The sequence below is a fragment of the Arachis hypogaea genome, chromosome 3 (genome assembly GCF_003086295.3).
Source record: "Arachis hypogaea cultivar Tifrunner chromosome 3, arahy.Tifrunner.gnm2.J5K5, whole genome shotgun sequence".
In the NCBI taxonomy this organism is placed as follows: domain Eukaryota; kingdom Viridiplantae; phylum Streptophyta; class Magnoliopsida; order Fabales; family Fabaceae; genus Arachis; species Arachis hypogaea.
The window spans coordinates 127,427,519-127,491,029 of NC_092038.1; the positions used below are offsets into that span (position 1 = coordinate 127,427,519).

Sequence of the window (63,511 nt, forward strand, 5' to 3'; positions counted from 1 at the left end):
TCGATAGGGTCCTTTCCAGTTCGCTGCCAGCTTCCCTTCTCCGGGTCGAGTTGTTCCAATGTCATTTCGGATTAGGATGAGATCATTCTCTGCGAAACTTCTCGGCACTACCTTTTGATTATATCTGGAAGTCATTCGTCGCTTTAGAGCTTCTTCCCTGATTCGAGTTCTTTCTTGGATTTCGGGTAACAAGTCGAGCTCTTCTCTCTGAAGTTGGGAGTTTGCTTGTTCATTGTAGTGGATTACTCGGGGAGATCCTTCTTCGATTTCTATTGGAATCATTGCCTCCACTCCGTATGCTAGTCGGAATGGTGATTCGTTTGTAGTAGAATGGGGGGTTGTTCGATATGCCCATAGGACTTGTGGAAGTTCCTCGGCCCAGGCTCCCTTTGCTTCTTGTAGCCTCCGCTTTAGTCCGGCCAATATGACTTTGTTGGCTGCTTCGGCTTGTTCATTAGCTTGGGGATGTTCGACGGAGGTGAACTGGTGTTTTATGTTCAGGTCGACCACCAGTTTTCTGAAGCCTGCATCTGTAAATTGGGTACCATTGTCCGTGGTGATGGAGTATGGTATTCCGAACCTCGTAATAATGTTCCTATATAGGAATTTTCGACTTCTTTGAGCGGTAGCGTTGGCTAGGGGTTCTGCCTCGATCCATTTTGTGAAATAGTCTACTCCTACTATGAGGAATTTTACTTGTCCCGATCCTTGTGGGAAGGGTCCGAGAAGGTCGAGTCCCCATTTCGCAAATGGCCAGGGTGAGGTCACGCTGATGAGCTTTTCTGGTGGGGAAATGTGAAAGTTGGCATGCTTCTGGCATGGTGGGCATGTCCTCACAAATTTTGTAGCCTCCTTTTGTAGAGTTGGCCAATAGAATCCCGCCCGGAGTATCTTTTTGGTGAGAGCTTGCGCTCCGAGATGATTACCACAAATGCCGCTATGTACTTCCTCCAAGACTTCCTTTGTGTTAGAAGTCGGTACGCATTTTAGTAAAGGTGTTGATATCTCTCTTTTGTATAGTGTGTTGTTTATGATAGTGTAGTACTGTGCTTCCCTTTTCAGCCTCTTTGCCTCCTTTTCATCTGTAGGGAGTGCTTCTGTTTTGAGGTAATTTATTATGGGGGTCATCCATCCTTGATCCCGACCTATTATGGCTAGGACTTTTTCTTCTTCCGCTATTGACGAGTTCTGTAGTATCTCCTGGATGAGGCTTCTGTTGTTGTCCCCTGGTTTGGTGCTGGCTAATTTTGAAAGGGCGTCAGCTCGGGCATTTTGCTCACGAGGTATGTGGTAAATTCTATATTCCCCGAGTTGTCCGAGCTGTTCTTTGGTTTTATCCAAATATTTTTTCATGGTCAGATCTTTGGCTTGGTAGCTTCCTATTATTTGTGAGGTTATGACTTGTGAGTCACTGTAGATGTTGAGTTTTCAAGCTCTAACCTCCCTAGCCAGCTTCAAACCAGCTAATAGTGCTTCGTATTCTTCCTGGTTGTTTGAGGCTGGGAATCCGAATTTAAGGGAGAGCTCAAGTTGAGTTCCTTGGTTGCTTTCGATTATCACACCCGCGCCGCTTCCTGTTTTATTCGAGGATCCGTCTACGTATATGTTCCACTCTATGGGGATTTCCGAGGTGTCTGTGAATTCTGCGATGAAGTCGGCCAGGTGTTGTGATTTGATGGCTGTCCGTGCCTCGTATTGGAGGTCGAACTCAGACAACTCGATTGCCCATTGTAGGATTCTTCCTGCTAGATCTGTTTTCTGCAATATCCCTTTTATTGGTTGGTCCGAACTTTAATGGTATACGCTTGGAAATATGGGCGAAGCCGCCGTGATGTGAGGATCAGAGCGTAGGCAAACTTTTCTATTTTCTGGTAGTTCAGCTCAGATCCCTGTAGCGCTTTGCTAATGAAGTAGACGGGTTTTTGCCCATGTTCGTCTTCTCTGACTAGTGCTGAGGCTATTGCCCGGCTCTCTACTGCGAGATATAATATGAGCGGTTCTCCTTCTCGTGGCCGAGATAGGATAGGTGGCCGTCCTAAGAACTCTTTGAAGTCTCGGAAGGCTTGCTCACATTCCGTCATCCATTTGAATTGTTTTCCCTTTCTTAAAGTAGCATAGAAGGGAAGAGATCTTATCGCGGCTCCAACTAAGAATTGGGATAGAGCGGCCAACCTTCCGTTGAGTTGTTGTACTTCTTTGACACAAGTTGGGCTCTTCATGTTGAGTATGGCACACTTGTCTGGATTTACTTAAATCCCCCTTTGTGTGAGCATGAAGCCCAAGAATTTGCCTGCTTCTACTGCGAAGGTGCATTTTGCGAGATTGAGCCGCATGTCGTGTTTCCTGATAGTGTAAAACACTTGAGCCAGGTCGGATAATAATGTATCTTCGCTTTATGTCTTTATCAACATGTTGTCTACATAAACTTCCCTGGTTTTCCCGATGTGATCTGAGAAAACTTTATTCATTAGCCTTTGATAAGTAGCTCCTGTATTCTTGAGACCGAAAGGCATCACGATGTAACAGTAGTTTGCTTTTGGCGTTAGGAACGAGGTCTTTTCTTGATCTGGCGGATACATGGGGATTTGGTTGTACCCTGAATACGCATCCATGAACGAGAGATATTTATATCCTGATGAAGCATCTACTAGAGCGTCGATGCTTGGGAGTGGGTAAGGGTCTTTTGGGCAGGCTTTGTTGAGGTCGGTGTAGTCGGTGCACATTCGCCATTTCCCATTTGACTTTTTCACCAAGACGACGTTTGCTAGCCATAGTGGGTATTTGACTTCCCTTATGAACCCGGCCTCTAGTAGCGCCTGTACTTGTTCTTCCACAGCTTGAGCTCATTCGGGTCCGAGTTTTCTTCGTCTTTGTTGTACCGGCCGGGATCCCGGGTAGACTGCCAATTTGTGGCTCATTAGTTCGGGATCAATGCCTGGCATGTCGGCAGCTTTCCATGCAAAGAGATCAACATTATCTCATAGGAACCTTATTAGTGATTCCTTTGTGTCTCCTTTCAGGATCGTGCCAATATTAGTTGTTTTATCCGAAGTGTCTCCAATCTGGACTCTTTCTACTTCTCCTTCGGGTCGTGGTCGGAATTCTTCTCGCCTCTGAATTCCACCGAGCTCGATTGTGTGGAACTCTCCTCCTTCACTTCGGAGGTTTAGGCTTTCGTTATAACAGCGACGTGCCATCTTTTGATCTGCCTTTATTGTAGCTATCCCTTCTACAGTTGGGAATTTCATACATAGATGTGGAGTTGAAACTATTGCGCTGAGTTGATTTAACGTTGTCCGCCCTATTAAGGCATTGTAGGCTGAGCTTACGTCGACCACGATGTAGTCTATCTTGAGTGTTCTGGATTGGTTCCCTTTTTCGAAGGTTGTATGCAGCGATACGTATCCCAGCGGTTGAACTGAGGCATCTCCTAGTCCGAACAGACTGTTCGGGTATGCTCTTAGCTCTTTTTCTTCTAGACCGAGTTTGTCGAAGGCAGTTTTGAATAAGATATCGGCAGAGCTTCCCTGGTCAATTAGTGTACGATGAAGGTTGGCGTTTGCCAATATGATCGTAATGACCATGGGGTCGTCATGTCCTGAGATGATTCCGGATGCATCTTCCTTGGTAAACGTGATTGCTGGGATGTCTGGGGCTTCCTTTTTTCCTTCGACGTGGTACACCTCTTTTAGGTGTCGCTTGCGAGATGATTTGGAGATTCCTCCTCCAGCAAATCCGCCGTGTATTACGTGAACGTGTCTTTCCGGTGTGCGGGGTGATCGTTCAGATCGTCCAACGTCCTCATCCCTTCTTCTTTTTCTTGGTTCGTCATCCTAGTTAGCCAAAAACCGATCTAGTTTTCCTTCTCTTACTAGTTTTTCTATGACGTTTTTCAAGTCGAAGCATTCATTGGTGGAATGCCCTCGAAGCCGGTGATATTCACAGTATTCATTCCGATTTCCTCCTCCTTTTTTGCCTTTAAGTGGCCGAGCTGGAGGGATTTTCTCTGTATGGCAGACTTCTTTGTAAACATCTACCAAGGATACCCTAAGAGGAGTATAGTTATGATATTTTTTTATTTTCTCTCCGGGGCGATCCTCCTTTTTCTTGGATTCTTTATCTCGGTAGGCAGAACCAAACCTTGAGGCTTCGCTAAGTCGAGAATTTTCCTCCATGTTGATGTATTTTTGTGTCCGTTCTTGTACTTCGTCTAAGGATGTCGGGTATCTCTTTGATATAGATTGGCTAAATGGTCCTTCTCGTAGGCCATTTATGAGGCCCATAATGGCAGCTTCTGTTGGAAGACTTTGTATGTCCATGCATGTTTGGTTGAATCTTTCCATGTAGTTGCGAAGGCTCTCCCGATCTCCTTGCTTGATCCCTAGTAGGCTAGGTGCATGTTTGGCTTTGTCCTTTTGTATGGAGAATCGGGCCAGGAACTTCTTGGCCAGGTCGTCGAAACTCGAGATGGATTTTGGAGGTAGGTTGTCGAACCATTTAATGGCTGTCTTGGTGAGAGTTGTTGGAAAGGCTTTGCAGCGAACTGCATCTGAGGCATCAGTGAGGTACATTCTACTTCTGAAGTTACTGAGATGATAGTTGGGGTCCGATGTGCCGTCATATAGAGTCATATCTGGAAGCTTGAAATCTTTTGGAATTTTGGTCTTCATGATTTCTCTGGTGAATGGATCTTGATCTTTCTGGGAGCTATCCTCTGTGGATGGTCGAGTAGCTTTAGTTTTAAGATCAGCTTCGAGTTTTGTAAGCTTATCTTCTAATTCTCGGTGCCGCCTTATCTCCCGGCGTAGAACTTCTTCTTTTTCACGTCGATGTTGGGCTTCTTTCTCAAGCTGCTCCAATCGATTTTGAAGTGCTTCCATTGCTCCTGGATTTGATGAATTTTTGTCTCCGTTGGTTTCTGGAGTTTCTTTGAGTATTGTGTCCGCGTTTTTATGCGGCGTTCTGTCTTCCAAACCTGAATCGTGGTCGTTGTCATGATCATCCGCCATGTTAATGGGGTGACTTCCAGGTTCCCCGGCAACGGCACCAATGTTCCGAGGGTTACCTGAAACTGTAGGTCGATCTCGGACGAGATCTTCTGTGTTGGTCGAAGCCGACGTGTCCGGCAGGTGTATAGCGGCCGAAGTTGGTGTGTCCGACTTGTTGGACTTGGTGGTGGTGCTGATCTTTCATCCCCGGAGGGTGGGGGGTACCTGCAAGGGACTCCGATGCTTAAGTTAGCAAGGGTATTAAGCAGGTATTGAGTAGAATCAGAGTATGAGTTATACCTGGGTGCTCCAATGTATTTATAATAGCGAGAAGTGACCTTTCTAGATAAGATACGTTAGTTATCTTATCTTATCTTATCTTTGGGTGAGGTCAGCTTATCTTCAAATGGAACCGCCTTTATCTCTGTAGGCTGGGATTGCCTCTGGATTTGGGTCGTGTCCCTCTACTTGGGCCCTTTATTGGGCTTTCCTGTTGACTTGGCCGAGCTCTTTGAGAAGAGGTCGGGTTGTCCTGATCTGAAGAGGTCGGTTGCTTTGTTTTGTAGAACATCCCGGGTCGGACAGCTCGACCTAGGGTATGAACAAGAGTCAATAATAATTTTAACTAAAGATATTTGTTATTAGGGGTATTTTATTAAATTTTAAAAAATTAAAATCAATAATAATTTTAACTAAACATATTTATTATTAGGGGTATTTTAGTAAATTTTAAAAAAATTTAGAATCAATCATAATTTTAACTAAAGATATTTGTTATTAGGGGTATTTTAGTAAATTTAAAAAATTTAAGAATCAATAATAATTTTAACTAAATATATTTGTTATTAGGAGTATTTTAGTAAATTTAAAAAAATTTAAAATCAATAATAATTTAACTAAAAATATTTATTATTAGAGGTATTTTAGTAAATTTAAAAAATATTTAACTTTTAGTCATTAATATTTTAATTTGAATGATTAATGGTAATTTTGATATATTACATAATATGACCAAGATATTTAAACTCAACCAAACAAAAATTTAGTCATTTCTAGGATTATTACATAATATTCCAATGTATTAAATTTTACAACCAAATATGGGAATCATATATTCCAAGTAATCTCATTCCTAGGAATATAATGCCTAGGAATGAGATTACTTGGTAATAAAATTTAATCTTTGAACCACATGTGTGTGGTTGGAGGAATTATAAATAATTCCTAGAAATTTTAAAATGGGAATATCATATTTTCATGTTTGGTTCAAAGTTTGAAAGTTATTCCTAAGCAAGGTTGATTCTAGGGAATAAGAATACCATTATTTCAATTCCCACCTTCCCCTTTAGGTATCTTTGATTTCTATGGGAATGAAATCTTTGTAACAAAGTAATACTTGAACCATACACACCCTAAAAGAATAATTTGAGATGAAAGATCTTAGAAAGACTAAATTTTGTCTCGACTTGCAGATCGAGTATACAAAAAATGGAATCTTTATTCATCAAACAACATACACAGAGAAGATCTTGAAAAGATTTTTTATGGATAAGTCACATCCACTAAGTACCCTAATGATCGTAAGATCTTTGGATGTGGAAAAAGATCAATTTCGTCCTAAAGAAGAAAGTGAAGATATCCTTGGTCCTAAAGTACCATATCTTAGTGCCATTGGAGCGCTAATGTATCTTGCTAATAATACATGACCTGATATATCATTTGCTGTAAATTTACTAGCAAAGTATAGTTCCTCTCCCACCAGAAGACATTGGAGTGGAATCAAGTAAATCTTTCAATATTTTCAAGGAACGGTTGATATGAGATTGTTTTATCCCTATGGATCCAAGTCACAATTAGTTGGCTTTTCAAATGTTGGATACTTGTCTGATCCACACAAAGGAAGATCTCAAACAGGATACCTGTTCACGTATGGTAGTACAGCTATATCATGAAGGTCCATGAAATAGACGATAGCAGCAACTTCCTCTAATCATGCTGAAATACCAGCGATACATGAAGCAAGTCGCGAGTGTTTTTGGCTCAAGAGTTTGATCCAATATATTCTGTCATCATGTGGACTGATTGATCATAAGATAGCTCCAACTGTCCTGTTTGAAGATAATACAACATGCATTGCTCACAGTGACGGATCCAGAAAATTTTGTGAGTGGAGGCAAAATATACATAATATGATAATAATTTTTATAATTATACTTTGTTATTATAAAATATAATTAGTCTTTAAATTATCGAACTAACAAATTAAAATACTAAAATAATAATTTAAATAATAATATATAAATTGAAATTTCATTTTTTAGGTTTTATGTTTTAAAAAGATTAAATACAATCAAATCTAAAATTTCATTGTCAATACAATCAAATATCTCTCTTTTTATGTATGTCGTTAATAATCATTTAAAAATTCATCTCTCATGCGATTATGAAATCGATTTTTTATAATATTCATATTTAAAAAAAAATTTCAATTGATGTCTCAAAAAAAACTTAAGTTAACCTTAAAAAAAACACCAATGAATAAACAGTATTATTTTGATTTTGTTATTTTATTATCATTATTATTTATTCAACCATTTTTTATTTAATAATCAATAATATAATATTAATATTTTTATTAGTTATTTTTAATTTAATAAGATAATCGGTCTCATTTGAAATTAATTTAATAGAATAATTTTATATATTTATAATCAAATCTAATAAAATATTGAGCTGATGAATTTTATTGATTATCAAATATTTTTATTATTTTAAAATTAAGATGATAACGTAGCGATAATTTATAAAAGAGAGAATAATGTTTTGAAACATATTATTTTAAACGAGTAAACAATCAAAATAGTATCAAAAAGTTTACATCGCTAATAAAAAATAACTCTAAAAGGTATTAACAGCAAATAAGTCCCGAAGAACTAGATATACATTAAATATATATTCTAAAAAAAGACTTTAGATGTCATATTTTAATATAATTTTTTATAAGTAATATTAAAAAATAAGATCTTTTCATTCTCAAAAATTTATAATTTTATGTCAATTGAATTATTTTAAAAAATAAAAAAATCTAGAGATCAAATTTTACTCTAAATATTTTTATGCATCTTCTAAATATTTATTCAAACGTTGACAAAACAAATTAAATTAAATGGATATTTCATTTATTAAATACGAAAGTTTTTTTTGTCACTTTTAATAAATATAATATTTATTAATTATTTTTATCACAATTTTCAAATCATTCAAAGATTATTTTGTTTGAATCTATTGGATATCAAATTGGTAGTTACCTCTATTTTGAACAAATAATCAAATATATATAATATATATACACGGAACAATAGTAATATTCACTAAGAACAGCTTTTTTCAAATTTTAAGTTTATTTATTAGTTGCAATTATAAAATAACAAATTTATAATTACTTCACTCCTTCTTTTTAAAGATTATTGTAATAAATTCATTTGAATTTTGGATTATATTACCATTTATTTTTATATAATTAAAGTTGATGAGTGAAGTTCAATTATAGTGGGGTCAAATTGAATTATACAGCGGGGACAAATACATTTTGTTACTATATTAATTAAAAAAAATTTAAATTTCACTGGGGGCACGTGCCTCCACTTCCTTGAACATACATTCATCCCCACTTGCCTCCACTTCCTTGAACATACATTCATCCCCTGATTGCTCAACTTAAAGGTGGATACATCAAAAGTGATAGAACAAAACATATTTTTCCCAAATTCTTCTTCACTCATGATCTTCAAAATCAAGGGACAATTGATGTCCAACATATCCGCTCAAGTGACAATCTGACAGATTTATTTACAAAGTCACTCCCAAAATCCCTCTTTGAAAGATTGGTACATGAGATTAGGATGCGCCGATTTCGAGACATCAACTGATGTCGACAAGAGGGGAAGACTGTACTCTTTTCTCCTTGGCCAGGTTTTTTTCCCATTGAATTTTTTTTGACAATGTTTTTAATGAGGCAGTCCCTATCAGAAAGGATGTTGTACTCTCTTTTCTTCACTAAAGTGAATGACATTAAAAAAGTATTAAAAATGCAAATGTGCTACCTCTATAAATAGTAAAATGTAGTTTCACTTTCATACACACAGCAATATCAAATATTCTTACCTCTCTTTTCTTTCATACACTATAATAAATTCTATTTTCTTTTCTCTTTCTATGGTGCTAATATATAAATATTAATATATATAATTAATACATTTTTATTAGTGTGAGATATTGATGTAGTGAAAATTATTATTAAAATTATTTATTTACACATCTTTATTTTATATTTAGTACATCTTCCTTATTTATTTTAGGACAATTACATCTTATATATCATGTGTTCAAAGAATTAACTTTAATATCTCAAAAACTATAGTGACGTGCATTTTCGAATTCGAGCCATCGCTTATTTTGCGGGGAACAAAGTTTTACAAAATTGGGTGTATTCTGTATAGATATTGGTTAAAGTTCAAACTTCCAACTTCCTTGCCAACCAGCCATAGCTCAAATTGCATATATCCCCCCTTCCTGTTTAGAGATTTTAGATTTGAGTCTCACCTGATATGACATAGCGTTAAAAAAAAAAAAAAAAAAAAAAAAAAACTTGGAACTTCCTCGGCAAAATTCTTAGCCATCGTCATTCTTCGAAGAAGAAAATTTTGCTCACTTGAGGATGATAAAATGGTGTATAGATTTTCATCACCACTTGTTTTTTACTTCCTTTCTCTTGCATTAATTCTCTAAGCTTCTGACTCTTAAGCCTTTGACTCTTAAACCTTTTATTTGAATGTTTTGATGTTCTACCGGTAAATGATCTTTGAAATATGTCGCTGATGCAGCTTGTTTTAGCGCTGGGATTCTGGAGCATCGGCAGGTGCTGAATCAACGACTATTACAGGAATACCTAAGCTTTTCTTTACGCTGGGAGCTCTAATAACTGTAAAGTTCCAAGAGAGAACAAAGGGATTAGAAAATAACAAATAACAAAATAAATGAATAATAAGACCATATACTAGAAGTTTGAAAATCGAAATCAAAATCCTTATGTAGTAGTAGCAATCAGCCCCAGTAAAACTTTGGGGCATATAAGACTAAGTTCGTCTTGGAGGGTTTTAGATAACCAATTAAACCAACATTACAAGAATACTAAAGATGCTGATGAAATCAGTTTCACTTGTCGATACACCAGTATATTCTACAGTGTCTAAATGCAATATGAATCACACAGTGGAATCAATACCCTAAGCAATATGTATTTCATGAAAGAAAATCCAACTTCTGTCAATGAAGTGGTGAATAATGGAAAAGAGAGAAGTAATATTATTATGAATGAAAATTTTGAAATGACTTACCAAGTCCATAAATAATTGAAAACAAATTTGATGTAAGCCAGAAACAAAATATAGCCTGCACAAGTACAAACACAATCAGATATTACAGAAAAACTACAAACAAATTATAAATAGAATTCGTAAGCAAAATGATAATCTATTATCTATTATCTATTCATGTCTATATTATATATAAACATGCATGGCATAAGCTGTTGCTAAACATTTTTATTCAACGGAAGATACCCTAAAACATTCTCTTAAAAAAAAGGCCCTTAAACTCAACAATAATTACATTATTTCTGTTCATAATTATGAAAAATCTCTTCTTGGTATAGAAAATAGAATAACAGTTTTTTTCTCCTTTTAAAGTTTTCTAATGACTAGAATACAATCTTACTTTGCTTTGTTTTCACTTTTGAGTCAAGAGAACATTCTTCATGTTTCCTAGCAAGTTTCAAACATTCAATAATTATATTAATTTTCAAATTATTAGGTCATTTTAAATAAAAAGGTACTCATTAAGAAGTATAAAGGATGAGGCACTAAAAAGATTATTTATAATTCTATGAAAGCAAGTGTGTAGTGCCATTTGAAAAAAATAGTCTGATTAATAATAATAATAATAATAATAATAATAAAAAGACCACTAGTACCATTTGCCAAAAAAATTTTCAATTGATCTTCTGTCACAAAAACAAAGTTGATAGTCAATTCCCTAGCACATTTCACAAGGAAAGTTCGTCAACCAGGAAATCTCCTGTTTCTTTCCAAGTTAATATAATAAATTATCTCAAGCACAGAGATGTGTGGTGGCGTAGGGAAGTAATTCCTTCAGAAAAGAGCCAAGCCAAAAAAGTTTACCTTTGGAAGTTCCATGGCGAAAGGGACTACAAGAACAGAAGCAGCCCTAGAGAGATTTCTCATGGTAGTACTGCTCTCCACAAGTGTACCATCAGAACCTTCTTGAATATTATGCTGAGGAACAGGATACAAGTATAAAACCAATACAATATGAACCGGAATAAAACAAATAACAACACTCTTGGTAACTCCAAAACTACGTTTCTCATGACTTATGAAGTGACTGGTCTTAAAGTGGATTGATGGCATAGAACTTAAAACAGAATCTAAAGAAAATATTAAAAAGAATTCAAGAAGCAACAAAGAAAGACAACAGAAATGAAAGTTGAAAGAGAAGCTCTGGAAACAGGATGCTGACCTCTACTATTACCAAGAATGACAATGCAGTCAAAACAGGAAAAATGTATAAGGAATCTGGAGTTGTGAGATCAGTAAACCAGTAGGCTCCACCATGCTTGAGTGATGGCATTTTTTCTGCCATGTTTAATATCTGTCATTACACAAGATAATGTGAATCAATAGAAAAATATTAAGGATCCTGAGGCTCTTATAATTAGAGAGAATATCAAATTTAAATTCAGCTTACTGCAATGAAGAAACTGATCAAGATAGGAGCTTGAATAAAGACCCCCTGCAATGATGGAAATGGACTCACACCATATCTGCATTATTAGAATCAGAGAAAAAAGGATATAAAGTGAAACAGAAGATCTAAGAAGTTTAATTTACTAGATGGGTTCTTGATATATACCGCAGTCCAGCAGTTGTGCTTGCTAATTTATATGTTCAAAGAAGTTCTTAAATATTAATAATAACTAGTCCAACTTACATTCTGGAGAGAGGAATGGGGAAAAAAAAAAAGTTTTAAAACATATATTATCGCAAGCAAGCCAATGATACACTTACTCCTTAAATAGCTTCTCAATTTGTTTCTGACCTTCGGCAACAGCTGCAGGATCCGATGCCTGAAATCATTATTGCAATCACTCTTTTTATCAAAAAGAGAAATGTTATGGCAATCACAACCAAAATTGTTTCTATTGTCCAATTCCATTTCCAAGGCTGAGTGATGGTCGGATTCCAATCCAAAAGAACGACCATATTGCTCATTTCCATCCTTTGCTCCCATTCTTTCTACACTATTTTAGTCCTTTATGACCTCTTATACAAAACACTTCAAAAGAGAAAAAGAGACTAGTTATGCAGAGTTGTTTGTTTTGATTGCCAAAGTAGCTCTCCAAAAAAAAACAAAAAAAAAAAAAACCGACAGAACCCCAGGACAGATACTTAATGATTGAACTAAATTAATCTTCAGAAAGTCTATTGATTCAAATAAAAATTTGAAGATACAAAGCAATGCAACTGTGAGGTTTCATTAACTTTAGCACACTTGCATATCACACAAAAACCACCATTACCTTGTCTTCCATCTGTGCCTTTATTTCATCTACTTTAAGCCTCAATACCTGCATCAGAAATGAAAATGGTAAGCCTAGCAACACAGTTGATCAGAGCATGGAAAAAGCTAATTTTGATATAACAAATTAACAACTACAATAGCGGCAGGGATTATTATGAATGGACTTAAAAAGAAACTGTGGGAAGCAAGGGAATTAACCCTCAAATCCATGGTAGGGGGGATCTTAAGAGGAGTAAAGAGAAGAAAAGGGAAGCTGGAAACCTCCTTCCCTCCAAATTTTTACCAAGAAATAAAGATGAATGAAAGAAGCTATGAGCTGCACAACGTACAGTGAATCTGGAATTAGCCTTAAGTTGATTTACTAAGAATGGAATTGTTGCGATTCGAACCAAGAGGGTTGTCATAACTATGGCCGCCCACCTGAAAGGAAGAAAGAGGAAAAAAGAACCTATTCGAGAACTGAATTCCATAACATCTATCTTGTAACAATGTAATAATAAAAGAACAATCTTGTTAAGACAATCTCAAGAGCCCTAAATTACAAATAAACCTTTAATTGTCGCAAAAGCTAAAAAAATTCCGCATAATGGCAACTTCAAATACACAATTAACCAATTCTTAACGGTGAAAAACTACAAAATTTTCACAGAACTCAGCTATAATGTTTTACACTCACCAGTTCATGCCAGTGAAGGAATGCACATAGTCGATGGCATACTGCACCATCTTCGCCGGTAAAAGAGAATCAGCGGCAGCAATCGCAACTTCGTCGACGACGGAACCAGCAGCCTGAGAAGCTACGGTATCAATGGTCGTTTCGGCGAGCACATCCACCACGTCGACCCCGAAATTGATCTTATCGGAATCATCATTCAACATAGACATGTATCTGCACAAACTATATCCAGAAAACGTGTTATTGAAAATCGTTCTGCGTTTAGAAGAAGCACCGAACCCCGTTGATCCATTGAGGAAGCTCCCGAAGGACCGCGCTTGGATCAAACTAGTTATTGCCGCTGGAACCGGTTTTTCTTGTTGCCGTTGGTTGGGTTCGTCGATGGTGTGGTGGAGAACGTAGCTGAAAGAAGGATGGAAGTTGCAGTTTGAGAGGTTGGTTCTTCGCAGGAGGTAGCGTCGATAAGCCATTGGTGAGAACTGAAAGGAGGTGAGAATTAGGTTAAAGCATGAAAATGCGTAGAACGAAATTGAGCAATTCAGAACGCAGGAATGTTGATATGTTTGGCATGAAACGTGAATGGTGGAAGGTGGCGTTACGGCGTTACCTTGAATTTGAGTACGGTGGATCAGTGCAGCTGCGGGGTGGAAGAGCCTAATGCTGCTGGACTGCTGTTTACTGGTAGTGGTAGCTCAGCGTTTGTTTCTCCAGATCCAAAACGCTGTCGTTTCATATTTTGGAGTTTTTTTTTTTATTTTTTACTTAAAAAAACATTTTTATATTATAAATGAAAAATATTTTATATTAACGTAAAAAGCTTACACAGACAAATTTTTAATTTAAAACTAATACACCAATAAATTATTAGATTTAGTTGAAAAGGGTTTCGTTGTTGTAAAATAAATAAATAAAGAAAAAAATATAAAATAAAAAATATAAATAGAAGATTTTAGTATTAATATTTATTATTATTATTTTAATATAATAGAAATAATTTATATATATTGCAACGTGTATAAAGAAGAATTAATACTCAAAATAGCTTCTGAAATTTTGAGACCGACTCAATTTGACACCCAAAATTTCAATTGACTCAAAACAGGGAAACTCTTCTTCTTCTCTCTTCAAACGAGAGCATGGAGAAGAAGAAGACGAGTTTCCTGTTTTGAGTGGTTTGATCATTAGTGTTGTTGAATTTTAACCTCAGAATGAAAAATGTTGTTGTTTGAAGAGAGATTACACGCCAAGGAGAAAACGACGTCGTTTAATAAGGCCACCCGTCAAGCCCACGTGTCACTTAACGTTACAGGTAAGCGTGCCGTTAATGGAGATTAACAGAAGGGCTAACGTGAGTTACTTATTCAAATTGGAGGTTCAAATTAAGTCAATTAAAATTTTGGGGGTCAAATTGAATTTGTCTCCAAATTTCAGAGGCCATTTTGAGATTAACTCACATAAAGAGACAAAGAAAGAGGGATATTTTATATTTGTAGTATGTGTAGTCTCATATTTTTGCTTTCTCTATTTCTATTTATACACGCAAAAAGTTATCTCTTTCAACCATCATTAAATCTATTCTTTGTCTCCAACATTGGAAAATATGAATGACCCATATTAAATGGACATCCATATCGTAACACTTTCTTTTTGCTATTCATATTAGATTATGCTTCGTTAAAATCTTACTAAAGAAAAATCTAATGAAAAAAAATTAATGAAGAAAAAATAGTACAATGTCCTTCGTGATGGAGACTATCTCATTAAAAACCTTATAAAAAAATCAACAAAAAAAACTTGACCAAAGAAAAAAAAAAGTAACATTATTTTATATCTCTAAATCTGATGTATCAATCTTTCAAAGGAGGATTTTGGAAGTGACTTTGTAAATAAATCTGTCAAATTATCGCTTAAGCGGATCTGTTGAATATCAATTGTTCCTTGATTTTGAAGATCATGAGTGAAGAAGAATTTGGGAGAAATATACTTTGTTCTATCACCTTTGATGAATACACATAAAGTTGAGTAATGCATGTTGTATTATCTTCAAACAGAACGGTTGGAGCCATTTTTCTATCAGTTAGTCCATATGATGATAAAATATATTGGATTAAACTCTTGAGCCAAAAACACTCGCGATTAACTTCATGTATCGCTAGTATTTCAGCATGATTAGAAGATGTTGCTGCAATCGCCTATTTCGTGGACCTCCATGATGTAGCTGTACCACCATATGTAAATATGTATCCTGTTTGAGATCTTCCTTTGTGTGAATCAAACAAGTATATTGTATCTGTATAGCCAACTAGTTGTGATTTAGATTCATATAGATAAAACAATACCATATCAACCATTCCATGAATATATCAAAAGATTTGTTTGATTTCATTCCAATGTCTTCTGGTTGGAGAAAAGTTATACTTTGCTAGTAAATTCACAGCAAATGATATATCAGGTCGTATATTATTAGCAAAATACATTAGTACCCCAATGACACTGAAATATGTTACTTCAGGATCAAGAATATTTTCACTTTCTTCTTTAGGACGGTATTGATCATTTTCTACATCCAAAGACCTTATGATCATTATGGTACTTAATAGATGTGACTTATCCATATAAAATCTCTTGAAGATCTTTTTTGTGTATGTTGTTTGATGAATAAAGATCTCATTTTTGTATGCTCGATTTGCAGGTCAAGACAAAATTTAGTCTTTCCAAGATCTTTCATCTCAAACTCTTCTTTTAGAGCTTTTATAATTGTTAGAATCTTTTCAGGGGTTCCAACGATATTTAGATTATCAACGTACACAACAATTATAATGAATCCAAATGCAGATTTTTTTATGAAAACACATGGGTAGATATCATCATTTTTAAATTCATTTTTTGCCAGATACCCAGTAAGACGATTATACTACATTCGTCCAGATTGTTTTATACCATATAAAGATATTTGCAATTTTATTGAGTATAACCCTTGCGAATATTCATTAGATGGTTTAGATATCTTTAATTCTTCAAGGACTTTCATATAAACATCACGACCTAATGATTCGTATAAATAGGTTGTTACCATATCCATTAGATGCATATGCAATTTATGGTATGCGGATAAACTGACCAAATAACCCAATATTATTGCATCTACACAGGAGAATATATTTCTTCATAATCTATATAGGATCTTTGTGAAAAATCTTGTGCCACAAGTCGAGTTTTATAGCGTACAACATCATTTTTCTTATTTCGTTTTCTCACAAATATCCATCTGTATCCAACAGGTTTTATATATTCTGGTGTATGGACTACAGGTACAAAAACTTCACGTTTCGCAAGTGAGTCTAACTCAACCTTCATAACTTCTTTTCATTTTAGCCAATCATTCCTTTGTTGACATTCTTTGGCTGTTTTTAGCTCAAGATTCTTACTTTCATGCATGATGTGTAATGTCGCATTATATGCAAATATTTCATCGATAATTGTTTTATTTTGATTCTATTTTCTCCTGTAAAGGTATAATTTGTAGAGATCTTATCAATTTCACATTTTTTAGTATTTTTCAGGTACCTGAACATCTTCTGCCGTCAAAACTATATCAGAATTTTGGATAACTGCAAGTGTTTTTACTATGTCTTTATCTTTTTCAACAGGAATAGTATTTACCTCTTTTCTTTTTTGAGGATTTGTCTTTGGAATCGATAGGCCTACTACGCTTATGATGCGAATTTGTTTCGGTTGTCATTCGTCTGACTCGGACATCAATTCAGATTGGATCATTTTCAGCTGGTATATAGAATTTAGTAATCCTTTTCGTATTAGAAAATACATTAGGCAACTCATTTGCTATTTTTTTCAAATGTATAATCTTTTGAACTTCTAGTTCACATTACCTTGATCGACGATCTAAATGATGCATTCCAATTAAATTCCTTTTCAAGAGACTTATTCTCTCTCCCTAATGTTGGAAATTTTGATTCATTAAAATGACAATCTACAAATCGAGTTTTAAATACATCTCCTAATTGTATCTCAAGATACATTCTTATAGAGGGAGAATCATATCCCACATAAATTTTTTATTTTCTTTGGGGTCCCATTTTAGTGCGAGAAAGTTGAGCAATTGGAACATATATCGCACACCCAAATATCCTCAAATGAGAAACATTTGACTGCTAAATAAAAGCTAATTGAAGAGGAGAGAATTGATGGTAACTTATTGGGCTCAATCGAATAAGTGCTCCAGCATGTAAAATTGCATGTCCTAAAATGAGGTTGAAAGATTTGTTCTCATAAGTAAGGGTCTAGCAATCAATTGAAGACGTTTAATAAGTGATTCTGCTAACCCATTTTGCGTGTGGACATGTAGATGTTCAACGCTTATTCCATTAGCCATATAATAAACATCAAAGGCTTGGGAAGTGAATTCACTAGCATTATCAAGACAAATTGTTTTGATTGGATTTTTTGAAAGCTGTACTTTTAATCGAATAATTTGAGAAAGTAATCTCGCAAACGCCAGGTTGCGAAAAGACAATAAATACACATGTGACCATCTCGAATATGCGTCTATTAAAACCATAAAATATATAAAAGATCCACATGGTAGATGAATAGGTCTACATATATCGTGTTGAATCTTTTCAAGAAATTTAGGAGACTCAAATCCAATCTTTACTAGTGATGGCCTTAAAATTAGTTTTTCCTAAAAACATGCAGCACAGCAAAATTCACTAGATTTAAAAATTTTCTGATTATTTAGTGAATGTCCATAAAAATTTTCAATAATTCTCTGCATCATTGTTGTTCCAGGATGTCCCAATCAATTATACCAAATTATGAATTTATTTTGGCTGGTAAACTTCTGGTTTACAATGGCATGAGATTCAATTGTACTAATTTTAGTATAATATAATCCAGATAAAAATGAGGGTAACTTTTATAATATAATATTTTTATTTGAATCAGAGTTGTGATACATAAGTATTCATGATTTTCATCATTCATTGTTTCAATATGATATTCATTTCGACGAATATCTTTAAAACTTAATAAGTTCCTTAGAGACTTAGTAGATAATAGTGTATTATTTATTATGAATTTTGTTCCTCTGAAAAGAAAAATTATAGCTCTTTCAGAGCCTTCTATCATATTGTTTGAGCCAATAATGATATTAACACATTCTTCTTTTAGTACAAGATGAGTAAAATATATATTACTTTTGAGAATGGTATGCAAACTTGCACTATTCGAAAGACAAACATCTTCATTATATATCCTTATCATTTTCTTCAAAGCATAGTTGTCAGAACTAAACCGGTAATCGAATCAGTCAGGTTACTGGGTTACTGGATTACTAGTTTAATCGGTGAGTTACTGGTTGAGTCGGTTGACTCGGTTCTATGTAAATAAAAAATAAAAAATAATAAAAAATTAAAATTAAAATTTTAAAATTTAATATACATATTTTCACTAACATTTTAAGAATATCTACGTATTCTAAAATAATATGGAACATGAACAATAAGTATTTTGTTAATTTTACTCTATCATAAATATTTTTATTTTATTTTATATTAAAATAACTATTATTTTTAAATTTTAATAATTTATTAATTATTTTATATCTATTATATTATTATATACTACAAGTATATATTAAAAAATATTATTAATAGATATTATATAATTATAAAAAGAAAAAATAAGTGAGTTTATAATTATTGTTAAATAAAAATATAATTAATTTAAGAATGAATGAGTTTATAATTAAAACTAAAACCTATTAAATAGAAGTAAACTATTTGATGAAAGATATCTATATGTATTATAGTTTGCATATATATTAACAAAAAGCATGACGATTTGGTGGCTGTGAAGGATATTTCTCTTATTGAGGACAGAGGTGAAGGCAAGAAATTAGTTCAAAATATTTTTTAAGTTCTTTTTCTTGATACTACTATCGCAGGAGCACGCTCGAGACATAGAAGTATCACTATCTTTTAATGATTATATCATTCTTCAAATTTCTTCCACAGATATGTAGGATCTTTTAGTATGAGATATTTATTTTTCAATCCTTTGTTAAGACGACAACGAAGGAAGGTCATAACTTTGGCTTTATGCTTTTGGGATGCATTATTTTCAACCTTAATGATATTTTCAAGATCCATTGAATCAAAATAAATTCCGGCATCTAATATCCATGATAAGTAGTTGTTTCCAGATATATCAAAAATATTAAATTTAAAATGAGAGAGTTTTGACACAATAAAAATTTATTACCTGAATCTTCCTGAAATTTGATCAAAATCTCTACTGATAAAGTGTTGTAAAATAAATAAATAAATAAAATAAAATAAAATAAAAAAATATAGATAAAAGATTCTAGTATTAATATTTATCAATATTATTATCTCGATATAATAAAAATGACTCATATATATCTATATATTACAGCGTGCATAGAGGGACAAAGAAAGAGCAGTATTTTATATTGTTAGTGTGTGTAGTTTTAGACTTCTGTTTTATCTATTTATACACACAAAAAATAGTTAAATCTCATAGTGGTCCCTGAACTTGTACTCAAACCTTAAAGTCGTCCCTAAACTTGCATTGACCCCAATATTGTCCCCGAATTTAACAACGGTGACTCACGGTCGTCCTTGAAGCATTTTCTGGGAAATATTCCCAAACTGCGTGATGACATGTATGGAGAGGTACCACGTTGGATATCTGACGTGGCTGTTATTATTTTTTAACTCAATTTAGTCCCTGAATCATTTTATAACCCTAATCCCTAATTTATTATCAGAAACCACTCTATTTCTTCTTCTCTGTTCTTCTTAGTCTTCTCTGCCATTGTTGAGCTGCCATTGTTGAGCGTGATTTGAGTGCGTCATGATGGATGGAGGCAGCAAATTGAGGTTATGATGAAGGCGCGAATGTTGGAGGTTATGATGCTCATGATAAATATCATGATGAGTCAGATGGGGCAGATTCTTGGCATTATGAAGAAATGAAGATACCCCCTACCTTAGAGGATGACGATGCATTTCCTATTTTCAGAGAAGAAACAAGGTTCGGGGAACTCCGATTAGAGGTAGGGATGAAATTCAAAACGAATATGGATTTTAAGGAGGCTGTGAGGGAATATTGCATCCAGGAAGGTAGAAGAGTTAGATTCAAGAAAAATGATAATGTACAATGCAGGACTTTATGTAAGGGTGAGAAATGTCCATGGGTTATCTATGTCTCTAAGGATAGTGAGGGTGTTTTCTGGCAAGTTAAAACCTTCAATGATGATCATACCTGCCCAAGAGAGACAAAAAATAAATTAGCTAACAGAGGGTAGTTAGCAAGCAAGTTGGTGAAGAAGCTTAGGAAATTTCCAAATCTGAAGCATTCTGAAACTTTAACATGCTTCAAAAGCAAATGTGACTTGGACTTGAACAAGTCTTCCCTAACAAGAGCACTTGGAGATGCAAGGCACATTGTGTATGGTGATGCTGTTGCACAATATGGAATGGTGAGAGACTATGGTGAGACTCTCCTGAAGTGCAACCCTGGTACTACTATGCGCATGACAACAATTCTTCATCCCAACCCCACAGAAGAGCCCACTTTTGACAAGATGTATATTTGTTTGGATGGGTGCAAGAATGGGTTTAGGGCGGGATGCAGATCTCTAATAGGGCTTGATGGAGCATTCCTAAAAATCAGATTTGGTGGACAAATCTTGGCAGCAATTTACGCCATTGCAAATGCCATTGTACTAGTGGAGAATACGGATAATTGGAGGTGGTTCCTTGAGCTGCTGCATGAGGATCTAGGGAGCTACACTCAAAATGGGTGGTGTTTTATTTTGGACATGCAAAAGGTAACGATGTCTTTGCTATTTACTGGTTATTGTATTTTAGTAAAGGTTGAACTCCTTAGGTTGATGTATTTTTTGTAGCCATGTTTTGCTTTCATGATTTTGTTTCTATATCTACTGGTTTATTTCACACATTGTTATTGCCTGTATTGGTAGAATGGAATAGGAATATAACTTAATAAATCGTGGGGATGAATTTGCTGTCACTTATACATGTGTAGGGACTAATTTGATGTCACTTATGTATGTGTAGGGACTATTTTGATGTCACTTATGTAAGGTGAGGGACCATTTTGAGTCCCGATATTGTAAGTTATTGATTTCATTGGTTTCATGTAAGGGCTAATCACAGCTGTGCAGGAGGTCTTTCCTGATGGCTGATGCCACCACAGATTTTGTGTATGCCACTTACGGAGAAACTTTAATAAGCAGTGGAAAGACAATGAACTTAGAGGATTACTGTGGGAGTGTGCAAGATCTACTACTCAAGAGGATTCGTTGAGGGGATGATAAAAATTCAGAGAGCTAAGAAGGAAACATAGGAGTACCTTTCCAAACGACAAAGAGATGCATGAAGTCGGGCCTTCTTCCCCAACCAACCAAAATGTGACAATATATGTAACAATGCTTGCGAAGTATTCAATGCCAGACTCAAGGAAGTAAGGGCCAAACCAATTATCACACCACCAGGTACTTCAACTATTACTCCACCCATCATCACCCCATCATCACCCACTCAAATCACGCTCAACAATGGCAGCTCAACAATGGCAGAGAAGACAAAGGAGAGCAGAAAAGAAGAAACAGAGTGGTTTCTGATAATAAATTGGGGATTAGGGGGGTTATTGATCTTGCCTGTGAAATAGGTCAGCTTCAACTATCTGGTGACGGCCGATCTATATCCTCGAAGGCTGAACGTCGTACACCTGAGTCCGAGCTTTTCCTTTTCATCGTAGCATGAGAGCACGAGTGATGAAGGGGGGGAGGAGTGTACCTGCAACGACACTCCAAAGCTTAAGTCAGTATATTGTCTTATTCGAACTTAGTGAAGAAAAACACTTTACCTTGCTTTATATGATGAATTCTTCGTCCGTTACATTCTCAGTATTAATCGTCGGTTTCTGAAATGATTGATATTGTAACCGACCTAATTATGCCGCTTGAATGTCGGTTATGATAGGAGTATTAATCTGACCGAGTTATGGCTCATGATAGGTCGAGCTTATAACGGGCGACAGTTATAGTTCTCAGCGATAACGGCTATAATACCGAGTTATAGCTCGTATTAAAGGCGGCCATATCATAGCCCCAAGCTTGAGCTGAGAAAAGTTTTTTAATGAAGCAGGTTGAGCTTTTTGATGAGTTATAACTCGGTCAGATAGGTTATTAAGTGAGCCCCCAGTTCAACGTACTTCATTAAAAAATGGAATTGATTACTTAGAAAGACTTTATTGATGAGAGAGAGGTAGTGCTTGGGGTATTAAAAGCTTCTCATGTTTCCAAAGCAACTGCACCATTTGATGTGATTGAGGTAGCAGTTACTTTGTGATGTGCTTAAGTTCAAGGGTTTGGCTTACTAACGTTTGTTTCTCTGACCCTTGGTTTTTGCTGCGTTGAAAACATAATGAGTAAAAGAGATATGCATCACATTTCTTTCATTTCTATTTTATCGTCTGTTTCTTCTTCCATTTTGCTTTTCTTTTCTGGTTCTGTCAAAAGGAGAAGAAAGGGGAGATTGATTGGTCTTATGACTGGGTAAGTGATGATGTGAAGTCGCGAGTTTCATTGTTCCGTGATGAAGCTGCTGTGAAGGAGGTGGATGTAACCAAGGTTGTGAGGGCTGGGTCTGGAGTTCAAGTTGAGTTGTTGCCATGTAGCATCGATGATAGGGTGTATCATCGTGGGCAGGGGTTCGAATTTTTCTACATGTATAGTTGTGTGTTAGAAGAGTTGAGAGTGAGGTTGCCATTTACAAATTTTGAATGTCAGGTTTTAAAACAGCTAAATTGTGCTGCATCGCAGCTTCATCCGAACGGGTGGGCGTTCCTCCGTTGTTTTGAGATTCTGATGGAATTTCTTGAAGAAATGCCATCAGTGGATCTGTTCTTTTCTTTTCTTTTTATTTTTGGGCATGTAATCCTTCAGGCTTTCATTTTGTCCTTACTTGATTGTATTCAGATAATCCGAGTAATGCAAATAAATTGCAGATCCAGCGAAGTGTTCTTCAAATTGCTTGGTCAGTTGTTGAAATCGTGAAATGGAACCTGCAGGCAAAGCACACAACCAATCAAGTGCAGGACCGTCTAAATAATTCGAAAAACAACGGCATAAAATAGTATCTGATGCACCGTTAACAATCATTATTGATCGAAATTTTTTGAGAAATTTCTTGGGGTCTCCGAGCCCATCATAAGGTGTGAGGGTCAGCGGGAGGGTAAATCTTTTCGGTAGCTGGAAGTTCATCACTTCTGGCGTGAAAGGTCCTACGAGTTCGTCAGACTCTTCGTTTCCATCCTCAGGCTGGGCTTCCTCAGCTCGGAAGGTTTCCGAGACGTGTGAGGGTTCGAAATGATGCTCATTATCTTTTAGGTGTTGGTGATTATTGTTGTTATTTTCTATCCGAGCATGGTTCAGTTCAGCGTTTGAGCAGCTATTATTTGATTCTCGTTGGCCATCCGTTGATTGGCTTGCTGTAGCTCGGTTACCATCCGCATAAGTTCGGACATGGAAGGGGGTGGTACGTCAGCCATGGGTATAAGCGAAGGTAATGGGACCAAAAGAAAGAATTGGTTTCCTCGGCCCCACGGTGGGCGCCAATTGATCTTGCCTGTGGAATAGGTCGGCTTCAACTATCTGGTGACGGCCGATCTATATCCTCGGAGGCTGAACGTCGTACACCTGAGTCCGAGCTTTTCCTTTTCGTCGTAGCGTGAGAGCATGAGTGATGAAGGGGGGAGGAGTGTACCTGCAAAGTCACTCCAAAGCTTAAGTCAGTATATTATCTTATTCGAACTTAGTGAAGAAAAACACTTTACCTTGCTTTATATGATGAATTCTTCGTCCGTTACATTCTCGGTATTAATCGTCGGTTTCTGAAATGATTGATATTGTAACCGACCTGATTATGCCACTTGAATGTCGGTTATGATAGGAGTATTAATCTGACCGAGTTATGGCTCATGATAGGCCAAGCTTATAACGGGCGACAGTTATAGTTCTCAGCGATAACGGCTATAATACTGAGTTATAGCTCGTATTAAAGGTGGCCATATCAGTTATAAAATAATTCAGGGACTAAATTGAGTTAAAAAATGATAACAGCCACGTCAGATATCCAACGTGACGCCTCTCCATACATGTCATCACGTCGTTTGAGAATATTCCCTAAAAAATGCTTTAGGGACAACCGTGAGTCACCGTTATTAAATTCGGGGACAATATTTTGACCAATGCAAATTTAAGGACGACTTTGAGGCTCGAGTGCAAATTCAGAGACCACTCTAAAATTTAACTTCACAAAAAATTATCTCTTTTAACCATCATTAATTCCATTCTTTTTTTATAACTTGAACCTCCAGCATTTGCACGAATTAAAAAAGAAAGAACGATATTATAAATACAAGAGAGACAATATTCATTTTCAAATTTTTATTATATTTATATTAAATATTTGATTATTATAAATAAATTCTAGGCGTATTCGAAATCTACATTTTTATTTAGGTGAATTCTCTGGTGTAGATGCTCCTTTTGCTTCTACACATGTAGTATTGTAGTGGCAACGTAATTGAGTGACAAGTATCTATTTTTAAAAGACAAAAACTACTGTGTGACAGGGTGGGCGCAGACTGCAAAGGCTACAGTGATGTCTGCACTGTTCACGCACATGATAGTTAATATTGTTGATTAACAAAAATTATGAATCCTCTAATTATGCTTAATAATGGGCCTGTATGTGTTGGAAGTTTTTGTCTGTAGTTCCTTTAGCTAAAAAATCCAAAAATGTTTGGGCTGTTTTTTTATGGTTCTTTAGATAAGTTAATTCATCTTATATGTGATCCAACCTCAGCCTTATGTACTACAAGTACAAGCACCCAATGGCTTCGGCTTGTCTGGTAATAAGCATTTTGTCACATTTTATCCGTATAAAAATATTTAAAATGTATACCATTATATAAATTTATATAAATATTGTCACATACATATCCAATTATATTAAAGAGAAAATAAATTATGTAACATAATTATTACAGAATAATTCTTATATAAATTTTGTAATATAATTTGTTATGATGTTTTAAAAAAAAGTTTCAATGTACTTAAACAAATTATCTTGTACTTTTTCAACCTTTTGTTCTAATATTTATTTAAATAAAGCTCTTTACATAATTAAAGCAACGATGGTTAACTACATTTAAAAAATTTAGAAAATTATATTTAAGTATATAAATACATGACAATATTCTACCAACATAGATATACTTTTAATAGAATAGTAAATTATAATTTTTTTTCTCTATTAAAAAATAAACCCTATTCTTAGACTAAATTTTGGTGTGAAGTATGTAACATCCGTTAATAATCGTATTTTAACTTTTGATATTTAAATTTAAATGTTTGATGAAAAATTGAAAATAATTTTAAAAGTGGGTGAAATAATATTTTGTTGATTTTAGGGTGTTTGGACTTTTGATGTAATCTATGAGATGAAAAATGTAATGGTGTTAATATAGTTGACTTAGGATGGTTTAGGGATTAAGATTATAATTTAGTCTAGGAATAGGGTTTGATTTTTTAATAAAGAAAGAAATTGCAATTTACTATTTTATTAAATGTATATCTATGTTAGTAGAATATTGTCACATATTTATATACTTAAGTATAATTTTTTAAATTCTTCAAATGTAGTTAACCAGTTTTTTTTTTTAATTATAGTTGTAAAAACCAAATTGAATTAGCTGGTTCAACTGAACAATTGGTAAACTAGACCATTAATTAGTCCAATTTAAGAACTGTTTTAGGTTAAGAATCAGTTAAGTCGGTCCAATCAAATTGCTCAAGAAAATTTTTTTAAAATTAATAAAAATATGATTTAAATTTGAGTCCTCCTTGTATTGCATGCTTCTCTAATCATTAAATTATGCTATTTTTTTATTTTATATGCTAATTATTAATTATATAATAAAATTACACAATAATTTTTTTAATATTATTTTAATTTTATATTCACTTATATTTAAATTAATTATATTTTTTATTATTTATAATTATTAATGTAAATATGATTAAACATGTATAAATAAAAATATTAAATATTTTTATTAATTATAATATAATTATTTTTATGATTATATGATATTTATTAATATTATTTTTTAATATATACATATAGTATATAACAAATATAATAAATATAAAAATACTTTAATACAAAAATAAAATTAAAAATTATTTATTATGAAAAAATACTAAAATTTTATATACTTATTTAATAATAATTAAATTATAACTTATTGATTATAATTTGTTGAAATTTGATTATTTTTAAAATATTAGTAAAAATATGTATTTTAAATTTTAATTTTAAATTTTTAACTATTTTATATTTTTTATTTATATAAGACCAGTTCTACTATAACTCATCGGTTGAACTAATAAATCAATAAACTAGTAGTCTCATCAGTTTGATTCTTATAACTATATCTTTAATTATGTGAAGAACTTTATTTAACTACATATTAAAATATTAGAATAAAATTTTGAAAAAGTACAGGACAATTTATTTAAGTACATTGAAAGGTGTTTTTAATACGTCATGACAATTATATTACAGAATTTATATAAATGTTACAGAATTTATGTTTTTTTAAATGATTGGATTTGTATAGGATAATATTTATATAAATTTATATAATTGTGTGCATTTTAAATATTTCTATACGGACCAGATGTGACAAAATGCTTACTCGTAGACAAGCTGAAGTCATTGGGTGTTTGTAGTATATAAGGTTGAGGTTGGATCACTAACTAATTTATCTAAAGAACCATCTAAAAACATCCCAAATATTTTTGGATTTTTTAGCTAAAGGAACTACAGACAAAAAATCTCAACTCATACAAGCCCATTATTAGACATGATTAGGGGATCTATAATTTTTGTTAATCAACAACATTAATTATCCTACATTCAAATATCACGTGCGTAAACAGTGTAGACATCACTGTGGTCTCTGTACTCACCCTGTCACACAGCAGTTCTTGTCTTTTAAAAATGGATACTTGTAAATCAATCACGTTGCCACCACAATACTACATGTGTAGAAGCAAAAGGAGCTTCTGCACCAGAAAATTCGCCTTTTATTAATAATAATAAGAGTGATAAGTAATGATATAACCTAATTTGTAAACTAGAAAAGTATTTAAATACATTTAATATCTTTAAAAAAGTTTACAAATTTTGTTCACATTTAATTAAGAAGATTACGAAAAAAATGTTAAGAGAATATGTTATTGATTCAATAAATAAACTTTGATCTTAAATCTAAAAGTGGTAACTCATTCTAATTCGATATTTTTACTCTTTTACTACCTTTTACTCTAAACAAAAAGAGTTGTCAGCTTGTCATAGTTGAACATGTTCTTTATCATATACACACAAGAATGGTTATAAAAGTGGGAGAAATCAAAATTTAATAATTTATAATTAAAAAAAAAACTGAACTTAAAAATGTTATAAAACACTAATTTTCAATATTCTGACGTCGAAAATTTAGCCATAACATACACAAATAGATGATGTTGCATCTTATATATCGTGTTCAAATAATTAATTTAAATATCTCAAAAACTATAGTAACGCGCATTTGCATTGGAGCCATCGCTTATTTTACGGGCATTCGGGCAACATCAAAGTTTTACAAAAGAGAACTTAGATTACCCATAAATAGTGTGTATTCTGTACAGATATTCATTAAGCAAACTTCCAACTTCCCTGCCAATTAGAAATTTTGGATTAATCTCACCTAATATAACTTCGCCTAAAAAAAACTTCATTCTTCGAAGAAGAAATTTTTGCTCACTTGATGATAAAATGGTGCATAGATTTTCATCAACTCTTGTTTTTACTTTCTTCCTTTCTCTTGCATTAATTCTCTAAGCTTCTGACTCTTAAGCCTTTGACTGATGGATACAGAAGAAAAATCTCTTTTATTTGAATGTTTTGATGTTCTACCGGTAAATGATCTTTCAAATATCTCGCTGATGCAGCTTGTTTTAGCGCTGGGATTTCGGAGCATCGGCAGGTGCTGAATCCATGACAATTACAGGAATACCTAAACTTTTCTTTACGCTGGGAACGCTAATAACTGTAAAGTTTCAAAAGAGAACAAAAGGATTAGAAAATAACAAATAATAAAATAAATGAATAATAAGACCATATACTAGAAGTTCGTCTTGGAGGGTTTTAGACTATCATGGGAAGATAACCAATTAACCACCATACCAAGATGCTGATGAAATCGGTTCACTTCTTGATACACCAGTATCATTCTACAGTGTCTAAATGCAATATGAATCACACAGTGGAATCAATACCCTAAGCAATATGTATTTCATGAGGAAAATCCAACTTCTGCCAATGAGGTGGTGAATAAAGGAAAGGAGAGAATTAATATTATAAAGGAAATTTTGAAATGACTTACCAAGTCCATAAATAATTAAAAACAAATTTGATGTAAGCCAGAAACATAATATAGCCTGCACAAGTAGAAACACGATCTGATATTAAAGAAAAACTACAAACAAATCATACATAGAATTCATAAGTAAAATGATAATCAATAATCTATTACCTATCCATGTCTATATTATATATAAACATGCATGGCATAAGCTGTTGCTAAACTTTTTGCTTCACTGAAGATACCCTAAAACATTCTCTTAAAAAAAGGCCCTTAAACTCAACAGTAATTACAATATTTCTGTTCATAATTATGAAAAATCTCTTGTTGGTATAGAAAATAGAATAGTAGCTTTTTTCCCCTTTTAAAGTATTTTAATAACTAGAATACAATCTTACTTTGCTTTGTTTTGACTTTTGAGTCGAGAGAACATTTTTTCATGTTTCCTAGTAAGTTTAAAACATTCAATAATTATATTAATTTTCAAATTATTAGGACATTTTCAATAAAAAGGTACTCATTAAGAAGTACAAAGGATGAGACGCTAAAAAGATTATTTATAATTCTATCAAAGTAAGTGTGAAGTGCCATTTGAAAAAGGGTCTGATAATAACAATAACAATAACAATAATAATAATAAAAATAGAGACCACTAGTACCATTTGCCAAAAAAAACTTTCGATTGATCTTCTGTCACACTAACAAAGTTGATAGTCTCTAGGGCTCTTTCCAAGTTCATATAATAAATTATCTCAAACACACAGATGTGTGGCGGCATAGGGACATAATTCCTTCAAAAAAGAGCCAAGCCAGAAAGTTTACCTTTGGAAGTTCCATGGCACAAGGGACTACAAGAACAGAAACAGCCCTAGAGAGATTTTTCATGGTAGTACTGCTCTCCACAACCGTACCATAAGAGGCTTCTTGAACATTATGCTGAGGAACAGGATAAAAGTATAAAAGCATACAATATGAACCGGAATCAAACAAATAACAACACTCTTGGTAACTCCAAAACTACGTTTCTCATGACTTATTAAGTAACTGGTCTTAAAGTGAATTGATGGCATAGAACTTAAAACAGAAATCTAAAACAAATATTGACAAGAATTCAAGAAGCAACAAAGAAAGACAACAGAAATGAAAGTTGAAAGAGAAGCTCTGAAAACAGGATGCTGACCTCTACTATTACCAAGAATGACAATGCAGTCAAAACAGGAAAAATGTATAAGGAATCTGGAGTTGTGAGATCAGTAAACCAGTAGGCTCCACCATGCTTGAATGATGGCATTTTTTCTGCCATGTTTGATATCTGTAATTAAACAAGATAATGTGAATCAATAGAAAAATATTAAGGATTCTGAATCCTCAGACTCTTATAATTAGGGAGAATATCAAATTTAAATTCAACTTACTGCACAGAAGAAGCTGATCAAGATAGAAGCTTGAATAAAGAGCCCCTGCAATGATGGAAATCGACTCGCACCAAATCTGCATTATTAGAATCAAAGAAAAAAGGATATAAAGGGAAACAGAAGATCTAAGAAGTTTAATTTACTAGTTGGGCTCTTGATATATACTGCAGTCCAGCAGTTGTGCTTGCTAGTTTATATGTTCAAAGAAGTTCTTAAATATTAATAATAACTAGTCCAACTTACATTCTGGAGAGAGGGATGGAAAAAATAGAAAACAAAGAAAGTTTTAAAACATATACTTATCTGCAAGCAAACCAATGATACACTTACTCTTTAAATAGCTTCGCAATTTGTTTCTGACCTTCCGCAACAGCTGCAGGATCCGATTCCTGAAATCATTATTGCAATCACTCTTTTTATCAAAAAGAGAAATGTTATGGCAATCACAACCAAAATTGTTTCTATGGTCCAATTCCATTTCAAAGGCTGAATGATGGTCGGATTCCAATCCAAAAGAACGACCTTATTGCTCATTTCCATCCTTTGTTCCCATTCTTTCTACACTATTTTAGTCCTTTATGACCTCTTATACAAAACACTTCAAATAGTGGTAGATGGAGAAAAAGAGTCTTATGCAGAGTTGTTTGTTTTGATTGCCAAAGTAGCGCTCAAAAAAAAAAAAAATGACAGAACCCCAGGACAGATACTTAATAATTGAACTAAATCAGTCTTCAGAAGTCTATTGATTCAAACAAATATTTGGAGATAAAAAGCAATGGAACTGTGAGGTTTCATTAACTTTAACACACTTGCATATCTCAAAAAATCGACCATTACCTTGTCTTCCATCTGTGCCTTTATTTCATCTACTTTAAGCTTCAATACCTGCATCAGAAATGAAATTGGTAAGCCTAGCAACGCAGTTGATCAGAGCAAGGAGAAAGCTAATTTTGATATAACAAATTAACAACTACAATAGCTGCAGGGATTATTCTGAATGCACCCAAAAACAAACTGTGTGAAGCAAGGGAATTAATTAATCCTCAAACCCATGTGAGGAAGGATCTTATGAGGAGTAAAGAGAAGAAAAGGGAAGCTGAAGCCTCCTTCCCTCCAACTGTTTAAATGAAATTTATTCCAAAGAGGACATAGATGGCCATTATTTTAACCAAGAAATAAAGATGAATGAAAGAAGCTATGAGCAGCACAACGTACACGGAATCTGGAATTAGCCTTAAGTTGATTTACTAAGGATGGAATTGTTGCGATTCGAACCAAGAAGGTTGTCATAACTATGGCTGCCCACCTGAAAGGAAGAAAGAGGAAAAGAGAACCCATTGGAGAACTGAATTCCGTAACATCTATCTAGTAACAATGAAGTGATAAAAGAACAATCTTGCTAAGAAAATCTCAAGAACCCTAAATTACAAATAAACCTTTAATTCTGGCAAAAGCTAAAAAAATTCCACATAATGGCAACTTCAAATACACAATTAACCAATTCTTAACGATGAAAAACTACAAATTTTCTCAGAACTCAGCAATAATGTTTTACACTCACCAGTTCATGCCAGTGAAGGAATGCACATAGTCGATGGCATACTGCACCATCTTCACCGGTAAAAGAGAATCAGCGGCGGCAGTCGCAACTTCGTCGACGACGGAACCAGCCTGAGAAGCTACGGTATCAATGGTCGTTTCGGCGAGCACATCTGCCATGTCGATCCCGAAATTGATCTTATCGGAATCATCATTCAACGTAGACATGTATCGGCACAAACTATATCCAGAAAACGTGTTATTGAAAATCGTTCTTCGTTTAGAAGAAGCACCGAACCCCGTTGTTCCATTGAGGAAGCTCCCGAAGGACCGCGCTTGGATCAAACTAGTTATTGCCGCTGGAACCGGTTTTTCGTGTTGCCGTTGGTTGGGTTCGTCGATGGTGTGGTGGAGAACGTAGCTGAAAGAAGGGTGGAAGTTGCAGTTTGAGAGGTTGGTTCTTCGCAGGAGGTAGCGTCGATAAGCCATTGGTGAGAACTGAAAGGAGGTGAGAATTAGGTTAAAGCATGAAAATGCGTAGAACGAAATTGAGCAATTCAGAACGCAGGAATTTTGATATGTTTGGCATGAAACGTGATCGGTGGATGGTGGCGTTACGGCGTTGCCTTGAATTTGAGTACGGTGGATCAGTGCAGCTGCGGGGTGGAAGAGCCTGCTGCTGGACTGCTGTTTACTGGTAGTGGTAGCTCAGCGTTTGTTTCTCCAGCTCAAAAACGCTGTCGTTTCATATTTTGGAGGGTTTTCTTTTTACTTTTACTTAAAAAAATGTTATGCATATAATAAAGGAATTTTAAGCCATTTTAAGGTCCAATTTGGATAAATAATTTAAATAAGTTCTTTTATAAAAGAGCTTAAAGCATAAGGAATTTTATTAAAAGCAGCTTATAATAAGTTATTTTGTATTTGGTTTTTTAGTTATAAAAATACTTATTTTAAAGTTGTAACGTTTGAAAAAATAATGTAAAAGATAAATTTTTTTTATAAAAGAGAATGAATATTAAAATAACCATGATAACAAATATTTTCCAATATTGAAAGTTGATTTTACATAACCTAATCACTAATATTGTGTATGATATGGTAGGTGAAAATAAAAAATAAATATAAAATGTGTGTCAATGTATATTTTATTGCTTTTTTTATTTTTTATTTTTACTCCTGTTAGAACTCTCCTCTCCTTTATTGAGGTCAAGAACTTATTATAATTAACTATGAAAATAATAATAAGTTATAAAATTACATATGAAAAAAATAAAATTAAAACTGAAATTTCATACCACACTTGAATACAAATTTAATAATAAAAAATAGTGATAAAATGATAAAAAAATACTTAGAAAGAATATATGCAGTAAGTTGTTCAGATGTGATATTGTCTGAAAATATGGTAGAGGATCAATACTTCCATCAGATGTTTCATTACGTAAAAATGGTGAGACTTGGAATATTGTGTGAGAATGATGGTGGAAGGCCAGTGCTTCTAGCAGACCTTGTGTGAAAATGGTGATGAAAGGTCAGTATTTTTCATAGAGTCAAAAAGAAAAGTAAATTTTTTTGTTTTAAAATTAATTTTTTTTAAGTAAGTAGTAGAATGACTTCTTGAGAAGCAAGAAGTCATATATTTCTACTTCTTCAAAAAGCTGCAAATTAATTTTTCGGAAGTTAAAAGCTTTTTTTTTTAAATAGTGTCAAACACATAGATTGTGACTTTTTATAATCCAAAAGTTAAAAAGTAGCTCCTGCTACTTCCCAAACGGGCTCTAAACCCATTTAAGCATTTTCTGTGCAAAACAATTTTAAGAAAATGGTTTAAAAAATGTTATGAGTACTGTAAAAGTTTGTAATATTTTAATAATTTAGGTAAATATATAATAATATATATTTTTTTAATTTTTAAATTATTATTAACTATGTAGAGTATTTCTTTAATATTCTAAGTCTTTAAAACATTACAAATTTTTATAATACTCCTAACATCTTTTAAGTCATTTTTTAATTATTTCGTATAGAATAAAATAATTTTTTGTCATATAATTTAAATAAATTTATTAAAAATATTCATAAGTTATTAAAAATGGACAAAAGAGTATTGTATGATATTCGAATTGATAACTTATTAATATTTTAAAGAAGTCTCGTAATTAAATATTTTGTTAATTTTTTTAATGCATGAAATAAAATATATATTTTTTAATTTTAAATTATTAAATTTTTAATAAATTATTAATTTTTAATAAAAGAATGAGCAGAATTAACTCATGAGTAATTCGAATCGACAAATTCGAATTACATTGTATACGTGTGTGTAATTTGAATCACCCAGGTTGATTCGAATTAGTGGGTGTGTGTGTTTGTAGTTCGAATTAAGTAATTCGAATTAGATGAAGATGAAGTTCGAATTGACCTAATTTAAATTATATAGATATGTATTTCTGGTTGATTCATTAACCATTTTTATATTTAATTGATTTGTGTAATTTTGAGCTTTCATTAACTTATTCATGTGATTTATCCTAAAAAAATACTTTTATATTAACGTAAAAGCTTGCAAAGCTAGTCTATTAGCTACTACTCTAGATGACTGTGAGCTCTTTGATCTTAAAGTGACTGGTAGGAGATATACTTGGTATAGAGCAATTCAGGCTAGCAGGGACTTGGCTAAAAGGTTGGATAGAGCTCTAGTTAATGAGGCGTGGATGTCAATGTTTCCTGAGGGTTATTCTGAAATTCTTAGCAGGCTTCATTCTGATCATTATCCTATTTTAGTTCATTGTCATGGTAGCCCCAGAGTGAAAGGTTCTCGTCCTTTTAGGTTCCAAGCTGCGTGGGCAACACATCCTTCTTATAAACATGTTATTAGTAAGGCTTGGAATCAAGAGTTTGGAGGCGTTACTGAAAGGCTTAAGATGGTTCAACAGGCTTCTTTGGACTTCAACTCAAAGATTTTTGGAAATATTTTTGTGCGAAAAAATAAGCTAGAATATCAGATTGATCAGATTCAACGGCGTTTGGAGGTTACCGATGTGTTATCTATGAGAATTAAAGAAGCTGAACTGAGGGAAGATTATAATAGGCTTTTATTGCAAGAGGAACTTTTTTGGGTACCAAAAATCTAGAGAGCAGTGGGTCAAGTATGGGGATAGAAACACTAAATTCTTTCATCTTCAGACTTTGGTGCGTAGAAACCATAATAGAGTACATGGATTATATGTTAGAGATGGGTCTTGGTCTACTGATCCAGATATTCTCCAGGAAGAAGCCCTCTCTTTTTACAAGAATCTCTTTGGTACAATGGAAGAGGTTGAGGTTGATTGTTTAGGGGATGTTCTGATGCCCACTCTAAGCACTGAGGCTTGTGCTAGGTTAATTGACCCTGTCTCTTTTGTGGAAGTCAAGTCAGCAGTATTCAGTATGAGCCCTTTTAAGGCTCCTGGTCCAGATGGCTTTCAAGCTTATTTTTTTAAAGAATATTGGGAGATAGTAGGCACTGAGATTTGGAATATTGTCCGGAGCGCTTTTTTGGGAGAGTTCTTAAATCCTAGCATCATGGAAACTCTGATTGTGCTTATTCCTAAAATTGATAATCCTACCTTTATGAAGGATTTCAGGCCTATTAGCTTGTGTAATGTTGTTTATAAAATTATCACCAAAGTATTGACTAACCGACTTCGGCCTTTTCTTCTAGATATTGTTAGTCCTTTACAAGGAGGTTTTATTCCGGATCGTGGTGCTCCTGATAATATTATTGTGGCCCAAGAAATTTTGAATTTCATGAAGCACACAAAATCCAAGAAAGGTACTCTTGCTTTTAAAATTGATCTTGAAAAAGCTTATGATAGGGTGGATTGGAGGTTTTTGGAGAGTACTCTCATTGCTTTTGGTTTTTCTATCATTACTGTTAATTTGATTATGACTTGTGTCCGTGCATCCTCTCTTTCTATTATGTGGAATGGGAATAGATTGGATAGTTTTGCTCCTAGAAGGGGGCTTAGACAGGGCGATCCAATGCCTCCTTACTTATTTGTGCTTTGTATGGAAAGACTTGCCTGCTATATATCTCATAAGGTGGTCGAGGGTGTGTGGAAACCAGTTTCTGTCACTAGGGGTGGCCCAAAATTTTCTCATTTGATGTTTGCAGATGATCTCTTACTCTTCTGCCAGGCTACAAAAAGTCAGGTCCAAATGGTCATGCATTCTCTTAACATTTTTTGCAAGGCATCTGGCATGAAAGTGACTCTTGAAAAGTCTAAAGCTTTTTGTTCTAAAAATGTGACTGCTCGTAGAAGAGATATTTTTACTAGTGTTTCTTCAATACGTTTTGCTTTAGACTTAGGAAGATATCTTGGAGTTAACCTTAATCATTCCCGTACCAGTAGGGCTTCTTTTCATTCGGTGATTGAAAATGTGAGGGGAAGATTAGCTAATTGGAAAGGAAGGCTTCTAAATAAAGCAGGGAGACTTTGCCTGATCAATTCTGTTGCAGCATCCATTCTTGTCTATCATATGCAGGTATCCTTTTTTCCAAATTGGGTTTGCGATAAATTATCTTCTATGATGAGACAGTTCCTTTGGAAGGGTCAAGTTGATGGTAGAGGTCTTTCTCTTGTTAATTGGAGGACCGTGATCACTCCAAAAAAATTTGGTGGCCTGGGTGTTAGAGACCCTGCGTGTGTTAATATATCTTTACTTGGTAAATTGGTATGGCAACTTTTTCATTGTTAGGACAAGCCTTGGGTTACTCTATTGAGGGCGAAGTATCTGAGGAATGAGGGAGTTTTAGATGGCCCTGTCCCTTGCAATGCTTCTCATGTTTGGAAGAGTATCTCAAAGGCTTTTGGTGCTCTTAAGGATGCCTTCTCTTGGTGCGTTGGGTCACTTGATCAATCTTTTTGGTTTGACAATTGGAGTATTGAGGGCCCAATTGCTCAAGATGTCCCTTTTGTACATATATCTGACTCTGATTTAACTATTAGAGACGTTTGGAAAGATGGTCAATGGAATCTCCATGATATTTTCTCTATTATTCCAGAAGATGTCAAACATCATTTGAATGCTTATAATCCGGATTTGAATGCTGGAGAGAGTTCGGGTTGGTCGTGGGGTGTGGCATCTTCTAGACTCTACTCAGCTAGGAGTGGGTACAGTTGGCTAGCCAAAAGAAAGTTTGACTGGAATGAGCATGATAATTGGTTGTGGGTATGGCGTCTGCATATTCCTGAGAAGTATAAGTTCTTGATTTGGCTCAGTCTCCATAATGCTATTCCTACAGCAGAGTTTCGTTCGGGTCATGGTTTAGCTTTATCTAGCACCTGTCATCGGTGTCAGAATGGTTCTGAATCCATTCTTCATTGTCTTCGGGAGTGCCCTAGTGCCAAGGAGGTCTGGACCCTTTTAGGCCTGTATTCAGATAACTCGAATTTACATGATTGGCTCTACAGAGGTGCAAGGAGTGGAGATGCTTTTCTTTTCTTTTCGACTATCTGGTGGATTTGGAGAAGCAGGAATCATGACTTATTTAATATAGATGATTCATGGAGTGCTAGTAAAGTGGTGAGTTTGATTTGTAGTTCAGTAAGGGAGTTTCACACTATTTTTGCTATGCATCAATCTCTGTCTCCTCCTTCACTTTGTTTGCATTGGGTTCCACCTCCAGTTCATTCTGTTAAATTGAATTGTGATGCTAGTTGGTTTGCTCCTTCTGGCTATGCTGGTTTTGGTTGTATTATTCGCAATCCTGATGGATGTTGGTTGAAAGGTTGCACTGGAAAAGTCGAAGTGTGCAGTGTTCTTTTTGCTGAATTGTATGCAATTTGGAGAGGTTTACTTCTTGCTTGGGAGAGTGGATTTCGTGAGGTTATTTGTGAAACAGACTGTTTAGAAGCTCTTTTCTTGGTAAACCAAAGAATGCTTAGTAAGGATATTCCGGAATGGGATTTGGCAAAGCATATTCAGGAGGTTATGAATTGGAATTGGAGAGTCTCTATTCTTTTAATTAAGAGGACTGCAAATAGTGTTGCAGATTGTATGGCTAAAGCAGCTGCTTCTGTCGCGGACATTCACTCGAATTGGAGCCAACCATGGAGTGAGCTTTAACATTTAATAGATTTAGATATGACCCTAGCCAATTAATTTAGTTTTGTCTCTTTTTTCTTTCTTTTCTATTTAGTCACCAAAAAAAAAAGCTTGCAGAGACAAATTTTTAATTTACAACTAATGCACCAATAAATTATTACATTTAGTTAAAAAGGGGTTTTATAAGTATTTGTCTCACAACTAGTAAGATTTTTTTTATATACTCAATGTATTAAAAATTTTTCTCTTAAGACATTCTTTTATTTTTTTTATTGTTATTAACTAGTATCTTTTGTTTTAATTTTTAAACAAGTATATTTTGTCAAAATAAATTGATGACCAATACTTTTTTTTTATCTATTTTGCATTTAAATTAATGCTAACCAAATACCTATTTTTATATTTAGAATGTTAGCTCTAGCATTTCTTAAAAAAAATGAAAATAAACAAGCATATTAATATTTTACTTATTTTGATATTTGTCTTACCATTAAAGATACTATTTATATTTAAATCAACAAATAATTTATTAACAAATTCTTATTATGGATAATTGATTAAAGAAAAAAATAAATATTTTATATAAAAATAATTTAAAATTAATATTACCCAATATGAAGTGACTTTGCGACGGTACAGTATACTGGATGTGTTGACTGTTGAGCTACATACTATGTGAATCAAATTGACTTTTTACATTGTATATGTTACCTAGTCTTTTAAGGCATTTGGATTTTGGAGTAGATTTATTCAAATTTTTAGTTTATTTTATAAACTATAAAATTTAAGTGAGGCTAAGAAAAAATATAGAAATAAATATATTTTATGATACAAAATTGCATCTAACAAAGTTAACTAAAAAATAAAATTTGAAATAATCCATTTCCCTTGTTTAATAATTAAAAAAATACGTGCAAGTTAATTGATAGAAAAAAATTAAAAAATTAACTACATGTGCAGTCAATTTGAATAATTTTTTAAAAAATTAATTTTAAAAAAAATATCAATAAAAAAAAGAAAAAAAACACTCGAAGAATTGTCATTGATTTAAGCCTAATGCATAGCGTCTTCCATATAGTTGCGTGGTGCGTTCTCAAATGTCAAGCTCTCTTTCGTCGCGGCGTTATTTTTGCCAGGGGTGTGTATGGGTCGGATAAAATCGAATTTAATGTGATGATTTGGTTTAAAATATATACCGGACTTATTTATTAAATCTGAATCTAACTTTAAATTCGACGAAATTTATACACTTTTGGACTACAATGATACCAAATAAAAATCGAGTGAAAAGCTAGCATATAAAAATATCTAAATTTTCTAGACTCCAACCATTATTTGACATGGTAAAATTCACTTAGAAAAATATAACAAGAACCAACTCTTTTCTAAAATTAAAGCATAATCATAATCAATACTAATATTGTCTAATAACACCAAATATTTAAATTAATACAAATAACACAATATTATGTATTAATTAGTTTAAAATCTTATGCATTTTAAACATAAAACATTAACTTATAGTCTTATAATAACTAATAACACAAAATATTAAAGTTTACAATACTTAAATTCCACATAAGAATAGCCATCATCTATCACTAATATACAAAATATTAATTGTGTATGATAACCGAGCTATCGGGTCGATTTCGAGTGATCTGAATCATGGTCCGGATCCGACCCGAAATAATGACCGGGTCTATTTTTGAGACCCTTACCCAACTCTAAACTCAATAAAATCACACCAAATTAATTCTTAAAATGTTCGGAGTCGAATCAAATCTCAGAACCAAACCAAACCATGCACACCACTAATTTCTGCAAGCTCTAGCAATTGTCGCTCGCCTAATGCATAGCACGTTTAAAATTTACTATGAGTAATAGTGAAAAGTGAAAATATGGTTAGATATAAATAATGTTATATGTGTTGTGATAAGGATTGTTGTGATAAGGATGAATGATGTGGATGACCATTTTTCATGAGACTTAGTTTATCAAGGGTGATTGTATTTAATATAGTTTGAAAAAGTAAAGCCTTGCACATGTATAAATAGGGGCATAGGCTGAAGCTTTTACACGCAATCAATAAACTATTCTCTCTCTCCCTTACGTTGCAATACTTCTCTCTCTTTACATTTCTTTATTTTATATTTGTTACCTCTTTCTTATTTATTTATTTAGTTATTTTATAATACGTTAACAGCACGAAGCTCTAACAAAATTATTAGAAAGATTTCAGGTAACAAATTTTTATTATGTCGAATATCTTTCATCTTGAATATAATGCTTTTGATGTATTTAGAAATAATTATTTACCATGGATATTAGATGTTAAACTCTATCTTGATTCAATGGATCTTGAAGATACCATTGAGACTGAAAATAATATATCCCAGAAGGATAAAGATAAAGCCATATTTTTCCTTCGTCGTCATCTTGAAGTATGATTGAAAAATGAATATCCCACACATTAAAAGATCCTGCAGATCTATGGAAAGACCTTGAAAAAGGTATAATCATGAAAAAACGGTGATACCTCCTTAAACCCGATATGTTAGAGAAAACTTTCTCGACCTTCCACGCATCGAATGTGCTCCTGCAGTAGCAATCAAGAAAAAAGGATTTAATTTTTTTGAGCTAATTTCTTACTTTCTTGTTGCTGAACGCAACAATGAGTTGCTTTTAAGAAATCATGAAGTGCGCCCAGCTGGCGCTGCCCCATTTCCTGAAGCAAATGCGGCAAATTATAACCCCAGAAGAGATAAATGACAAGATTTTGATAACAAAAAAAAATTATGGAAGGAAAAGAAATTATGTTCACAAGAAAAGATCTCACCAAAAGTGAGATAAAGAAAGAAACAATGGGCAAAGTATATCAATTGAGGATAAATGCTTTCATTGTGGTGGAAAGGGCCATTAGTCACGTACTTGTCGTACCCCAAGGCACCTAGTTGATCTTTATCAAGCATCATTGAAAAGGGATGACAAAGAAAAGGAAACAAATTTTGTTTCAAATGATGAAAATTCTACCACTCATTATGATGTATCTATTTTCTTTAAGGATTCTGAAGGAAATATTGGCTATTTGATCAATGATGGAATATTTTAATATGTGTTTGCTAAGTATTCATATGAATAATTTTACTGTGCATGTACTTCTACTCATTTTATTATTATTATCATTTATTTTTTTGAAGAAAAATGGCAAAGACATATTCTGAAGATATTTGCCTTGCAAATAGTGCAAGTTCGCACACTATTCTTAAAAGTGATATATATTTTACCCATCCTGTACCAAAAGAAGAGTATGTTAATACTATTATTGGCTCGGGCAATGTGATAGAAGGCTCCGGAAGAGCTATAATTTTGTTTCTTGGAGGAATAAAATTTGTAATAAATAATGCACTATTATCTACCAAGTCTTTGAGGAACTTGTTGAGTTTCAAAATATTCGCCGAAATGGATATCATATTGAAACAATGAAGGAGGGAAATCATGAGTATTTATGTATCACAACTCATGATTTAAATAAAAAGGTTATATTAGAAAAGTTGCCCTCACTTTCATCTGGGTTATATTATACAAAAATTAGTGCAATTGAATCACATGCCATTGTAAACCAGAAGTTTACTAGTCCAAATGAATTCATAACTTGGCACAACCGATTGGGTCATTCGGGAACAACTATGATGAGGAGAATTATTGAAAACTCTCATGGACATTCACTAAAGAACCAGAAGATTCTTAAAACTAGTGAATTTTGTTGTGCTGCATGTTCTCAGGGAAAGTTAATTTTAAGGCCATCACCAGTAAAGATTGGATTTGAGTCCCTTGAATTCCTAGAAAGGATTCAAGGTGATATATATGGACTTATTCATCCACCATGTGAATCTTTTAGATATTTTATGGTCCTAATAGACGCATCTTCGAGATGGTCACATGTGTGCTTATTGTCTTCTCGCAACCTGGCATTTGCGAGATTACTGGCTCAAATTATTCGATTAAAAGCACAATTTCCAAAAAATCCAATCAAAGCAATTCGCATTGATAATGCTGGTGAATTTACTTCCCAAGCTTTTGATGCTTATTGTATGGCTAATGGAATAAGTGTTGAACATCCAGTAGCTTATGTTTACACACAAAATAGGTTAGCAGAATCACTTATTAAACGCCTCCAATTGATTGCTAGACCCTTGCTTATGAGAACAAATCTCCCAACCTCGGTTTGGGGGCATACTATTTTACATGCTGTAGCACTTATTCGTTTGAGGCCAACGAGTTACCATCAGTTCTCTCCTATGCAATTAGCTTTTGGCCAGCAGCCAAATGTCTCCCATTTAAGAATATTTGGGTGTGCGATATATGTTCCCATTGCACCACCTAATCGCACCAAAATGGGACCCCAAAGAAAATTGGGGATATATGTTGGATATGATTCTCCCTCTATAGTGAGGTATCTTGAGATACAAACGGGAGATGTATTTAAAGCCCATTTTGCGGATTGTCATTTTGATGAATCAAAATTTCCAATATTAGGGGGAGAGAATAAGCTTCCTGAAAAGGAACTTAATTGGAATACATCATCGTTGATGCATTTAGATCCTCGATCAGGGCAATGTGAACTAGAAGTTCAAAAGATTATACATTTGCAAAGAATAGCAAATGAATTACCTGATGCATTTTCCGATACAAAGAGGATAACGAAATCTTATATACCAGCGGAAAATGCCCCAATTCGAATTGATGTCCCAGTAGGACAAGTAGCCATTGAAGCAACTTCACGCCAGAAGCGTGGCAGGGCAGAAAATGTCCCAATTCGAATTGATGTCCCAGTAGGACAAATAGCCACTGAAGCAAATACACGCCAGAAGCGTGGCAGGCCTGTCGGTTCCAAAGATAAAAATCCTCGAAAGAGAAAAGAGGTAAATACTATTCCTGTTGAAAAAGACATAGTAGAGACACCTGCAGTTGTCCAAAATTCTGATATAAGGTTAACGCCAGAAGACGTTCAGGTACTTGAAAATTATGAAAATGATGAGATCTCGATAAATTATGTCTTTACAGGAGAGAAATGTGACCGAAATAAGACAATTGTCAATGAAATATTTGCATATAATGTGGCATTGAATATCATGCACGAAAGTAATGATCTTGAGCCAAGATCAGTCGAAGAATGTCGACAAAGGAATGATTGGCCAAAATGGAAAGAAGCCATGAAGGCTGAATTAGACTCACTTGCAAAACGTGAAGTCTTTGGACCTGTAGTCCGTACACCTGAAGATGTAAAACCTGTTGGATACCGATGGGTATTTGTGAGAAAACGAAATGAGAAAAATCAAGTCGTGCGCTATAAAGCCCGACTTGTGGCACAAGGTTTTTCACAAAGGCCCGGTATAGATTATGAAGAAACGTATTCCCCTGTAGTGGATGCGATAACATTGCGTTATTTGGTCAATTTATCTGCATATCATAAACTGCATATGCATTTAATGGATGTGATAACAGCCTATTTGTACGGCTCATTAGATCGGGATATCTATATGAAAGTCCCTGAAAGATTAAAGATATCTAAACCATCCAATGAATATTCGCAAGGGTTATACTCAGTCAAATTGCAAAGATCTTTATATGGTCTAAAGCAATCTGGACGAATGTGGTATAATCGTCTTACTGAGTATCTGGCCAAAAACAGATTTAAGAATGATGATATCTGTCCATGCGTTTTCATAAAGAAATCTGCATTTGTGTTCATTATAATTGCTGTGTACGTTGATGATTTAAATATCATTGGAACTCCTGAAGAGATTCCAACAATTATAAAAACTCTAAAAGAAGAGTTTGAGATGAAAGATCTTGGAATGACTAAATTTTGTCTCGGCCTGCAGATCGAGCATACAAAAAATGGGATCTTTATTCATCAAACAACATACATAGATAAGATCCTGAAAAGATTTTATATGGATAAGTCACATCCATTAAGTACCCCAATGATCGTAAGATCTTTGGATGTGGAGAAGGATCAATTTCGTCCTAAAGAAGAGAATGAAGATATCCTTGGTCCTGAAGTACCATATCTTAGTGCTGTTGGCGCACTAATGTATCTTGTTAATAACACACGACCTGATATATCATTTGCTGTGAATTTACTAGCAAGATATAGTTCCTCTCCAACCAGAAGACATTGGAGTGGAATCAAACAGATCATTCGATATCTTCATGGAACTGTTGATATGGGATTGTTTTATCCCTATGGATCCAAGTCACAATTAGTTGGCTATGCAGATGCTGGATATTTGTCTGATCCACATAAAGGGAGATCTCAAACAGGATACCTATTCACATATGGTGGTACAGCTATATCATGGAGGTCCACGAAACAGACGATTGCAGCAACATCCTCTAATCATGCTGAAATACTAGCGATACATGAAGCTAGTCGCGAGTGTTTTTGGCTGAGGAGTGTGATCCAATATATTCTGTCATCATGTGGACTGATTGATCAGAAGATAACTCCAACTGTCCTGTTTGAAGATAATACAGCATGTATTGCTCAACTTAAAGGCGGATATATCAAAGGTGATAGAACAAAGCATATTTCTCCCAAATTCTTCTTCACTCATGATCTTCAAAACCAAGGGACAATTGATGTCCAACAGATCCGCTCAAGTGACAATCTGGCAGATTTGTTCACAAAGTCACTCCCAAAATCCTCCTTTGAAAGATTGATACATGAGATTGGGATGCGCCGATTTCATGACATTAAATGATGTCGGCAAGAGGGGGAGACTGTACTCTTTTTTCCTTAGTCATGTTTTTTTCCACTGGGTTTTTTTTGACAAGGTTTTTAATGAGGCAGTCTCCATCACAAAGGATATTGTACTCTTTTTCCTTCACTAAAGTTTTTTTCCCATTGAGTTTTCTTTAGTAAGGTTTTAACGAGGCAATAATCCTAAATGGTCATCCAAGGGGGAGTGTTGTGATAAGGATGAATGATGTGGATGACCATTTTTCATGAGACTTAGTTTACCAAGGGTGATTGTATTTAATATAGTTTGAAAAAGTAAAATCTTGCACATGTATAAATAGAGGCATAGGTTGAAGCTTTTACATACAATCAATAAACTATTCTCTCTCCCTTAAACTATTCTCTCTCTCCCTTATGTTGCAATACTTCTCTCTTTACATTTCTTTATTTTATATTTGTTACCTCTTCCTTATTTATTTATTTAGTTATTTTATAATAATATGATTGTTTTTTGTGTTATTGAATTTTGTGTTGTGGCTCATTTTATAATTAGCTAGAGTTGGCTAATACCTTAATTAATTACTTAGCAAAGTTGTATTTGATATCGTTTCAATTGGTCATTTGGCCCATTTAAAGTTGGTTTGAACTTACACATTTTTTATTTTAATATTAGATTAATAATGATATTTTTTTAAATTGTGATATATTAAGGCATTTTTTTAAAATATGAAATGATTTAATGTAAGGAGTATAAATTAGATCGTTCGATTTTTAAGAGGTACAGAAATCGGACCGTCCGATTTATGTTAAAAAAAATTAAAAAAATTTAGAATACATAATCGTACGCCAAACTTTTAAAATTTTATAAATACAAAATTTTAAAAAATACCAAAAATTATCACACTCGTTCTATTTCTATATCCAAATTTTTTAGCCTTAAACTTGAAGTTGACTTTTCCTAGTGCCATATAATGCACAGATTCCCCGAGCTTTGACCTGTCACTGTTAGCAAGGTTATCCTGTGTCTGGTGTCCTCTACTATCCTTCTCCTTCACAGACAGGTTTTCCAAACCATGAGAAGCAAATGATTACAACCACGAAGATAAGCATTTACTTCTGATCATGCACCACAGTGCTCTTTCAAGTTACAACGTGTCAATCAATAGCTACTGAAAAAAATGATCGACTTATGTTTAATTAAGCCTTTGTATATTAGTTAGGGCATAGATTATTAGGTGACTAAAAAAATGTATATTAGTACCCGCAACGCAAAATTAGAGTTAATTACAATATAGACAGCGTAAAGTTGCGGCAGCTTCAAAGTGCACTATAGAAAGAGAGCTGAGTGTGTGCCATGTGGTAATCATTTTTTTAATGCATTCCCTTCTCGTACAAGGAATATCTCCCTCATCCAAACCAAGAGCCCTACGGCTTTTCTGCTGTTGACCCTTCGTTCTTCGTGTTTCTTCCAATCTCTGGGCTTATTTATTTATTTATTTATTAGTTTCTGTGGGTAAATATTTATACGGAGAGTAAGGAAGGTGGTGTTGTGGGGGGTTTTACTTTTGAGCCGCTATGGCTTCGTCTCTGTTGCTCGCTGTCGTCTTTGTCTTTGATCTCATTGCTTTTGCTCTTGCTGTTGCTGCAGAACAGAGGAGGAACACTGTAAGACACACACACACTCTCTCTCTCTCTCTCTCTCCTCGTTACTTTAGGGCTTATGACATAATTGAAAAATCTTGGGTTGGAAAGGTCATAAAAATTATGACTATTCTGTTGATTATTTATTTATTTATTGGCAAAATATGATTTTATTATATTCCCTGTTTGCTTAATTTTCTTTGACTTCTCGTTGAAATTTAACTGACCAAATCCTAATCCTGCAAAGTAGAAGTCTCTAGGTCTTTATGTTTTGGGGAAGGGGGAATAAGATTTAGCTTTTATGTGGTTATATTAGCTTCTAGGAATCACTGTATATACTTGTGTGTAGTAAGATTCCCAAATCACTGTTAGAGTTCATGTATACAAACTTTCATAGAATCCTCATGTGCTCGTTGTAAAGATTTATCCATTATGTTGAAACATCTAAGACCTAGAGATTCTCATAAAAGACTTAATATGAAGAGATTCATAGGGAGATGCTGGGATATAAGTGTTTCAGCAAGGCAAGAAGGAACCTATAGGGTTAAAAAAATACCAACTTTTATTTTATTTTTAACTTTTTAGGAACAAGCTTTTCAATACTTCATGATTCATCACATTGGAAACCATAAAAATTTAGAATACTTATTGATAAAACCCATTAAACTTCTATACTGTTATACAGAACTCAATAATTATTGTCATACATTACCATTTGATGGGGGAAAACATGTACATCGCATTTAAGAAGTGAATTTCAAGGAAACAAAGATACCATGGTATAGAATTATAACAGCTTACCCACAACTAGTTAGTTGTACACACATCATGATGCCGTTGAAGCCTCAGAAGCAAAACATGAAACAAATGTTTTGCATTGTTGTAATGGATTCCTTTAATGTATGTATATGTTGGTAATACAGGCCAAGCTAGTTGTTGATGCTAATGGTAGAAAGTACTGCCAATATGATTCTGACATTGCAACTGGCCTTGGCGTGGGTTCGTTCTTCATCCTAGTCGCGAGTCAAGTGATCATAATGATTGTAACTAGATGCCTCTGCTGCGGAAAAGCTATGAGACCAAGTGGTTCCAGATCTTGGGCAATTTGCTTATTCATAACTAGCTGGTACACTTGCTTCCAATTGTTTTCCTTTTCTTTTCTTATTGATTTCACATATAAAGTTCCAAGACCAACTTTTTAACCAGGACAATGATAATTGAACAGCACAGATCGAACATGATTATGCACAATAATTTCTCTTGGACTTATACTATTATTCGTCAAGTTTAACTTGGTGCATTTAAGACTTGAACTGACATGGCTATGTTGTTGATTCAGGGTAATGTTTATTATTGCTGCGGCATGCCTGCTGGCCGGTTCTGTGAGGAATGCTTACCACACCAAGTACAGAGATCTCTTGAAACAGAGTGCACCATCGTGCGAGACAATGAGGAAGGGTGTCTTTGGAGCCGGAGCTGCATTCATCGTTCTCACAGGCATAGCCTCTGAGATTTATTATGTTAGTTTTTCCAAAGCTAACAATGGTCCTCCCCCCTATGCCAGGGACACTGGTGTGAGGATGGGAAACTTATAGAGCTTTTTCTTACTTAGTTAGTAGTTGGGAACATGTTTGTGTGGAAAACTGGCTAATATCATTCATGTGAAAATAGCTATTTGTAAATTATGAAGACGGTTGTGATTCTGATGTTTAAACTATACCACATGTCTATTGATTCTGCTGATATGCTGATCTAGGAATGAAAATGTTATGCTCTGTATGATTAAACAGTTAATTTTAAGTTAATAGCCATATTGATATTTAATTATTTATACATGAAGGAGCTTTCTACCTTTACCAGGGATCCACATCCACTTGCGTAATTACATTTGTTGTTGTTGGTAAAAGCGTAGAATTTGAAACACATTTAGTTTTAGAATAAAATCCTATTATAATTAGATTAGTCCTATCAATCCATGTCGTATTGTTGTTTCATTTTCTACCTGTGGAACTATGATTCCTATCACAAATAGTGATGTGCTTTTCCTTGAGATTGATGGAGAGAACATTCAAGTTAATAAAGTGATATGGAATCAGCCTAGTTGCTTCCAGATATCTCCTATTCATAGCTGGTGACTTCAATATATATGCAGTGTTGCAATCTGTTATTTATTTTATGCTTCAATTAATTGTATATGTTACATTACTGTACTCGAGTTTGTGTGGTTGGAGTGGTTATTGTAGAGTGTATTCTTTATGATACCATACACTTCTTCTGATGCATTAAAGAAAGAAAATCTCTGGCTCTCACATTTGTTCCCTTAAACCTTCAAGTGCCATTCCTTTACCTTCACAAGTTGCAATCTACCTTTTACTTGTATATATAAGTATGATCAATATAAGGATATTTTTTAAGCCAACTTCTGAATTTACAAATTTACAAATATCAAGCGACTAACTTTTTTTTTTTTTTTTACATTTGAGCCAATACTAGTCTATTCTTTTTTTTTTTTTGAAACTAAAAATGTTGGTCTCTAGAATTTTGTCTTTTTTTCTCCTTCAATTTCTTTCTTGATGATAAATAGAAAATTAAAGAAGTTCATTCGCGTAGGAAGGCTTAGCTTTTTTTTTTAATTATTTAATTAAATATTTATTGAACTAATAAAATAAATAGTTTAATTTTGATATACTGGTAGTGTAAAATATTTTACACAGTCGTGTAATCAGCCAATCACAATCATTTTTTTGGATGGCCATTTATGCAGTCAATATAAAAGATAATTATTTTTGCTAATAAGGTACTATGTTATTAAAATGTACGTATAAAACGGTTTTTTTTATTTGACAGTGTATTAAAATTAAAATTAAATTCTAAAATAAAACGCACATATCACATGATACATAATATAATTTCTTATAGGGCGAGGTGGTCTAAACCGTTGATCCTGGTCCTGCTCCCCTTATGGGACATCATTCATATATAGCCGCAGCAACTACCATGAGAGGAACAATAATGAGAAATGGCTATGGATAAATAATAGACATCCCCAACCTCTATATCTATAATGCATGCAATTAAAGCTTCGGGACAACCTAGACTGGACACTACTACTACATTGTAAATGATGCCTTTTCTTTTCTTTTTCAGGGTTACACTAATGGTTCATCATGTTCTCAATCTCATTGTGGTCCTAACAGCTCCCCCAATTAAATACTCCCTCCTATTTCTTTTATTTCTCGGTATGGTTAACATTAGATCAATAATGTATCTAAATTCATACATTGATGAGAGGAAATTGTACACTCTTACTATGTCAATGTAAGCGCATTATTTTTATTTATTAGGTACTACATAATACTGCCTCAACTTGCAAGGTGCCTCAACATTTGAGGTAGTAGGTACATAACATTTAAGTGTGAAAGTAATTTATATATGTGAAATTGTAAAACCAATGCGTACTACCTCATCACCAAAGATGATACCGATTGTGGCAGTTTGTGAATTGTGAAAGGGGGCATCCTCACATGCATAAAGGAAAGAAAAGCTGCTAGTCTCTTCAGTCTTCACCCCCATTTGCTAGGATTATTCTAAGAAGTGTGTTAGGGGACAGCAACTTTTGTGTTTTGTAATCATTAATTAGTCATTAATAGTATTTTTAATGGTGTGAGATTATATCCAATGATGAGAAATTACTCACTTTTTTATAGTTAAGTGCTAGCCACAAAATACAAAAGTAGTTACTTATCCCTAGACTTTTTTTCTTATTCTAATTTAAATAAGTACAGTTATTAAAGAAATAATTTATTTTATGGCAATCATGAATACTCATTTTTTTGTAATATTGATGAAATTTAACTTAATTCCTTATATTTTCAAAGAAATATATATGATGTCCTTATAAATATAAACATATACAATAGTAAAAACAAGTTAATATATTACTTGAACAAATAGAGAAAGTATAATAAATTTCATTGAATTTTACATTTAAAACTTGTACTTTGACAATATATGCTAAACTTGTATAAAAGGGGCTACCGTAGGTTATAGGTTTGGTACATAAGGCTAAATGTTTTACATATGGGTGAAACACAAAACTATTTGATTATTTTAGTGTTTTGAATTGTTATGATGGTAATATAATTCGTAACTAATGTATTGTAATTTTTTTAATTATACAAAGATGTAATAAAAAAAATAAAACGTTACTGATATTTTATAATAAAAATATTTTTTAAGGTAATTTTTAATCAATTCTTTTTCAAATAAAAGATTAGTTACTCTCTAGATATGTTTAAACTTTAAAGCTCATTGATAGAAATTCATTCATCTTATTTAGTTGTTTTCTTAAAGTAGTTGCGATGTATTCTATATGTATAGATTGCTTTCGACCAAGGTCTCTAGTGCAAGTATCGTGAACGAATAATAACAATAAAAGTTATGATGTGAGAATATCGTATCTAAAATATGTCCAACTAATTCAACAAAGTGTCCGTCTTTTATAGAATAAAAGTATAAAATTAGTCCGAGAAAATTTACACTGTTTGAGCCAATTCTGTTGATACTGAGAAAAATATTACGCTATTCATGGTGAAATGAGGTTACTATAATTCACTAACCTGGTCTGCTAAGTTCAGGTTAAAAGAATAGTTTTTTTTAATGACTAGTTAAAATAATAGTTAAAGGTAATCATGATAAAAAAATTAACCTTATCTTTATAACAAATGCATTCTATGTAATAAAAATATTTAAATTTTAAATTTTTGTTAATCTTTTAATAAAATTTATAAATTATTCCGTCTTTTATCTTTAACCTCGTCTCTATCTTTATCTCTTTTTTCTTGTATCCTAAATTTTCGTAATTTTGTATTGCCATAATCTTAACTGCATTTTCTCTTCTTTATTATCCCCCACCACCATTATGACGACATCAACATCAACTACATCAATCTTTTCACCTCATCAGCTCCACCTTCTTCTCTTTCTATTGTCATAACCATAATCACATCATCCTTTGAGAACAACAATATATAACTAGGACTGGTAATGGGTAAGGTAGGGTAGGATTTAGACTCTACCCTAACCCTACTCGCAGGTAAAAATTTTTTTTAAAATTCTATCATACTCTACCTGCGAATTGAGAATCTCTCAATACTAATTCTACCCGCACTCTAAAGTTCTAAACTTTACTCTACTCGATCCTACCTGCAAAAACAAAAAAAATTTAAATAAATATAAAATTCAACCATTTCAAATTTCACACATATTAATAAAATAGAAAATAAAAAATTAAGTTTAAATTAAATTAAAAACAATAAAATCTTAAAAAAATTCAACATAAAATTACAAATAATATGATTATCAACTACTTTAATGATTATTTCAAATTTTTATAAGAAAAAAATTGTGAGGACAAGACTCACTTTTTTCACTACATACATAACTTTTATATATTATATAATATATTAAGGGTGTGTATAGAGTAGGGTAAGGTATACCCTAAACCCATACCTTACCTTACTCACAGGCAAATTTGCACCCTACCCTACTCTATCCGTAGCGTATATGATAGACAACCCTATCTAAACGTATTGAGTACTTACGGGTAGGATATATATTGCCAGCCTTATATATAACTGCAAATAATTAAACCACAAAAATTTACCTTTTCTTCAAAAAAAGATTAAGAGAATAATGGAAAAAAATCCAAGAATCTTGAATACCTTGGAGAAGGTGGCGCCATTGACGAGGTTAGTGTTAATAGAGGAGAAATCGACACCGATTATACCGCAAAGGACAAAGATAGTGATCAAGTCGCAAAAGTTAAGAATGAGGTCCACAACCACTGCCACTTCTCCCTCCCTCTTCCTTTGGCGTGTTCTCTCTCACACACCCCTCAATTGTTGTTTTTCTTTCTCACTTCAATTTGTTTTTCTTTATCCCTCTCATCTTGATTGTTATTATTAGTAAAGGTGTATGGACCGTAGCAATGGTGAGATAGTGCGGTAGATAATGAAAAATAATGTTAGAATTGATGTAGAGGTAGTTGTGGTAGAAGTGACCAAAAAAAATGATAAGGACAGATTGCATGATATAGTGGGAAGAAAATGAAATTTTGGTAAAAGAGGAGAGACAGTGATTTAGAGCTCTAAGTAATGGTAATTAAGATAGTAGTAATAGAAGAGTAAAAATTTAAAATTTTGACAATAGAATTGAGATTGAAATTAGAATGCGAAATAATTTAAAATTTTTATAAAAAAATTAATAAAAATTTAGAATTTGAATATTTTTATTGGATAGAATTAATTTTTTGTAAATATAATATTAATTTTTTCATAAATATCTTTTATTAATATTAACAAAATTTATGTGTACAAATAATTATTTTTTTTGGAGAAAAAGACAAGTAAAAACAAATCTTGAAAATGATGTGGAGGGAGGCCCTATACATTTGTTCCGTACACTGTTCTATTAAACAGGACCAATGAAGATGAAAAAATAAATAAATAAAAAAGAGCCCCAACAGACAAAATGATCATAGGAATAAAAAATAGGAATAAAAATAGATAATATGAAGGAGGAACTATACACTGAACATATACACCACAGAATTCTCAACAGTCAGTCGCAGCATCAAAGAATGATTCTCAAGAAGTGGTATATAGTGGTGGTGGTGAATCATGAGCAATAAAAATCAATGAGATGATATATCATTCCATAACTCCCAACATATATATATATACAAAATCCACAAGAATCTTCGATCACATTATCAGACCCCATTTAACAACAACTATCCTGGTCACAAAGCACTCACAATTCACAAAACCTTAAAAAAGAAAAGCAAAATATCCAAAACACTGATGAATAATTCTCTATAGTTGGATTCTCTAGATACAACATCAGTATATGGCACACCATTTTATTTATTTATTTAGAGACTAGAGAGAAAATGGTAGAGATCAGATCATAGAGATAAAGAACAAAGAGGGAGAAATAATCAAAGTGGGTTACATCTAATAAATTGGGATCCAATTTTTGAAAACCTGGAGCTGAAGCTAAAACATAACAGCTCCAAAATACTGCTCTTTGTAACAATAATAATCACTCCATCTGAAAAACAAGAACACTCACTAATCTGTAAGGAAACACAAAATTAAAAATAATAAAAAAAACACCCCAATTAAATCAAATAAAACAAAACTAACTAATCTATGAACACCACTGCCATGTGTCATGTTGCTGCATCTGTAGTTGATCTTATTTTCTTTTTTGGTCTCTCAGGGTTTGATATCATCAGAATCATCCCAAGGATGATTATTGTTCGGATCAGTAGAGACCAAAGAATCAATGTCCTCCCAACCCCAATAGTTTGACATTTCCATTGTTGCTGCTGGTATCTCCCATGGTTGTGTAGAAGTAGTGGTAGCCATTATGCTGTTCATGCTTGGTTCCTCTATTGCTTTAAACTCTTCACCACCACAGTTATTATAAACATTGGCGGATTGCAAAGAGGTTGAAACTGAAACTAAACATGGGTTTGTGTCAAAATTAGAGCTTGATGCAGTTGAGAAGGGGAAAAGCAAGCCTTGATTCTGAGGAAGAGACAAAGCTGATGAACCAAGAAAGATGCCATTGGTATTATTGTTATTATTACCAATACCAATACCAATACCATAACCTTTACTTTCTGATGTTATGCCTCTGGTAATGATATTATTCATCAGATTCTGATGTAGTAGGAAAGGTGGTGGACGAATCAGACCTTGATAGAGGGAAGAAGAAGAAGAAGGAGAAGGAGAAGCTATGTTTTTGTGATCATCCATTGCAAGAGAAGGAGCTTGAATTCTGATGCTTGTGGTGCAAGTAGAGGTGGTGGCGGTGGCTGTGGCGGTTGCAGTGGCGGTTGATTTTTTTACCCTTTTGTTCTTTCTTCCACCACCAACTGGAACATTGCGCAAAGTTCCACCTTTGGTCCAGTGCCGCTTGCAAGTTCTACATAAATAGCGAGGCTGAGACTTGTTGTAATTGTTGTAGTAACAGAACTTTGTGTTGGTAGATTCACATCTTGGACACTTCATTGGCTCTGATGATGATGATGATGATTGATTCTGTTGTTGTTTCTTCATGATATGATGAGGCTTTGGAATTGGAAGCTCCAATTTCTGTGATTCCAATAAGGCTTGGTTCCAATCAAGTCCACTACTACTCCTTGAAACCTGCTTGGAACTCAAACCCATAACAAAAAATAACACAATCCAATAAGATATATAATTAAAGCAGAAAAAAGGTGCAAGATTTTGATGATGATGATGAATAGCTATCAGCCCTTTGATCTAGGCGCTAGAAGAGGGATGAATCTGAAGGATAGCAAGAGTAACAGTATGAGATTGGTGCTGATGCTTATAGCACAAACCGCGTTTTCTAATAAAGATTTGTTTAATGGAATAAGGAAAGTCCTTGGAAATTGAGAAGAAGTGAGCATGATCTTTTATCTTCTGCTGTCTATATCTAATGACCTTTATTATCTATCTGTAAAAGGACCAATAATTATAACTATGTATAGATATAGATATATAAATACAAAGGAGTGAATTGAAGAATCTCTTGTTGAAGTTGAGCGTGGTGGTGAAGGTAGTAGTGGTTGTGATTAGTGATAGTAACAAGTAACAACTACTATACAACTTGGGATATCACTTTTAATTTCCACAAGGAGAGTATTATAGACTACAGAAACTTAACCATGAAGTTCAAGGTGGGTGCTTGACACGTGGAATGTTTTTGGCCGTTGATAGTGCTCTCTAATTGTGAAATAATCAACGTAGATATATGGCCAAGCTACACACATAGACTTGACCACCAAGCAACCAATGCAAACTACAAAGTTGGCAAACAACGGTCCATAGCCTAGGTTTTTGGGATTTTTCATTAGAGGAAATTAAAAATTGAGATCATAAAATATATTCTTAAAAAAACAATAATAATATTATAAAAAAGAATAATCAAACGGAGTGTACATATTTATATAATAAGATGATGTGAAATTTGAATTTGAGATCATCCATTCTCAAATATATATAATAATAGTGGGGCATAAGATTCTTAGTGAGGTTAATAACAGTTGGCAAAAGCATGGTTTGTAGTGGGACACAATTGAGGTGGTGGTGATTAGTGGTCCTATCCTATGTCATGTGATTTACATGTAGCAAGATGGTGATATCTATATGTGTTGCATGCACGTGTTAAGTTTCATCTTCTCTATGGATATACTATGTTTATGTCTCTAGATTCAATCATGCATCCACCATCTATCATACATGTAATTTAATTAATTAACATTAATCAATTTCTTTTATTCTAAACTTATTTTTTTTTCAACTCTCACGTGTATTTTTAAAGGTTTAAGATAATTTAGGGTTAGAATTTATGTTTTAAAAATATAAAAAAATTATAATTTAAAAATTTAGAATTTTAAAAAATAATGAATATAAAGATAATATAAAGATAAAAACTGTAGTAGTTGATTGGATGATAGAGGCACACACCTACCATAGCACAACAGAATTTGATGGTCAGACTCAAGAGACATCGCAACCACCCTCGGTCAAATAATTTGAATCTTGTGGATAATATTATACTTACATTGCTTTTAATTAATAATAGACCCCTTTCATAATAAACTCCTTATTTGACAAATATTGAAGTTGGACCCTAATTCTCTTATTAAATTAAATGAGAGATAAATTAACTATGTTTAAGAAATTATTAATAATTTTTTTTAAAATTTTGGATTGATGAAACTTGTACACAAGAGATAGAGGGAATAACAAAGATATGGTTTGAGATATTGGGTAAACAATGGGATCGTTATTATAGACAATTTATATGACTAGGAGTTGTCAAATTTTGAATGTGTATATGAACACACAAATTCAGGTATAATGGATAGCAGCCAATTGGTCAAACAATAACCAAAGCGTTACAAAGAAGCATTTGATTTTGATTTTCACAACATGTATGATAGTAAAATTGTCAGGAATGTGAATTTCATTATTTCAAGTTGCTCGATCTACGATAAGTGATTTAATCTAATGACAAATTTGGGATAAAATTAGACGGTGCCATTCTTTTCATCGTTTAATTACTAATTACTATATGGAAAAGTACGAGGAGCTAATAAAATATTTATACAATGTATATAATGGAGGTTTATAAAGTATTAGAGATATAATTATTATTGTTATCTTTTTTTATCAGCTGAAGTTTTTAGAATGAGTGATATTATGACATGGTATTAGAGTACTAGATCTTAAAGGTCAAGAGTTCGATTTTTGGTAAATCCCAAAAATGTTTATTATCTCTAGTACTCGAATAGTTATTCTAGATAGTATAGGAGATGTTCATTTAAAAAAACACACTTATTTCTACTTTCTTTTTTTTCCTTTTTGTGTGAATAGTAATTAATTCATATCTAATATAATTTGGCAAAATATTTAAGAAATAATAAAAAATTAATCTAAAATTATTTAAATATTTTTTTAGTTTTTATTTATTACTTACTTTAATTTATATTTTTAATTGTAATTGAAATAATTAAATAATATTAAATATATAAAATTAAAAAAATAAAATAAAATAATTTTAAATTATTACCTCTCTCACGTTACCCATAATTTGGAGAGTTGTATTAGAAATGGATGTGTTTGACACCTACTAAAGAAAAAGTATAGGAAACCAATAGAATATTTGTATAATATGTATAATGGAGGTTTAGAAAGTTTTAAAGATATAATCATTAATATTATTTTTTCTATCAGTTGAAATTTTTGGGATGAGTGGTATCATGACATGATATTAGAACTCTAGATCTGAAAGTTAAGAGTTTGATTTTTGGTGAATCCCAAAATCAGTTTAAATTTTTGGGATGAGTAGTTTTATGACCTGAGATGTATATTATACTCGAATAATATATAGATGATGTTTATTTTATAATTCAATAGTCCATTATACACATTGTACATTTAATGAATTATTAAATTTATCAATTTCATCACATATGCATCTATGTCTATATACAATGAAAATTATTTTTTGTAATGAAAATGTATAGTGACAAAAAGTAATTAGCAAAAAACAGTTAAAATTTTGAATTTTTTTTTATCTTTTTATCATTACGTCTTGTAATCACTCTTTTCTTAATTCATATATAGTTAGTTACATCATATTTATACAAACTTTTAAAAAAAATTTTAAAATTGTTATATTGGAGAATTAAATTGATATTTTTTATTATATAAGATATTTTTTTAAATTTATCTTCAAAAATTTTTTAATCAAATTAATTTTTTAAGGATTGCGAATTAATTATATTTGTCCTCCAATCACTCTAAAAATTGATGTTGTAAAATATTAATTGATAACATATATAATACCTAAAATGTCTAATTGGATATTGACTAATATAAAAATTTATTAATTTAATCATTTTTAATTATAAAAAATCCTATTTTTAATATGACCTAGTGACTAAATTGATAGATTTTCATAAGCATATTTAGTCAATATCTAATTGAATATGTTATCTGTTATATATGCTATGAGTTAACGTTTTACATTATCAATCATTGATGAAAATATATATATATATATATATATATATATATATATATATATATATATATATATATATATGAGTAATTCCGACCAATTTTATTGAAAACATTGTCAAAGATAAATTTAAAAAATGATTTATCTTTCAAAAACTAATTTAAATATTAACCCGTATATTTATATTTAAAAACATGACTTGAGTATTAAGTATGACTTGAGTATTCATATAATGAATGACTTAAGAATTTGATAACATTTCTTTTAAATCATATATATATATATATATATATATATATATATATATATATATATATATATATATAATTTCAGGACCACAGAAAGCACATGCAAATATATAATGAAGGCACGATTAGGATAATTAAGAACACAATTAAAAAAACATTTGATTAAACTGGAGACCAGTTTAAAATACGTTGATATATGATATGAAGATTGAAGAGTGGAGAATGTGCATGAAAAATCAATCTTGGTCGGTTGGTTAGGTAAAGGGGTCTACTATATCAAATTGAAGAGGACAAAACAAGGAATGTTTGTTGGCCAGTTTTGAAAGTGACTCAGTGAATTAATTAAATAATATCCAAGTTGTATTCTTGAGTAAGGCAATATATAGTCTATTATGTCCGACTAAGATGCCACTTATGTCCATCAAATAACTTTACATCAATAATAACACTATACCACTTATTAATTAATTATTATTAGCCCTTAAAAATATTGATTAAGGATCTAAAGAACAGATTCGCGTGCTGACTCTCGCTGTTGCTGGTGGAGCCATGTTTCTAATTAGTTTCATAATTAACTATTAGTCGTTCCAATCAATTTATTTAATTTGTGGTGTTCAATTGTTGCCGTTGCTTAATTGGGGGTAATAAGAATCGGAATAATATTTTCATTATTACAATCACAATTCATAAGTGTACATATGTCACAGAATCACTGGGTGAGTTGGGGCCCACCTGATGAACCGATTTGGCAAATGATGCTTCCAGCTTGGAGTATTGATCATGAATTGTGGCATTCATTTTTTGGTATTCAATATCTTATTTGACTATTTCATTTTATTTTATTTTATTGTGTTATTTTATACTTTGCATGGGTGATAGTACTTTTTTGTATCAAATTCTTTTATATACGGGGGGTTTAATACTGAGTTCTTTAGAAGCTTACTAGAATATGAAAACAAATGTTAAAAAAAAATCGCGGGGGCAGTTTAGAGAGATCGCTAGGTGTAATTTATGATTTTTTTAAAATAAATAATAAAAATGAGTGGGTGCGATTTCTAACTTTTTTTTTGAAAAATAATTACATAATACAAATTAATGATACAATTTTTGCACATCACCATACATAGCACAAAAAATTGGTGTCATTAATTTTTACACATTACTATCATACTCTTGTCATATACACATGTCTTATTATATTGAAAATAATTTGCGTAAATTTATTCTCTTAATAAATAATTTTAAGTTTAGATTTCCAAAATAATAAAAATCTTTGTAACCGGAACCACATGTGAAGTTGATTAAAATAATAAATATTTTACTAATTAAAAGATATTAGATTCAGATAATAAAATATTTTGCACCAAATTTTTTGTGTTATATATATATAGTTAAAACTTAAAAGATATTAGATTCAGATAATAAAACATTTTACACCAAATTTTTTTTTGTATTCCATATATATATATATATATATATATTTACGTTAATAAATTAATTAGAGGTTAAAATTACATAAATATTATATTCTGAATAAAAATTAATTATATGTCTGTCCTAAATAAATTTACATAATCAACTCAATTTAATTTATGCACAAAATAAGGAATTCATGTAAATCAAATTAGCCTACTAAATAAATTGTTTTGTTTCTGGGAATCTTTTTTTTGTGGTAAATCGATATAGGTTAATTTGATTTATGTGTATAGAAAATATATCATAAATCGAAGCAGGTTAATTTAATTTAGTCTTGTATAATTTATTTAGGGTTCGATTTTCCATTATGTAATTTATTTCATATCGTGTTAACGAGCAACAAAGAACATATTAATACGTACTGGTTTGGATCGATTTAATAAAAATATTATTATATTTAAATAGTACTAAAAAATTAATATATTTAAATACTTATTTGAATTAAATATGTTTATATTTTATTCATAAATAGCTCCTTCATAATTTTAATATATATAGATATTTAAACAGTATTCTAAATTTTTAAAATAAATTTTTTGGTGACTATACTCCAAAATTTTTAAAATAGAGTATATAATACAGAATAGTTAATAGGAGTAAAATATATCACTCTAATACACTCATCAACTATATTGTATTATATATCGAATGAAAAGAAATAAAATTTTATAAAAATCGAGTTGGTTCAATTTTATGTGTATATATTTAAATCATATATTTGTTTAAAATATACATATAATCAATTTCTATTTAAAATATCTGCTTAATTTTGATCACCAATTAATTTATTAACGTAAACTTTATATATATATATATATATATATATATATAGCAAATTCAAAAAATATCTATACACATCAAATCTCTCTCCATTCTATAGGTCTGAATGAAAGCCATTATTTCTGTACATATCTAGAATAAAACTGTAGTGGGTTATATATTGATGTCATTTTCTTAGGAATCCCCATAATGTTTGTTTGGGTTAAAATAGCTGACTCTGAAAGGACCCTCCACCCAATTGAGAAGAGATGCATGCATGCCCCCCCATGACGCCCGAGAGAGGGATGCATCATGCATGTCACACTACTCATATGTGACACACAAAGCATCACCATCACCATCAATTTAACCTTTATTTTCCCCAAAGATACCTTCGTTACTGCCCATTAGGGTTCACACTCAGTGCTAAATGACTCCAAATGTATCACATAAATATATGCTTTTTATTGTTGTCAAATTTATTATTGATCTTACAAATCATATTCTCTTCGTTCTCAAATTAAATTTTATTTTGTATATTAAGTTCTTATGGAACATTTGTTAGTTAAATGCATAAAATAATAATTTTATGATATAGTACCAGAATTTTTATGACAAAAAAATTTAAAATTCGATTAAAAAAAGACCTATACAAAAATTTAACTTAAATTTAAAAAAATAATTTTATTACATTATTTAAAGAGAGAATTTTGTTTTTGTATTGGTTTAAAGGATAAAAGGTTATTTATAATTTCTGGAAGTTCAATACTTTCTAATGATTTTTAAATTCAAATAAAAAAAATAAACACCTCTCCGTGGAGTATAAATATATCACTTTTTTTTTTTTAAGTTGGTTGATCAATGATATTGAACGTATCCAAAATTTAAAATTAAATAAAAGAAAAAGAAATTCAAGAATGAAAGAAGGTTCAATAGGAGTGGCCGCATCTTTCACACATGATACGTACCATACATGGTGGGGAAAAGGCATCAAGCGATGTGGGTCTAAATGTAGAAAATTTTTGACAGCACAGCATGACATGACCAATAATGGGCTAAGGCTTCCCATTTATGTCCCTTTTATAGGTTCATAATTTTGTAGGCAAGTGCAAATAAAGGAGTAACTAGTCACACCCCAAATGAGCACGAATAAATTAAATTGAAATCATCATCATCAATGCAAGTTACATGTATAATGTTACAACATGCACTACCCATTTGCGTTGTTCAAAATTAAAGGGCCGAAACCAATGAGAACCCTCCATTTGAAGTGTTGGCGGTGGTGGCGGTGGGACAAGAAAGAATATGATAGCACAAAGACGTATATATAGTTCTAACAATGGATGGAACGTAACTGAGTATAGAAGAAGTAAATTGAGATTTGATTGAAAGTGGAGCCCATAGCCTATATAGCTCGCTCACTTCCCATGAGAATAATAATAATATTGTCAAACAAAAACATGTTATACATACACACCCTATATATTATATAGTACATATTTTGTATTTTCTTTACCTTAAGTTGACTCATTGTATTTATTATTGGATATATAGGATGAGACCTATGAGTTTCTTTTTATTTTTAATCGATCATTGATTATTTTTATAAAAAAATTTGCAATCAAGCAAAATATTTAATTAAGAAAAGTACGAGGAGTTAATAGAATATTTATATAATGTGTATAATAGAAGTTTATGGAGTATTAGACATATAACAATTAGTGTTATTTTTTCCTATTAGTTGAAGCTTTTGGGATGAGTGGTATCATGACATGGTATTAGAGCGCTAGATCCGAAATATCAAAAGTTCGATCCTTAGTACTCGAATGGTTATTTTAGATAGTATAAAAAATGTTCATTTTGTAACTCTAGCCCATTGTACACATTATACAAATAGTCCATTGTCTTCCTAACGGGACTCATTTAATTAATAATATTTTAAAAAAATTTTCGTTAGTAGAAAATTAGAGTATATCTAACACGTTTTTACTAATAAAATTAGTTTTTGTTAAATTTAAATTAATTTAAATAAATTTAATTACCAAAAAATTTAGATGTATAACAAAATTATACTATTATCTCTTTGTTATTTTTTTTATATTTTTTTATTTTCCATATTAGTAGTTTTAATTTATTCGTCTCCGAATATTTCAATTCAGTTTAGTTAACATTTTACTTGTACTAAGTGTCGGTTTAAATTATATTATTTGATTGAAAGAATGATTTTTTTAAATAAAATTCTTTTATTAAATTTTAAACATCTTTAAATAGATATATTTTTTAAAAAATTATTCAAAAATAAATTATTTACTTTTTCTAAATATTAATAATATTTTATTTAAAAAATAGAAGTGAAAATATTTTTAATATTTAAAAATTATTTTCAAAATACATAATAATACTTCCTGGAAGAATAATAATGAAATATGCAGAAGCCACTGTAACTGGATTGAACTTGGAGGGCTAGCTTCTAAACAATTTGTAGGACGATGCCTCACCACCAATAACTTGTTGGAACAGAGTGTCAGAGTAATCGTTTCTTTCTCGAGAGGTGCTGTTGTTTGGTCTAGTCTAGAATCTATGCAAGAACAAATTATTTTGTACACTCGTCAGATTCACATTCATCTTTCGAATTGCATTAAACTAATAATCTGATACATCAATATAAACTACTAATTCAGTCCTAAAAAAATATGGTCGCTGACACAAAATAATTTTAAATAATTTAAAAATATGATAAACATAACTAATAAATATTATATCTTTTGTAAGTAATTAATTTTTTTATATTTTATAAATAATTTATTTATTTAAAATTTAAATTTTTATGATAATATTAGAATAAATATTTAAAAGATGTATAAAAAATTTTGGAATAAAATTTGATCTTTAAATTTTTTATTTTAAAAAAATATAGTCATTCATAATAATTTTTTAAAAAAAATTTACTTGACATAAAATTATCAAATTTTAAAGATAAAAAATCTCATTTTTTAATAATAATTATAAAAATTTACATCAAATCTGATCTCTAAGATCTTGTACTTTTAAATATTTTCGGATGCTTATTTATCGTTAGTATCTTTTAAGATTTTTTTTAAGAATTTTCT

General features: G+C 32.5%; 5 protein-coding genes across 10 annotated transcripts; 2 read left to right on the forward strand and 3 right to left on the reverse strand.

Moving 5' to 3' along the window:
• Positions 1–9,417: 9,417 nt before the first annotated feature.
• On the reverse strand, positions 9,418–14,065 carry LOC112791437 (mitochondrial inner membrane protein OXA1-like). Of its 2 annotated transcripts, XR_003197220.3 has the most exons (11): positions 13,931–14,065; positions 13,324–13,802; positions 12,977–13,067; positions 12,646–12,693; positions 12,134–12,192; positions 11,814–11,889; positions 11,586–11,717; positions 11,228–11,341; positions 10,764–10,810; positions 10,385–10,439; positions 9,418–9,969 (listed from the first exon to the last, which is right to left on the reverse strand). XR_003197220.3 is itself a non-coding variant. In XM_025834276.3 (10 exons), exons 2-10 carry the CDS (start codon positions 13,791–13,793, stop codon positions 9,878–9,880), a joined length of 1,137 nt encoding a protein of 378 aa, XP_025690061.1. In that variant the 5' UTR covers positions 13,794–13,802; positions 13,931–14,065; the 3' UTR covers positions 9,418–9,877. The 2 variants fall into 2 exon arrangements, 1 of the variants encoding a protein (XP_025690061.1); XM_025834276.3 differs by lacking the exon at positions 10,764–10,810.
• A 14,043-nt stretch (positions 14,066–28,108) lies between these two features.
• On the reverse strand, positions 28,109–32,642 carry LOC112791438 (mitochondrial inner membrane protein OXA1-like). Of its 5 annotated transcripts, XR_011880346.1 has the most exons (11): positions 32,456–32,592; positions 31,852–32,327; positions 31,506–31,596; positions 31,128–31,175; positions 30,621–30,679; positions 30,291–30,366; positions 30,056–30,187; positions 29,698–29,811; positions 28,897–28,951; positions 28,276–28,560; positions 28,109–28,187 (listed from the first exon to the last, which is right to left on the reverse strand). XR_011880346.1 is itself a non-coding variant. In XM_025834278.3 (10 exons), the coding sequence occupies exons 2-10, from the start codon at positions 32,316–32,318 to the stop codon at positions 28,469–28,471; spliced, it is 1,134 nt and encodes a 377-aa protein (XP_025690063.1). In that variant the 5' UTR covers positions 32,319–32,327; positions 32,456–32,592; the 3' UTR covers positions 28,109–28,468. The 5 variants fall into 5 exon arrangements, 3 of the variants coding, with proteins under 3 accessions (XP_025690063.1, XP_025690064.1, XP_025690062.1); XR_003197221.3 differs by having other exon boundaries at positions 31,852–32,642; XM_025834278.3 differs by having other exon boundaries at positions 28,109–28,560.
• On the forward strand, positions 32,363–36,619 carry LOC114927485 (uncharacterized). The gene is made up of 4 exons (XM_029297463.1): positions 32,363–32,526; positions 34,465–34,951; positions 35,019–35,259; positions 36,573–36,619. Exons 1-4 carry the CDS (start codon positions 32,363–32,365, stop codon positions 36,617–36,619), a joined length of 939 nt encoding a protein of 312 aa, XP_029153296.1.
• A 9,049-nt stretch (positions 36,620–45,668) lies between these two features.
• LOC112791440 (uncharacterized) lies at positions 45,669–48,144 on the forward strand. Its single transcript, XM_025834281.3, has 3 exons — positions 45,669–46,335; positions 47,235–47,437; positions 47,651–48,144. Exons 1-3 carry the CDS (start codon positions 46,246–46,248, stop codon positions 47,904–47,906), a joined length of 549 nt encoding a protein of 182 aa, XP_025690066.1. The 5' UTR covers positions 45,669–46,245; the 3' UTR covers positions 47,907–48,144.
• A 5,164-nt stretch (positions 48,145–53,308) lies between these two features.
• On the reverse strand, positions 53,309–55,343 carry LOC112791441 (uncharacterized). The gene has a single exon (XM_025834282.3). It carries the CDS (start codon positions 54,549–54,551, stop codon positions 53,592–53,594), a length of 960 nt encoding a protein of 319 aa, XP_025690067.1. The 5' UTR covers positions 54,552–55,343; the 3' UTR covers positions 53,309–53,591.
• Positions 55,344–63,511: the final 8,168 nt, after the last annotated feature.

Excerpts from the sequence above, each read along its gene's own strand:
- LOC112791441 (XM_025834282.3), bottom strand. The coding sequence starts at position 54,551 with ATGGGTTTGAGTTCCAAGCAGGTTTCAAGGAGTAGTAGTGGACTTGAT.
- LOC112791438 (XM_025834277.3), bottom strand. The coding sequence starts at position 32,318 with ATGGCTTATCGACGCTACCTCCTGCGAAGAACCAACCTCTCAAACTGC. Across the intron at positions 30,188-30,290 it reads TGATCAGCTTCTTCTGTGCA|ATATCAAACATGGCAGAAAA; the intron begins GTAAGTTGAATT and ends GTTTAATTACAG. Across the intron at positions 29,812-30,055 it reads CATTCTTGGTAATAGTAGAG|CATAATGTTCAAGAAGCCTC; the intron begins GTCAGCATCCTG and ends CCTGTTCCTCAG.
- LOC114927485 (XM_029297463.1), top strand. The coding sequence starts at position 32,363 with ATGCGTAGAACGAAATTGAGCAATTCAGAACGCAGGAATTTTGATATG. Across the intron at positions 34,952-35,018 it reads TGCAAGAGGAACTTTTTTGG|ACTTTGGTGCGTAGAAACCA; the intron begins GTACCAAAAATC and ends TTTCATCTTCAG. Across the intron at positions 35,260-36,572 it reads AGTCAAGTCAGCAGTATTCA|GACAAGCCTTGGGTTACTCT; the intron begins GTATGAGCCCTT and ends TTTCATTGTTAG.
- LOC112791440 (XM_025834281.3), top strand. The coding sequence starts at position 46,246 with ATGGCTTCGTCTCTGTTGCTCGCTGTCGTCTTTGTCTTTGATCTCATT. Across the intron at positions 46,336-47,234 it reads CAGAACAGAGGAGGAACACT|GCCAAGCTAGTTGTTGATGC; the intron begins GTAAGACACACA and ends TTGGTAATACAG. Across the intron at positions 47,438-47,650 it reads TGCTTATTCATAACTAGCTG|GGTAATGTTTATTATTGCTG; the intron begins GTACACTTGCTT and ends TTGTTGATTCAG.
- LOC112791437 (XM_025834276.3), bottom strand. The coding sequence starts at position 13,793 with ATGGCTTATCGACGCTACCTCCTGCGAAGAACCAACCTCTCAAACTGC. Across the intron at positions 11,890-12,133 it reads ATTGAGAAGCTATTTAAGGA|ATATGGTGTGAGTCCATTTC; the intron begins GTAAGTGTATCA and ends CTAATAATGCAG. Across the intron at positions 9,970-10,384 it reads TTCAATTATTTATGGACTTG|TTATTAGAGCTCCCAGCGTA; the intron begins GTAAGTCATTTC and ends GGAACTTTACAG.